Source organism: Oncorhynchus mykiss, chromosome 2, assembly GCF_057628025.1.
Source record: "Oncorhynchus mykiss isolate SJ-2025 chromosome 2, ASM5762802v1, whole genome shotgun sequence".
In the NCBI taxonomy this organism is placed as follows: Eukaryota; Metazoa; Chordata; class Actinopteri; order Salmoniformes; family Salmonidae; genus Oncorhynchus; species Oncorhynchus mykiss.
Window position 1 is genome coordinate 103,926,644 of NC_143023.1, and position 72,089 is coordinate 103,998,732.

General features: G+C 46.1%; 2 protein-coding genes across 3 annotated transcripts; one reads left to right on the top strand and one right to left on the bottom strand.

The window, feature by feature from the left end:
* Nucleotides 1–18,977: 18,977 nt before the first annotated feature.
* On the bottom strand, nucleotides 18,978–27,871 carry LOC110501451 (immunoglobulin superfamily containing leucine-rich repeat protein 2). The gene is made up of 3 exons (XM_036961261.2): nucleotides 27,558–27,871; nucleotides 23,687–23,932; nucleotides 18,978–23,038 (listed from the first exon to the last, which is right to left on the bottom strand). The coding sequence occupies exons 2-3, from the start codon at nucleotides 23,921–23,923 to the stop codon at nucleotides 21,140–21,142; spliced, it is 2,136 nt and encodes a 711-aa protein (XP_036817156.2). The 5' UTR covers nucleotides 23,924–23,932; nucleotides 27,558–27,871; the 3' UTR covers nucleotides 18,978–21,139.
* A 14,830-nt stretch (nucleotides 27,872–42,701) lies between these two features.
* commd4 (COMM domain containing 4) lies at nucleotides 42,702–46,130 on the top strand. Of its 2 annotated transcripts, none has more exons than XM_021579008.3 (8): nucleotides 42,702–42,827; nucleotides 43,094–43,165; nucleotides 44,563–44,628; nucleotides 44,717–44,756; nucleotides 44,908–45,027; nucleotides 45,264–45,344; nucleotides 45,579–45,755; nucleotides 45,855–46,130. In XM_021579008.3, the coding sequence occupies exons 1-8, from the start codon at nucleotides 42,825–42,827 to the stop codon at nucleotides 45,893–45,895; spliced, it is 600 nt and encodes a 199-aa protein (XP_021434683.2). In that variant the 5' UTR covers nucleotides 42,702–42,824; the 3' UTR covers nucleotides 45,896–46,130. The 2 variants fall into 2 exon arrangements, with proteins under 2 accessions (XP_021434683.2, XP_090073607.1); XM_090217481.1 differs by having other exon boundaries at nucleotides 42,783–43,015.
* Nucleotides 46,131–72,089: the final 25,959 nt, after the last annotated feature.

Sequence of the window (72,089 nt, forward strand, 5' to 3'; positions counted from 1 at the left end):
CGACCACTCCTCTCCCCACTATGGAGGAGCGCGTCCATCACCACACAGCTGTCCTCCATCGGATTGGTACCGCGATGGACCAGATGATGGAGAGGATGGAACGATGGGAGAGGTGTGGTCTCCCGACGTCTACCCCAGCTCCCCCACTGCCGACACCACCTACTCCACCTACGTCGTCCTCTGGGTCCGGCGCACTGCGTCTCTCCCCCCCGAGGGAGTACGATGGAGCGGCGGCGGCTGGGTGCCAGGGATTTTTGCTCCAGCTAGAGCCCTACCTGGCTACCGTGCGTCCGGCTCCCTCGGGTGAGGAGAGTGTGAGCCTCCTCGTCTCCTGTTTAACGGGTAGGGCCCTGGACTGGGCTAACGCAGTCTGGAACAGTCCAGACTCGGCTCGGGACAACTACCTGGAGTTCACCCGCCGTTTCCGAGCTGTGTTCGATCATCCACCAGAGGGTAAAGCGGCGGGTGAGCGACTGTTCCACCTCAGACAGGAGACGAGGAGCGCGCAGGACTTCGCGTTGGAGTTCAGGACCCTAGCTGCTGGTGCTGGGTGGAATGACAGGGCCCTGATGGACCATTACCGGTGTAGTCTCCGGGAGGACGTCCGCCGGGAGCTAGCTTTCAGGGACACAACTCTCTCCCTGGATGAACTAATAGACATGTCTATTCGATTGGACAACCTGCTGGCTGCCCGCGGGCGCTCCGATGGAGTTGGGAGGAGCTGCATCTAGGGGGATCAGTGGGGGCTCCTCCTGCTCCTATTGTGGACGGAGAGGACACACTTCGGACCGGTGTTGGAGGAGTCCCTCTGGGAGTCGAGATGGTCGGCGGAACACTCCTCGGCTACCCCAGGTGAGTAAGCACCAAACTCAGTCAGAGCTCCCTGTTGGTCACATGTTTTTGTTAATTTTTTTCCCTGCGTTTTTCCCCTCTCTTCAGCATAAGGCGCTAGTCGATTCAGGCGCAGCTGGAAGTTTTATGGATCGTGGACTCGCCCGTAAATTGGGTATTCCGTTAGTGCAGATAGACCCACCTGTCCCCGTGCACTCCTTAGATAGCCGACCGTTAGGGTCAGGGCTGGTCAGGGAGGCCACGATTCCGCTGGACATGGTAACGCATTGGAATCATAGGGAGAGGATCAGTTTCTACCTTATTGATTCACCTGGGTTTCCGGTGGTGTTGGGGGTTCCCTGGCTGGCTATTCACAATCCCCTTATTTCCTGGAAACAGGGGGTTCTTAAGGGGTGGTCAGACGAGTGTTCAGAGAGGTGTATAGGAGTTTCCATCGGTGCCACGACGGTGGAGAGTCCAGACCAGATTTCCACCGTGCGCATTCCCCCAGAATATGCCGATTTGGCTATCGCTTTTAGTAAGAAGAAGGCGACCAAATTACCACCCCATCGACGGTGGGATTGCGTGATAAACCTCCAGGAGAACGCTGCACTTCCCCGGAGTCATGTGTACCCACTGTCACAGGAGGAGACGCTGGCTATGGAAACATATGTCACGGAAGCTCTGAGACAGGGGTACATTCGGCCCTCCATGTCACCCGTCTCCTCGAGTTTCTTTTTTGTGAGGAAAAAGGAGGGAGGTCTGCGTCCATGCATTGATTATCGAGGTCTCAATTCGATCACAGTGGGTTTTAGTTATCCGCTACCTCTCATCGCTACGGTGGTGGAATCATTCCACGGAGCGCGTTTCTTCACAAAACTGGACCTCAGAAGCACGTATAATCTGCTGCGTATTCGGGGAGGAGACGAGTGGAAAACAGCGTTTAGTACCACATCAGGCCACTATGAGTACCTCGTCATGCCGTATGGGTTGAAGAATGCTCCAGCCGTCTTCCAATCCTTTGTAGATGAGATTCTCAGGGACTTGCACGGGCAGGGTGTGGTAGTCTATATTGATGACATCTTGATTTATTCTGCCACACGCGCCGCGCATGTTTCCCTGGTGCGCAAGGTTCTTGGGCGACTGCTGGAGCATGACCTATACGTCAAGGCTGAGAAATGTGTGTCCAAACCAGCCGTTTCCTTCTTGGGTTATCGCATTTCCAGCTCGGGGATGATGATGGAGTGTGACCGCGTTAACGCCGTGCGTAATTGGCCGACTCCGACCACGGTAAAGGAGGTGCAGCGGTTTTTAGGGTTTGCCAATTACTACCGGAGGTTTATCCGGGGTTTTGGCCAAGTAGCGGCGCCCATTACCTCACTGCTGAAGGGGGGGCCGGTGCGTTTGCGGTGGTCAGCAGAGGCTGATGGAGCCTTCAACCAGTTGAAGGCACTGTTCACTGGGGCTCCCGTGTTGGCGCATCCGGACCCTTCGTTAGCATTCATAGTGAAGGTGAATGCGTCCGAGGCTGGGGTTGGAGCCGTGCTGTCTCAGTGCTCGGGCACGCCACCGAAGCTCCGTCCCTGCGATCCTGCTGCCACCACCATGCTTAATTGTAGGGATGGTGCCTCCACATGTGACGCTTGGCATTCAGGCCAAATACTTCAATCTTGGTTTTCATCAGACTATCATGGTCTGAGAGTCCTTTAGGTGCCTTTTGGCAAACTCCAAGCGGCCTATCATGTGCCTTTTACTGAGCAGTGGCTTCCGTCTGGTCACTCTTCCATAAAAGCCTGATTGGTGTAGTCCTGCAGAGATGGTTTTCCTTCTGGAAGGTTATCCTATCTCCACAGAGGAACTCTAGAGCTCTGTCAGAGTGACCATCAGGTTCTTGGTCACCTCCCTTACCAAGACCCTTCTCCACCGATTGCTGAGTTTGGCTGGATGGCCAGCTCTAGGAAGAGTCTTGGTGGTTCCAAACTTCTTCCATTTAAGAATGATGGAGGACACTGTGTTCTTGGGGACCTTCAATGCTGCAGACATTTGTTGGTACCCTTCTCCAGATCTGTGCCTCAACACAATCCTGTCTCGGAGCTCTACGGACAATTCCTTCCACCTCATGGCTTGGTTTTTGCTCTGACATGCACTATCAACTGTGTGACCTTACGTAGACAGGTGTGTGCCTTTCCAAATCATGTCCAATCAATTGAATTTACCACAGGTGGACTCCAATCAAGTTGTAGAAACAAGAGACTCTTAATTGAGCTCAATTAAGAGTTTCATAGCAAAGTGTCTGAATACTTATTTACATAAGTAATTCTGTTTTTTATTTTTAATAAACGTGCAAAAAATTCAAAAAATCGGTTTCCACGTTCTGATTATAGGGTATTGTGTGTAGATAAAAATAAAAATAAACTTAATTTAGTCAATTTTAGAATAAGGCTGTAACATAACAACATGTGGAACAGGTCAAGAGGTCTGAATACTGTTTTTGTCCAAAATAGTCATTTATTCTGAGTCATTGAAACTGAAACAGTGCATCCCGAATGGAGGCAGCAAACAATGTACCAGGCCATTTACAACCTGATAGCAATATTTGTTGGACTACCAAGAAATACCAAGAAATGTATTGGTGAATTATATTAATCATGCATTCAACTGCATCCATCTATTCTGCCAACAATGCCTTCGTGCACGTCATGGAACGTTGACTCAAATATAACCTATTTTTAAAACCTCTTATGAAGTTGGTATTGTAGCAAGAACTGTGAATTTGATATTTTTGTCTAATATTATGATTGTTGATTTGTTTCATATCTGCTAAGTAGTTTAAATTCTGTCAGTTCCAATGTAAAGACCCAGTACAGTCAGTTTTTTAAATGATATTTCCCCACTATGAGGTCGATAGAAAGATGATAAGGCCCTTTTTGTGTAAGAGGTGTTTGGAAAAAAAATCCTACAATTTCAGCCTGGACATTCCTGCAGTCAGCATGCCAATTGCACGCTCCCTCAAAACTTGAGACATCTGTGACATTGTGTTGTGACAAAACTGCACATTTTAGAATAGACCTTCATTGCCAATTTGAATGCACAAAAATACTGTAAAGAGATCCTGAGGTCCTTCTTGAGGCCCATTTTTTTAAGGTATCTGTATTCCCAGTCATGTGAAATCCATAGATTAGGACCTAATTAATTTATTTAAATTGACTCATTTCTTTATATGAACTGTAACTCAGTAAAGTCAAGGACATTGTTGCATGTTGGAGTTTATATTTTTGTTCAGTATTGAAAAATTATGACGTCTTGAACCAGACTCGTCTTTATTGTAGATCACCTGGTACCTCTTAGACATTTCTATACCATCATCTTGCTGCTAATGTTTTCGAATGTTTGGTTGTTTGTTGCTGTGAAGATATTCAGGATCCTCTTCTTATTTGCTTTGGATTCTTAATTTTAATATCCACCATTATATCCACGTTCAATTGTATATTGCATTGTATTTCAAAAGTGCCTCATGCTGCTTCTGACATAAATCTATTTGTATAATTAACATGAATCTACAACGAAAGATTTCCTTGTTGAATTATGTGTTAAGTCAAATAAAATATACTGTTTCGTTTCATGCCTTGAGGAAATAAATCCCTCTCACACCTTTATTTAACCAGGTAGGCCAGTTGAGAACACCTTTATTTAACCTGGTAGGCCAGTTGAGAACATCTTTATTGAATCAGGTAGACCAGTTGAGAACACCTTTATTTAACCAGGTAGGCCAGTTGAGAACATCTTTATTTAACCAGGTAGGCCAGTTGAACATCTTTATTTAATCAGGTAGGCCAGTTGAGAACATCTTTATTTAACCAGGTAGGCCAGTTGAACATCTTTATTTAACCAGGTAGGCCAGTTGAGAACATCTTTATTTAAGTAGGCCAGTTAAGAACATCTTTATTTAACCAGGTAGGCCAGTTGAGAACACCTTTATTTAACCAGGTAGGCCAGTTGAGAACAAGTTCTCATTTACAACTGTGACCTGGCTAAGATAAAGCAAAGCAGTACGACAAAAACAACAACACAGAGTTACACATAAACAAATGTACAGTCAATAACACAAAAGAAAAGAAACATAGAAAAATCTATGTACAACGTGTGCAAATGTAGAAGAGTGGGGAGGTAAGGAAATAAATAGGCCCTAGAGGCGAAAATAATTACAATTTAGCATTAACACTGGAGTGATAGATGTGCAGATGATCAAATCAAATCAAATGTTATTGGTCATATTCACATGGTTAGCAGATGTTAGTGCGAGTGTAGCGAAATGCTTGTGCTTCTAGTTCCGACAATGCAGTAATAACCAACGAGTAATCTAACCTAACAATTCCACAACTACTACCTTATACACACAAGTGTAAAGGAATGATTAAGAATATGTACATAAAGATGTATCAATGAGTGATGGTACAGAACAGCATAGGCAAGATGCAGTAGATGGTATCGAGTACGGTATATACAAATGAGATGAATAATGTAGGATATGTAAACATTATATAAAGTGGTATTGTTTAAAGTGGCTAGTGATACATTTATTACATCAATTTTTCATTATTAAAGTGGCTAGAGATGAGTCAGCATGTTGGCAGCAGCCACTCAATGTTAATGATGACTGTTAAACAGTCTGATGGCCTTGAGATATAAGCTGTTTTTCAGTCTCTCGGTCCCTGCTTTGATGCACCTGTACTGACCTCGCCTTCTGGATGATAGCAGGGTGAACAGGCAGTAGCTCGGGTGGTTGTCGTCCTTGATGATCTTTATGGCCTTCCTGTGACATCAGGTGGTGTAGGTGTCCTGGAGGGCAGGTAGTTTGCTCCAGGTGATGCGTTGTGCAGACCTCACTACCCTCTGGAGAGCCTTACGGTTGTTGGCAGAGCAGTTGCCGTACCAGGCGGTGATACAGCCCGACAGGATGCTCTCGATTGTACACCTGTTGAAGTTTGTGAGTGCTTTTGGTGAAAAGCCGAATTTCTTCAGCCTCCTGAGGTTGAAGAGGCGATGCTGCGCCTTCTTCACCACACTGCCTGTGTGGGGAATTTAGTGCTCCTGAAGCCCAGGCTGTGGCAGTGAGTGGATAAGGGGAATGTAGTGCTCCTGAAGCCCAGGCTGTGGCAGTGAGTGGATAAGGGGAATGTAGTGCTCCTGAAGCCCAGGCTGTGGCAGTGAGTGGATAAGGGGAATGTAGTGCTCCTGAAGCCCAGGCTGTGGCAGTGAGTGGATAGGGGGAATGTAGTGCTCCTGAAGCCCAGGCTGCGGCAGTGATTGGATAAGGGGAATGTAGTGCTCCTGAAGCCCAGGCTGTGGCAGTGAGTGGATAGGGGGAATGTAGTGCTCCTGAAGCCCAGGCTTCGGCAGTGAGTGGATAAGGGGAATGTAGTGCTCCTGAAGCCCATTTCCCAGGCTGCGGCAGTGAGTGGATAAGGGGAATGTAGTGCTCCTGAAGCCCAGGCTGTGGCAGTGAGTGGCTAAGGGGAATGTAGTGCTCCTGAAGCCCAGGCTGTGGCAGTGATTGGATAAGGGGAATGTAGTGCTCCTGAAGCCCAGGCTGTGGCAGTGAGTGGCTAAGGGGAATGTAGTGCTCCTGAAGCCCAGGCTGTGGCAGTGAGTGGATAAGGGGAATGTAGTGCTCCTGAAGCCCAGGCTGTGGCAGTGAGTGGATAAGGGGAATGTAGTGCTCCTGAAGCCCAGGCTGTGGCAGTGAGTGGATAAGGGGAATGTAGTGCTCCTGAAGCCCAGGCTGCGGCAGTGAGTGTTGAGTTTAGTCAAAAGCAGCTCTATATTATGATGATGCACAAAAGGTATATTATTATATCGATAAATAAATTAAAAAGACGTTATTTGTTAAAATCACTTTGTCTGCTAAATGTAATAGCATAGCATGTATTTACAATTTAGAACCCAGTCTAAATAACCAACTCTTATCCCACAATGCATTTGTTCTCGATATAGCTCTTTCATATCAGTAAGAAAAATGTCTACAAATGTGAAGGAAAGAAAAACATTTTGTTATTTTGCTAGAATACAAAACAAGCTTCAGGTGTGCTTGATCACATACAGGCCAAAGCCCTAAATCATTAACCCTATATAAAACCCGATTTTCTCATTTAATGCACAGCAGTTTAAAGATATACAACCGCCAAGTTGAATGCCTCCGGAGTGGCGGAGCTGGGACTGCATCGCAGTGCTTTAGGCGTCACTACAGACCTTATTTGATCCCAGGATCAAAAAGTTGAAAAACATTGTGCTGAACCAATGACAGGAAATCTGAGGATGCAAACGTGTTGTTAGATAATTTATTAATTTCACGTACATAAAATCATATAAAAAATCTTGAAAGGTCGGGAGATATTTGTACAACATCGTTGGGACAGTAACTCACAAAAACTCACGATGCATAAAAATACAGGACACTCAAATCCACCTGATGCTCTTTAAAGTGTCAGTTGATGATACTGTAGAAACGGATCATTTATGCTTTCACCAAAAAAAAATACAATTCCTTTCAATTTCACTGGGTCTTTACATCACATTTCGACATTAAGAACAATATCTAAATTCCTATAGAATAGGCCTACGCTAAAAAAACACACGAAGGAAATAAGTATAATAAGTCATCTGTGTGACATGCCATGGACATGTTCAGATTCATTAGATGTTAAATAAGTCACATGTCAAAGCCCTCACATTACATTAAACAACATCAGTTGACAGTGAACCGGGAACATGCCTTGACTACATAACATGATGTTCCCTCTTTGATCATCACAGCTGTCACGAACCTCGCCGAAGATGGTGCCTCTTCCTGTTCGGGCGGTGCTCGGCGGTCGTCGTCGCCTGCCTATTAGCTGCCATCGATTCCCTTTCCGTTTGTTTTGGGTTATTGGGTAATTGGGTACACCTGTTTTGTATTAGGGTTTGTTTGTAGGGTATTTAAGGGCACTAGGCCCGCTGGGTATTTGTGCGGGCTTGTTTGTGTTACTCTGTGTTTGATGGTGTGATTTATTCGAGTCTTTATTCTCCGGACTATTTTGTCCTGTTGTTTGGACTGGCAACTTATATACGCCCTGTGTGTTGGCGTGACTGTTTTGTGGCGCTGGGGAATAAATTTGAAGAAAGACTGAACCCTGCTCTCTGCGCCTGATTCCACCCACCACACCTAGTTGAGCGTAACAGAAGCCTGCACCACCAGAAATGGAGTCAGCAGGAGCAGCGACCACTCCTCTCCCCACTATGGAGGAGCGCGTCCATCACCACACAGCTGTCCTCCATCGGATTGGTACCGCGATGGACCAGATGATGGAGAGGATGGAACGATGGGAGAGGTGTGGTCTCCCGACGTCTACCCCAGCTCCCCCACTGCCGACACCACCTACTCCACCTACGTCGTCCTCTGGGTCCGGCGCACTGCGTCTCTCCCCCCCGAGGGAGTACGATGGAGCGGCGGCGGCTGGGTGCCAGGGATTTTTGCTCCAGCTAGAGCCCTACCTGGCTACCGTGCGTCCGGCTCCCTCGGGTGAGGAGAGTGTGAGCCTCCTCGTCTCCTGTTTAACGGGTAGGGCCCTGGACTGGGCTAACGCAGTCTGGAACAGTCCAGACTCGGCTCGGGACAACTACCTGGAGTTCACCCGCCGTTTCCGAGCTGTGTTCGATCATCCACCAGAGGGTAAAGCGGCGGGTGAGCGACTGTTCCACCTCAGACAGGAGACGAGGAGCGCGCAGGACTTCGCGTTGGAGTTCAGGACCCTAGCTGCTGGTGCTGGGTGGAATGACAGGGCCCTGATGGACCATTACCGGTGTAGTCTCCGGGAGGACGTCCGCCGGGAGCTAGCTTTCAGGGACACAACTCTCTCCCTGGATGAACTAATAGACATGTCTATTCGATTGGACAACCTGCTGGCTGCCCGCGGGCGCTCCGATGGAGTTGGGAGGAGCTGCATCTAGGGGGATCAGTGGGGGCTCCTCCTGCTCCTATTGTGGACGGAGAGGACACACTTCGGACCGGTGTTGGAGGAGTCCCTCTGGGAGTCGAGATGGTCGGCGGAACACTCCTCGGCTACCCCAGGTGAGTAAGCACCAAACTCAGTCAGAGCTCCCTGTTGGTCACATGTTTTTGTTAATTTTTTTCCCTGCGTTTTTCCCCTCTCTTCAGCATAAGGCGCTAGTCGATTCAGGCGCAGCTGGAAGTTTTATGGATCGTGGACTCGCCCGTAAATTGGGTATTCCGTTAGTGCAGATAGACCCACCTGTCCCCGTGCACTCCTTAGATAGCCGACCGTTAGGGTCAGGGCTGGTCAGGGAGGCCACGATTCCGCTGGACATGGTAACGCATTGGAATCATAGGGAGAGGATCAGTTTCTACCTTATTGATTCACCTGGGTTTCCGGTGGTGTTGGGGGTTCCCTGGCTGGCTATTCACAATCCCCTTATTTCCTGGAAACAGGGGGTTCTTAAGGGGTGGTCAGACGAGTGTTCAGAGAGGTGTATAGGAGTTTCCATCGGTGCCACGACGGTGGAGAGTCCAGACCAGATTTCCACCGTGCGCATTCCCCCAGAATATGCCGATTTGGCTATCGCTTTTAGTAAGAAGAAGGCGACCAAATTACCACCCCATCGACGGTGGGATTGCGTGATAAACCTCCAGGAGAACGCTGCACTTCCCCGGAGTCATGTGTACCCACTGTCACAGGAGGAGACGCTGGCTATGGAAACATATGTCACGGAAGCTCTGAGACAGGGGTACATTCGGCCCTCCATGTCACCCGTCTCCTCGAGTTTCTTTTTTGTGAGGAAAAAGGAGGGAGGTCTGCGTCCATGCATTGATTATCGAGGTCTCAATTCGATCACAGTGGGTTTTAGTTATCCGCTACCTCTCATCGCTACGGTGGTGGAATCATTCCACGGAGCGCGTTTCTTCACAAAACTGGACCTCAGAAGCACGTATAATCTGCTGCGTATTCGGGGAGGAGACGAGTGGAAAACAGCGTTTAGTACCACATCAGGCCACTATGAGTACCTCGTCATGCCGTATGGGTTGAAGAATGCTCCAGCCGTCTTCCAATCCTTTGTAGATGAGATTCTCAGGGACTTGCACGGGCAGGGTGTGGTAGTCTATATTGATGACATCTTGATTTATTCTGCCACACGCGCCGCGCATGTTTCCCTGGTGCGCAAGGTTCTTGGGCGACTGCTGGAGCATGACCTATACGTCAAGGCTGAGAAATGTGTGTCCAAACCAGCCGTTTCCTTCTTGGGTTATCGCATTTCCAGCTCGGGGATGATGATGGAGTGTGACCGCGTTAACGCCGTGCGTAATTGGCCGACTCCGACCACGGTAAAGGAGGTGCAGCGGTTTTTAGGGTTTGCCAATTACTACCGGAGGTTTATCCGGGGTTTTGGCCAAGTAGCGGCGCCCATTACCTCACTGCTGAAGGGGGGGCCGGTGCGTTTGCGGTGGTCAGCAGAGGCTGATGGAGCCTTCAACCAGTTGAAGGCACTGTTCACTGGGGCTCCCGTGTTGGCGCATCCGGACCCTTCGTTAGCATTCATAGTGAAGGTGAATGCGTCCGAGGCTGGGGTTGGAGCCGTGCTGTCTCAGTGCTCGGGCACGCCACCGAAGCTCCGTCCCTGCGCTTTCTTTTCTAAGAATCTGGGTCCGGCGGAGCGGAACTATGATGTGGGGGACCGGGAGTTACTAGCTATGGTAAAGGCCCTGAAGGTGTGGAGACACTGGCTAGAGGGGGCTAAACACCCTTTTCTCATCTGGACTGACCACCGTAATCTGGAGTATATTCGAGCAGCGAGGAGACTGAATCCGCGTCAGGCTAGGTGGGCCATGTTCTTTACACGTTTTAGATTTACGATCTCTTACAGACCAGGTTCCCTCAACACTAAGGCTGACGCGCTGTCCTGTCTCTATGACGCCGAGGACCGTTCCATCGAACCCACTCCCATCCTTCCAGCCTCTCAGCTGGTGGCCCCAGTGGTATGGGAGGTGGACGCGGACATCGAGCGGGCGTTGAGGGTTGAACCTGCGCCTGCACAGTGTCCGACTGGTAGAAGTTACGTACCGCTTGGTGTCCGTGATAAGTTGATTCGGTGGGCCCACACACTACCGTCAGCGGGTCATCCGGGGATCGATAGGACAGTGCGGGGTCTTAGAGGGAAATACTGGTGGCCCACCTTAGCTAGGGATGTGAGGCTCTATGTATCTTCCTGTTCGGTATGCGCTCAGAGTAAGGCTCCTAGGCACCTTCCTAGAGGGAAGTTACAGCCCCTCCCGATTCCACAACGACCATGGTCCCATCTCTCGGTAGATTTCCTTACTGATCTTCCCCCATCTCAGGGGAACACTACCGTTCTGGTCGTTGTGGATCGGTTCTCTAAGTCCTGCCGTCTCCTCCCATTGCCTGGTCTCCCTACGGCCCTACAGACTGCAGAGGCTCTATTTACCCACGTCTTCCGGCACTATGGGGTTCCAGAGGATATCGTCTCCGATCGGGGTCCCCAGTTCACGTCTCGGGTTTGGAAGGCGTTTATGGAGCGTCTGGGGATCTCGGTCAGCCTTACCTCTGGTTATCACCCCGAAAGTAATGGGCAGGTGGAGAGAGTAAACCAGGAAGTGGGCAGGTTTCTGAGGTCGTATTGCCGTAGGTCGTAGGAGAATGGGCGAGGTACGTCCCGTGGGCAGAGTTAGCCCAGAACTCTCTTCGGCATTCGTCCACGAATATGTCGCCATTCGAATGTGTACTGGGCTACCAGCCGGTCCTGGCTCCGTGGCATCAGAGTCAGACCGAGGCTCCTGCGGTGGAGGAGTGGGTACAGCGCTCTAGAGAGACCTGGCGGGCAGTCCAGGATTATCTCAGGCAGGCCAGTGAACGGCAGAAGAGAGACGCTGACTGCCACCGCAGTGAGGCCCCGGTGTTCGCACCAGGGTACAGGGTCTGGCTCTCGACCCGAAACCTGCCCCTCCGCCTGCCCTGCCGGAAGCTGGGGCCGCAGTGTGTGGGGCCATTTAAAGTCCTGAGGAGGATAAACGAGGTGTGTTATAGATTGCAACTTCCCTCTTATTATCGTATTAACCCCTCGTTTCATGTGTCTCTCCTCAGGCCGGTGGTAGCTGGTCCCCTACAAGACAGTGAGGTACCGGAGGTCCCTCCACCCCCTCTGGACATCGAGGGGTCCCCGGCGTACACAGTACGAGCTATTCTGGACTCGAGACGCCGGGTGAGGGGCCTGCAGTACCTCGTGGACTGGGAGGGGTACGGTCCGGAGGAGAGGTGCTGGGTACCGGGGAGGGACATTTTAGATCCTTCCCTCTTGAGAGATTTCCATCGCCTCCACCCGGATCGCCCTGCACCTCGTCCTCCGGGTCGTCCTCGAGGCCGGGGTCGGCGCGCTGCGGGAGCCGCGCGTCAGGGGGGGGTACTGTCACGAACCTCGCCGAAGATGGTGCCTCTTCCTGTTCGGGCGGTGCTCGGCAGTCGTCGCCGGCCAATTAGCTGCCATCGATTCCCTTTTCGTTTGTTTTGGGTTATTGGGTAATTGGGTACACCAGTTTTGTATTAGGGTTTGTTTGTAGGGTATTTAAGGGCACTAGGCCCGCTGGGTATTTGTGCGGGCTTGTTTGTGTTACTCTGTGTTTGATGGTGTGATTTATTAGTGTATTTATTCTCCGGACTATTTTGTCCTGTTGTTTGGACTGGCAACTTATTTACGCCCTGTGTGTTGGCGTGACTGTTTTGTTGCGCTGGGGAATAAATTTGAAGAACGACTGCTCTCTGCGCCTGATTCCACCCACCACACCTAGTTGAGCGTAACAACAGCACAATGGAAGTAACAGTTGATAAGCACTGTGCTAGCGAGCATCGTGTCCTGTTGAGGTGAAGCTTACATTTAAAGGCTAGAATACACGTTGCATAAAGGGGACAATTCAATGTCTTCTGCTTTTTACAAGTTATGAGGTCTGTTTGAACTGTCGAACAGCTGTGCTTCCAGTAGTCTATTGTTACTGTAAGAGGAATGTTGTACGTTTTATATACAATGCATTCAGAAAGTATTCAGACCCCTTGAATTTTTCCACATTTTGTTACATTACAACATTATTCTAAAATTGAGTAAACTGTTTTTTTTTTTACCATAATCAATCTACACACAATACCCCATAATGACAAAACACAAACAGGTTTTTTGACATTTTTGAAAATCTAAAAAAAAAAATGTAAAACTGAAATATCACATTTACAGTGCCTTGCGAAAGTATTCGGCCCCCTTGAACTTTGCGACCTTTTGCCACATTTCAGGCTTCAAACATAAAGATATAAAACTGTATTTTTTTGTGAAGAATCAACAACAAGTGGGACACAATCATGAAGTGGAACGACATTTATTGGATATTTCAAACTTTTTTAACAAATCAAAAACTGAAAAATTGGGCGTGCAAAATTATTCAGCCCCCTTAAGTTAATACTTTGTAGCGCCACCTTTTGCTGCGATTACAGCTGTAAGTCGCTTGGGGTATGTCTCTATCAGTTTTGCACATCGAGAGACCGAATTTTTTTCCCATTCCTCCTTGCAAAACAGCTCGAGCTCAGTGAGGTTGGATGGAGAGCATTTGTGAACAGCAGTTTTCAGTTCTTTCCACATATTCTCGATTGGATTCAGGTCTGGACTTTGACTTGGCCATTCTAACACCTGGATATGTTTATTTTTGAACCATTCCATTGTAGATTTTGCTTTTGTTTTGGATCATTGTCTTGTTGGAAGACAAATCTCCGTCCCAGTCTCAGGTCTTTTGCAGACTCCATCAGGTTTTCTTCCAGAATGGTCCTGTATTTGGCTCCATCCATATTCCCATCAATTTTAACCATCTTCCCTGTCCCTGCTGAAGAAAAGCAGGCCCAAACCATGATGCTGCCACCACCATGTTTGACAGTGGGGATGGGGTGTTCCGGGTGATGAGCTGTGTTGCTTTTACGCCAAACATAACGTTTTGCATTGTTGCCAAAAAGTTCAATTTTGGTTTCATCTGACCAGAGCACCTTCTTCCACATGTTTGGTGTGTCTCCCAGGTGGCTTGTGGCAAACTTTAAACGACACTTTTTATGGATATCTTTAAGAAATGGCTTTCTTCTTGCCACTCTTCCATAAAGGCCAGATTTGTGCAATATACGACTGAGTCTCCCACCTCAGCTGTAGATCTCTGCAGTTCATCCAGAGTGATCATGGGCCTCTTGGCTGCATCTCTGATCAGTCTTCTCCTTGTATGAGCTGAAAGTTTAGAGGGACGGCCAGGTCTTGGTAGATTTGCAGTGGTCTGATACTCCTTCCATTTCAATATTATCGCTTGCACAGTGCTCCTTGGGATGTTTAAAGCTTGGGAAATCTTTTTGTATCCAAATCCGGCTTTAAACTTCTTCACAACAGTATCTCGGACCTGCCTGGTGTGTTCCTTGTTCTTCATGATGCTATCTGCGCTTTTAACGGACCTCTGAGACTATCACAGTGTAGGTGCATTTATACGGAGACTTGATTACACACAGGTGGTTTGTATTTATCATCATTAGTCATTTAGGTCAACATTGGATCATTCAGAGATCCTCACTGAACTTCTGGAGAGAGTTTGCTGCACTGAAAGTAAAGGGGCTGAATAATTTTGCACGCCCAATTTTTCAGTTTTTGATTTGTTAAAAAAGTTTGAAATATCCAATAAATGTCGTTCCACTTCATGATTGTGTCCCACTTGTTGTTGATTCTTCACAAACAAAATACCGTTTTATATCTTTATGTTTGAAGCCTGAAATGTGGCAAAAGGTCGCAAAGTTCAAGGGGGCCGAATACTTTCGCAAGGCACTGTATATAAGTATTCAGACCCTTTACTCAGTACTTTATTGAAGCACCTTTGGCAGTGATTACAGCCTCGATTCTTCTTGGGTATGACGCTGCAAGCTTGGCACACCTGTATTTGGGGAGTTTCTGTCATTCCTCTCTGCAGATCCTCTCAAAATCTGTCACGTTGGATGGGGAGCGTTGCTGCACAGCCTTTTTCAGATGTCGATCGTGTTCAAGTCTGGGCTCTGACTGGGCCACTCAAGGACCTTCAGAGACTTGTCCTGATGCCACTCCTGAGTAGTCTTGACTGTGTGCTTGGGGTCATCGTCCTGTTGGAAGGTGAATCTTTGCCCCAGTTTGAGGTTGTGAGCGCTCTGGAGCAGGTTCTCCGCAAGGGTCTCTCTGACTTTGCTCCATTAATCTTTGCCTCAATCCTGACTAGTCTCCCAGTCCCTGCTGCCACCACCATGCTTCACTGTAGGGATGGTGCCAGATTTCCTCCAGATGTGATGCTTGGCATTCAGGTCAAAGAGTTTAATCTTGGTTTCATCAAACCACAGAATCTTGTTTCTCATGGTCTGAGAGTCTTTAGGTGCCTTTTGGCAAACTCCTAGAGGGCTGTCAGGTGCCGTTTATTGAGGAATGGCTTCCGTCTGGCCACTCTGCCATAAAGGCCTGATTGGTGGAGTACTGCAGAGGTGGTTGTCCTTCTGGAAGGTTCTCCTATCTCCACAGAGGAACTCTAGAGGTCTGTCAGAGTGACCATCAGGTTCTTGGCCACCTCCCTCACCAAGGCCTTTCTCCACCAATTGCTCAGTTTGGCCGGGCGTCCAGCTCTAGGAAGAGTCATGGTGGTTCGAAACTTCTTCCATTTAAGAATGATGGAGGCCACTGTGTTCTTGGGGACCTTCAATGCTGCAGAAATGTTTTGGTACCCTTCCCCAGATTTTTGCCTCAACACAATCCTGTCTCTGAATTCTACAGACAATTATTTCGACCTCATGGCTTAGCTTTTGCTCTGACATGCACTGTGAACTGTGGGACCTTATATAGACAGGTGTGTGCCTTTCCAAATAATGTCCAATCCACTTCATTTACCACAGGTGGACTCCAATCAAGTTGTAGAAACATCTCAAGGATGATCAATGGAAACAGAATGCACCTGAGCTCAATTAAGAGTCTCATAGCAAAGTGTCTGAATGCTTACAGTGCATTCGGAAAGTATTCAAACCCCTCAACTTTTTCCTCATTCATCTACACATAGTACCCCATAATGACAAAGCGAAAACATATATATGTATAATATATATATATATATATTTTTACTTCACAGGAGAGCTATTTGAATGTTAATCAAAATGTGTTTTTGGGCAGAAATGCCTTCTGGAACATGTGAACTTGCATATGCCTTAATAACAAACTTGCATTTAAATTTGAATAAAATTGTTCAATTATGAGCCTAGTTGGTTTAGCCACGAAAAAGTGAGTAACCTTTCCAGTAGCTATGATTGGCTGAGATAATGAGTGGCTGGACATGCCGAGATGAGTTCGGATTGGTCTACCATGTAGTGCGCTTCTGTCTATAATTTGAACTGGTCAGTATGTGTATGTAATCCTTTCTAACGGAGCTTTGTGAAAGATATCAGGTTCATGATGTCACTGCGCCAACTGTCGATAAAACTGTTGCTCTCCACTTTCTTGAGGACCGAGTTTTGAAATCAGGGGAATTAGAGTATGATAGCTAAAGAGATGGAGAAAACACCTGTCTCCGGATAACATCTTCAAACTAAGGGCAACCATGGCATCCGTGACAGAGAGGGCGAGGAGTCCATCCATGTATACGGGCAAAATAGTCTAGCTAGCTAGATATTACACGTTTCTAATTTTGTCAGAAAGTCATTTTCATTTCAAGTTAAAGTGTACTGTTAGCTAGCTAGCTAACATTAGCGGCGCTCCTAGTGGCCGGGGACTTTAATGCAGGCAAACTTAAATCAGTTTTAACACATTTTTACCAGCATGTCACATGTGCAACCAGAAAAAAGAAATCCTAGACCACCTTTACTCCACACACAGAGATGCATACAAAGCTCTCCCTGCCCTCCATTTTGCAAATCTGACCATAATTATATCCTCCTGATTCCTGCTTACAAGCAAAAACTAAAGCAGGAAGTACCAGTGACTTGCTCAATGCAGAAGTGGTCAGATGACGCTGATGCTACACTAGAGGACTGTTCGGCTAGCACAGACAGGAATATGTTCCGGGATTCATCCAATGGCATTGAGGAGTACACCACATCAGTCACCGGTTTCATCAATAAGTGCATCGATGACGTTGTCACCACATTGATCGTACATACATATCACAACCAGAAGCCATGTATTACAGGCAACATCCGCATCGAGATAAAGGCTAAAGGTGCCGCTTTCAAGGAGCGGGAGAGTAATCCGGATGCTTATAAGAAATCCCGCTATGCCCTCAGACAAACCATCAAACAAGCAGTGTCAATGCAGGATTAAGATTGAATCCTATTACACCGGTCCTGATGCTCGTCAGATGGGGCAGGTCTTGAAAACTATTACGGACTACAAAGGGAAACCCAGACACGAGCTTCCCAGTGACGTGAGCCTACCAGATGAGCTAAATTACTTTCATGCTCGCTCCGAGGCAAGAAAAATTGAAGCATGCATGAGAGCACCAGCTGTTCTGGATGACTGTGTGACAACGCTCTCGGTAGACGATGTGAACAAAACCTTTAAACAGGTCAATATTCACAAAGCAGCTGGGCCAGACTGATTACCAGGACGTTTACACAAAGCATGTACTGACCAACTGTCAAGTGTCTTCACTGATATTTTCAACCTCTCCCTGACTGAGTCTGTAATACCTACATGTTTCAAGCAGACCACCATAGTCCCTGTGCCCAAGGAAGTGAAGGTAACCTGCCTACATGATTCCCGCCCCGTGGCACTCACGTCGGTAGCCATGAAGTGCTTTGAAAGGCTGGTCATGGCTCACATCAACAGCATCCTTCCGGACACCCTAGACCCACTCCAATTCGCATACCGCCCCAACAGATCCACAGATGACACAATCTCAATCACACTCCACACTGCCCTTTCACACCTGGACAAAAGGAACACCTATGTGAGAATGCTGTTCATTGACTTCAGCTCAGCGTTCAACACCATAGTGCCCACAAAGCTCATCACTAAGCTAAGGACTGTGGGACTAAACACCTCCCTCTGCAACTGGATCCTGGACTTCCTGACGGGCCGCCCCCAGGTGGTAAGAGTAGGCAACAACACGTCTGCCACGCTGATCCTTAACATTGGGGACCCTCAGGGGTGTGTACTTAGTCCACTCCTATATTCCCTGTTCACCCACGACTGCGTGGCCAAACATGACTCCAACACCATCATTAAGTTTTCTGACGACACAAGAGTGGTAGGCCTGATCACCGACAACGATGAGACAGCCTATTGGGAGGAGGTCAGAGAACTGGCAGTGTGGTGCCAGGAGAACAACCTCTCCCTCAATGTGAGCAAGACTAAGGAGCTGATCGTGGACTACAGGAAAAGGAGGGCCGAACAGGCCACCATTAACATCGACGGGGCTGTAGTGGAGCGGGTCGAGAGTTTCCAGTTACTTGGTGTCCACATCACCAACGAACTATCATGGTCCTAACATACCAAGACAGTTATGAAGAGGGCACAACAAAACCTTTTCCCCCTCAGGAGACTGAAAAGATTTGGCATGCAAAAGATTCTACAGCTGCACCATTGAGAGCATCCTGACCGGTTGCATCACCGCCTGGTATGGTAACTGCTCGGCATCTGACCGTAAGGCGCTACAGAGGGTAATGCGAATGTCCCAGTACATCACTGGGGCCAAGTTAACTGCAATCTAGGACCTATATAATAGGCGGTGTCAGAGGGAAGCCCATAAAATTGTCAGAGAATGTTTTCTCTGTTATCGCACGGCAAACGGTACGGTAGCACCAAGTCTAGGACCAAAAGGCTCCTCAACAGCTTCTACCCCCAAGTAGAAGATTCATAAAATTAAATTCATAAAATTGCCACCGGACTATTTACATTGACCCCCTCTCCCTTTTGTACACTGCTGCTATTCGCTGTTTGTTTGTTTGTTTGTTGCCATTGCATAGTCACTTCGCCCCCAACTACATGTACAGATTACCGCAAATAGCCTGTACCCCCGCACACTGACTCGGTACCGGTGCCCCCTGTATATAGCCTCGTTATTGTTATTCTGTTACTTTTTATTATTACTTTTTATTTTAGTCTACTTGGTAAATGTTTTCTTCTTCTTGAACTGCACTGTTGGTTAAGGGCTTGTAAGTAAGCATTCTACAGTAAAGTCTACACATGTTGTATTCGGTGCATGTGACAAATTAAGTCTGATTTGATTTGGGTCGCTAGCTAATGTTATGTGTATGATCTGTGTAATAATATTACCTGTATCTCAGGGCCATTATAGCCTAATGTTAGCTAGGTAACATTGAACCTGGTTGGTTAGCTACCCGCAGATTCATGCAGGGTAGTAACGTTATGAGTTGGGATTATGGTTCATTGTTTAGCTAGCTAGCTAGCTACATGTCCAAACAAAAGACTCCTCTATGCAAGTAACCATTTCATAGACTGTTCATGATGTCACTGCGCCAACTGTCGATAGACGTAGCTGGTAATTTGCTCTGGCTATCTACTCCGATTTCAGAGCCTCTTGTCTGAGTGTGGATAACTGACAGATTTATGAACGCTCAACACCTATTGACTATGGCCTTTGGCAAAAGTTAGTAATTAAATTGTTGCCAGCAGCACAGTTTCAGTCACCAACACTCTGGATAAAACAGCCTACCCAGCTCTCCTAGGGTGAGTAAAATGGTCAGAGTGAGCTGTTCTCTCATTTGTGTCTGAAAGTAGCCAGCAAGATAGCCAACATTAGTCTGTTAGCTTGAGTGCTTGACTGCTGTTGTTACGTCAGAACACTCAGATCAACCCTACTCCTCGGCCAGAGCGTCCAGCTCTGAACGCTCCGACAGTGAAACACTCTGAATTTACGACAACGCTGACAACGCTGAGATTACAAATGCCCAGAAAACACTCTGGCACTCCAGATTAAATTTATTATCACATCCGTAGTATTTACCAGCCTTTAGTCTTGAAATCTTTGGTTGTTTAGAACATTGCCTCACATGTGAATCCTTAAAGAGTTGGGTGGGGCTAAAGCTTAAGAGGGTGTGAACGATGTTGAATGGGTGTAGACAAAGAAGAGCTCTCCAGTAGGTGTACCAAAATGTTCAAGGGCTATTTTCTCAAAAGTGATTTCCCATTGTTCCTCAACTGTAGTGTACGATATACTATTTTCTAGCTCTGAGTCTCTACTTTTATCCAGTATGAAAAACACAATTTCAAATTTTGCCACATAAGACTGAATCGAGCCGGTCAGTCACATTTTAACATAAGTATTCAGACCCTTTGCTATGAGACTCGAAATTCAGCTCAGGTGCATCCTGTTTCCATTGTTCATCCTTGAGATGTTTCTACAACTTGATTGGAGTCCATCTGTGGTAAATGCAATTGATTGAACATGATTTCGAAAGGCGCACCTGTCTATATAAGGTCCCACAGTTGACAGCGCATGTCAGAGAAAAAAACAATCCATGAGTTAGAAGGAATTGTCCATAGAGCTCAGAGACAGGATTGTGTCAAGGCACATATCTAGGGAAGGGTAACAAAACATTTCTGCAGTATTGAAGGTCCCCAAGAATGCAGTGTTACTAATCTATCGGGGGAGAAGGGCCTTGAGCAGGGAGGTGACCAGGAACCCAATGGTCACTCTGACAGAGCTCCAGAGGTCCTCTGTGGAGATGGGAGAACCATCCAGTTTGTCAAAAGGCACCTAAAGAATGGTCAGACCATCAGAAATCAGAAAAATATACTCTGGTCTGATGAAACCCAGATTTAACTCTTTAGCCTGAATGCCAATGTTCCGTCCGGAGGAAACCTGGCACCATACCTACAATGAAGCATGGTGGTGGCAGCATCGTGCTGTGGGGATTTTTTTCAGCGACAGGGACTGGGAGACTAGTCAGGATCGAAGGAAAGATGAACAGAGCAAAGTAAAGAGAAGTCCTGATGAAAAACTGAGGCTCCAGAGTGCTCAGGAACTCAGACTGGGGTGAAGGTTCACCTTCCAAAAGGACAATGACCCTCAGCACATTGGTGGCTTTGGGACAAGTCTCTTCTTTGGGGTATAACAGGTTACCACTTACTTTCTGAGGTAAAATGAGCTATCCACCTTCATCAGGGCTATCATTTCTACGTGAAATAATGATCTGTGAGTTACCTGCTTTAAAATGTAGTTGAAAGTAACTATTTTACAATCTCTCTCTCCTCTGATAGCATCACACGGCTCTGCTCAGCGACTCAGCTCTTTGTAGTTACCGTTTCCATCCTCAGAGATATTCACCGCCTCGGCGCCCAATGGTAATCTATTGCTGTACTCCGAACCCACCTCAAATTTTAATGTAGAACCCGGCATAGACTCGGTAACCACACTCCCATCCACCTCCTCCCCGTCCTGTCCGTCCTCCCCCTCTCCTCCTATCTCACTTGGGTTAGAATTATTCTCTGACTCTACAAACGACGCCTGGGGGTCGAAATCACCTCCAACCATATGTTTGTCCATTTGATCTGGGTTCTTCTGCGCTGCCTTCATGATCAGTTTGTAAGTCTTTCCCTGGTACTTGTTTAAGAGATGACAGCAGGTTGCTCCCAGCAGAGGGACTGTAGCCAGCACCAACAGGAAGGTACTAACCATCACTATGATCAAAAGAGAAGGAATTTTCATCCTGGTTGTGAAGACAACCTGGACCTGACAGTCCTGCCCTCCGTAGGTCAGACACAGGGTGTAGTTAGTGCCTGGTTGTAGGCCCTGGAACTTATAGGTGTTGATCCCTTCCTCTATCCGGGACCACTGCACCACAGAGTGTCCGTTACCAGTGTTAAAACACAGATAGAGCATGTCCAGAGGGGTTTTGGTTGAGCCTTGATAGAGGCTGAAAGGCTCTTTGTCGACGGTCTCTAGGTTCTCATTGTGGCTGAGGTGAAGGTTGTTCTTACTGTTTGGGAGCTGGAGAGGGTTGAGCTGCACTTTGGCCTCCGTCTCGGATACCTCCAACGCGATGACACCTAAATCAAATGTATATTGTTTCAGCTGGTCCAGACTGAGGTTGAATGCGTGATTGGAGATGTACTGAGTGCCATCGCTGATGCCACACTTCCTGGTAAACGGAAGCTCCTCTGAGCCCTCGCCAGCCTGTACTGAGCCATCAGCGTGTTTAACAGACGACCCAGTTGGATCGTTCTTGGTCTTCTCAGAGTCGGACTTGGGCCAGTTGATGATGTTGTTGGTCATTTTAGGCCCCGGCTTGTTTCCACCAGACGGACGGAGGATCTTATCTGCTGTGGTGTCCAGCATGGAGTTAATGGCTTGTTTCTTGGTGCCTGCCACCACTACCTTCACTGTGCTGTCTGCTTTACCGAGGTCGTTGACAGCTGAGCAGCTGTAGTTCCCATCCTCCTTCTTGCTCATACGGGGGATGATCATAGTGCCGTTCTGGAAGACCAAGAACCGGCCGTTGGTGCTTTTATCATTGATGGGCGAGTCACTATTCATGCTGACCACAGAGGGCAAACTGAATGTGAACTTCTGGTTCCCTGCATTCACCACCTCCCAGCTGACCTCTGGTTTGGGGTTGCCCTTGGTCTCACAGTTGAGAATCACCATAAAGCCCTCGTATAGCTCAGTGTTGTCCAGGTTTGGCTGGTAGGTGATGGACACTGACGGGGCCTTGCAGTCCAGCTTGGGCATTTTGGTCACCAGGGCCCCTTGCAGATGCTCTGGGGCCTCGCAGACGATAGAGTCCTGCTCCGGGACCGAGATCTTAGACTCCGTGATCCAGTCACTCAGCCACTCCAGACTGCAGGAGCAGGTGAAGGGGTTGTTGTAGATCTGAAGGTGAGACATGGAGCTCAGAGAGCTGAAGGTCCCCTGAACTATAGTAGTGAACCTGTTGTTGTTGATCCTCAGGGACCTCAGGTCTTTGAGAGTCGAGAAGGAATATTTAGGGAGGTTGATCATCTCGTTGTTGTTCATCTTGAGCAGCTGAAGGGAGGTGAGGTTGGCCAGGTCTTCCCAGGGGAAGCTGATGATCTTATTGTAGCTGACGTCCAGGTTTCTCAGCTGGATCAGCAGTGCCAAGGTGTCCCTCTCTATGGTCACGATCTCATTGTGGGCCAGCCATAGGGAGGTCACCTGAAGAAGAACACTTTATTAATATCTATTTTCCTGTACCCAGCCCAGCCCATCCCATGTAATATAATCATATAATATATGCCAGTGACTTGCAGTCATGCTTTCAGACAGTTTTCATATGGCTGGCTCCAGTGTGAATCAAACCCACAATCATGGTTTTGCAAGAACCATGATCTGCAAACTGAACCCCACAGGACCATATTCACACACACACCTGGGTGGCGTTAGGACCATATTCACAAACACCTGGGTGACGTTAGGACCATATTCACAAACACACCTGGGTGACATTAGGACCATATTCACGCACACACCTGGGTGATGTTAGGACCATATTCACACACACACCTGGGTGACGTTAGGACCATATTCACACACACACCTGGGTGACGTTAGGACCATATTCACACACACACCTGGGTGACGTTAGGACCATATTCACACACACACCTGGGTGACGTTAGGACCATATTCACACACACACCTGGGTGACGTTAGGACCATATTCACACACACCTGGGTGACGTTAGGACCATATTCACAAACACCTGGGTGACGTTAGGACCATATTCACACACACACCTGGGTGACGTTAGGACCATATTCACACACACACCTGGGTGACGTTAGGACCATATTCACACACACCTGGGTGACGTTAATAAAGCTCTTGGCCTTTAGGAGTTTGATCTTGTTGGCAGAGAGAGAGAGAGTGGTGACGTTGAAGGGGAGGCCTACAGGAACTAATAGCAGGTCTTTGTAGGCACAGTCAGCGAAATGGTGGGCGTATTTATCCAGACAGCTACAGGTATCTGGACAACACTGGGCCAGACCCAACACAGAGTTCCATACAGCCAGGACACAGACCAGACGCCACGACGCCATGTTCACCACCTGAGAACACACAGATAAGATGTTAATTAACAATTCATGAGATTATTTTCTGCTAATCTATACAGATCTTTAAAATACAAAACCCATACATCATGATGTTCTACACAGAAATAATCCTTATGATAATGCATTGAGACATCCTGTGCATCACATCACGACACTACATCACTACACTATATCAATACATCACTACATCACTACACTAAATCAGGACATCACTACATTACATCACTACATCAATAAACTACATCCCTACTTCACTACATCATGACACATCAATACATCACTACACTACATCACTACACTAAATCATGACATCACCACATTACATCAAAAATCTACATCACTACTTCACTACATCATGACACATCAATACATCACTACACTACATCACTACACTACATCACTACACTAAATCACGACACTAAATCACTACATCACTACATCACAACACCACATCAGTACAGTACATCACATTACATCACTACATCACATTACATCACAACAGTACATCATTACAGTATAGCACTACACTATATCGCTTCATCACTACACTACATCACTGCATCATCACATTACATCACTACACTACACTACATCACATCACTACACCACAACAGTACATCATTACAGTACAGCACTACATCGCTTCATCACTACACTACATCACTGCATCATCACATCACATTACATCACTACACTACACTACATCACTACACTACATCCCTACATTACTACAGTATATCCTTACATAACTACACTACATAACAAAACATCACCACATTACTACACAACATCACTTCCTTACATCACTACACTACATCCCTACAATATATCATGATAACACTACACTATATCACAACATTACATCACTACATCACTGCACTACAACACTACACTATATCACTACATTACTACACTAGACCCCTGCACTATATCATTACAGTACATCACTACACTACATCCCTACACTATATCACAATAACACTACACTATATCACAACATTACTACACAACATCACTTCCTTACATCACTACACTACATTACTACACTAGACCCCTGCACTATATCATTACATCACAACACTACATCACTACACTATATCACAACATTACATCACTACATCACTGCACTACGCCACTACACTATATCACTACATTACATCACTACATCACTGCACTACGACACTACACTATATCACAACATTACATCACTACATCACTGCACTACGACACTACACTATATCACTACATTATATCACTACATTATATCACTACATTACATCACTACACTATATCACTACATTACATCACTACACTATATCATTACATTACATCACTACACTATATCATTACATTACATAACTACACTACATCGCCGCACTACACTATTTCACTACACTACATCACTAAATTACATCACCACACTATATCACAACATTACATCACTACATCACTGCACTACGCCACTACACTATATCACTACATTACATCACTACATCACTGCACTACGACACTACACTATATCACAACATTACATCACTACATCACTGCACTACGACACTACACTATATCACTACATTACATCACTACACTATATCACTACATTACATCACTACACTATATCACAACATTACATCACTACATCACTGCACTACGCCACTACACTATATCACTACATTACATCACTACATCACTGCACTACGACACTACACTATATCACAACATTACATCACTACATCACTGCACTACGACACTACACTATATCACTACATTACATCACTACACTATATCACTACATTACATCACTACACTACATCACTAAATTACATCACCACACTATATCACTACATTGCATCACTACACTATATCACTACATTACATCACTACATCATTACATTACATCACCACACAATATCACAACATTACATCACTACGTCACTACACTACAGCACTACATTACATTACTGCATCACATCACTACATCACTACATTACATCACTACACTATATCACTACATTACATCACTACATTACATCACATCACTACACTATATCACTACATTACATCACTACACTACATCACATCACTACATCGCCAAACATCACTACACTGCAATAGACCAGGGCTGTGTCTCAGAGAGGTTATAGGGATTACTGCAGTAGACCAGGGCTGTGTCTCCTAGAGGTTATAGGGATTACTGCAGTAGACCAGGGCTGTGTCTCAGAGAGGTTATAGGGATTACTGCAGTAGACCAGGGTTGTGTCTCAGAGAGGTTATAGGGATTACTGCAGTAGACCAGGGCTAGGTTGTGTCTCAGAGAGGTTATAGGGATTACTGCAGTAGACCAGGGCTGTGTCTCAGAGAGGTTATAGGGATTACTGCAGTAGACCAGGGCTGTGTCTCAGAGAGGTTATAGGGATTACTGCAGTAGACCAGGGCTGTGTCTCAGAGAGTTTATAGGGATTACTGCAGTAGACCAGGGCTAGGCTGTGTCTCAGAGAGGTTATAGGGATTACTGCAGTAGACCAGGGCTTGGCTGTCTCTAGGATAGGTTATAGGGATTACTGCAGTAGACCAGGGTTTGGCTGTCTCTAGGAGAGGTTATAGGGATTACTGCAGTAGACCAGGGCTGTGTCTCAGAGATGGCATAGGGATTACTACAGTAGACCAGGGCTAGGCTGTGTCTCAGAGAGGGCATAGGGATTACTGCAGTAGACCAGGGCTAGGCTGTGTCTCAGAGAGGGCATAGGGATTACTGCAGTAGACCAGGGCTAGGCTGTGCAGATCTCATACAAATACACTTCAACTAAGGACTTTAAGAAAAGGTTTAAATGTTCAATCTGTTTTAACCTGTAATGAAAAGGTTCAACGTGTTCAATCTGTTTTATTGTAATGTTATCTTATTGGTTTCGGGCAACCAACTTCCCGTGTTCAGGCAAATTCATACAGCTACAATTTCACAAAGCTTCCAAATTAACTGGGCAAGACAAATATATAAGTGCCTTTGAACGGGGTATGGTAGTAGGTGCCAGGTGCAGAGGTGTGTCAAGAACTGCAACACTGCTGGGTTTTTCACACTCAACTGTTTCCCGTGTGTATTAATTGCAGGAATGTCCGCCACCCAAAGGACACCCAGCCAACTTGCCACAACATTGTGAAGCATTGGAGTCAACATGGGCCAGCATCCCTGTGGAATGCTTTCTAAACCGTGTAGAGTCTATGCCCGAAGAATTGAGGTTGTTCCGAGTGCAAAAGGGGGTGCAATTCAATATTAGGAAGGTGTTCCAAATGTTTTGTACATTTTGTGTATATTTTCGTTGTCATTTTGCCGTCCGAAGTATAACCTCACAAACTGCACTTATTTCTGAACAAAGAACACTAGTGTTCAAATAAAGAATACAATAGTTGTGAGGTTGTTTTTTTTCATGCTGAGAAATGCAACATTAATTAAACATGGAATGGATCTATGGTTAAAGTCTGATAATGCATCAATCTAATCCTATTTGTCCACATTACTACCGAATAAACATCATATTGGGGTCATAATGCATGTGTGTATATATATATATATATATATTTACATCATTATCTCCAGTTTACTTTCTGATTTCAATCAACTTACCTCTCTGAAATTAAAATTCCCAATCCTTGCAGTTTTCCTAACAGGGCACTATCTGGATTATATCTTCTTTACAACATAAATTAGTGGTCAAAACAAGTAACGTCCTCTGTAGTAGATCCTTTTACGTGTCTTTTCTCCACGCTGATAACGTAGACGGTGGAGGATGATACGGTGCGATCCGAGCCAGTTCCCTCTCGCGACTGACAGAGGACGAACGGTCCACTGCGCGCTCCTGCCGTTAGTCACAGCGATGGTAGAGTTTGTGATCGCGCAGGCAGCCTCTCCCATTCCTTCACCATCATCAGTTCTGGAGTAAAGATAGGCCTTCAAGGGTTCCGGATTCGCCTGCCATCCACGAAAAATATTGATAATTTAGACACTAATGTTTAATTCATTGTTATTTCGACCTAAACTCATTTTTGACACCATTCTCCCCAGAGTTTGGTTTTTCCAGTTACAGGCTTGAGAGATTTGACCAACCTAAACATAAAAGATGAGGAGTTATTTGTAAACATTATGAGTTGTGCTCTGTTGAGTTGGGGACTTAAATAGGTCTGGATGGTTGTAACGAAACATGTTATTGTTGTCATATATGGATGAAAGCTAAAAAAATTTTTTTAAATCACATTGACAGAACAGGAAAATGTGAGGTCCCTCAATTGCTGGCGAAATTATAGGGCTACGTGACGATACATTTGATCATTATGATTATAATAATGAGGCATTGGGCTAATTGGAAAATATGTATATTGCACTACAGTGTGAATTTATTTGCACCAAAGAAAATAACTGATAAACAACCATACAGATAAAAACAGATCAATAATAAAAGCGTGCATGTGATTGGGTTAGGGTTAACCCTAACCCTAACCCAGGGGCTGATATAAAAAGCACAACAAAACTACATACAATAAGTAAATACAAGTTTGTTAAAACAGATAACAAAACCCATGAATCATAAATGTACAAAGGAAGCAATCAGCAATCAGAAATAAAAAAAAAACAACAGTATTTGTTTTGATGGAATAAAGGAAGACAGAAAGATATAGGCCTATTGACACACAAAATGAAATCATCCACCATATCAGAGGTGTTGGCTATAGGCCAACGTCTGGATCAAATCTACAGTGGATCTATTTTCAAATAACTACTGCCATCTTCTGGTTTGACCTGCTGTTCTCCAGTAACAGCCTCATTTCAAGACCATGAAACTTGAAACTAGATTCTGGAATAAAACCTTTGCCTTACAATTTACGATACAAGGACATACATGTTCTGTCTTCAGTTTTTAAAACTATTTTAGCTCTTTGCCTGTTGTGTTGTTGTGTGTATCCACAGGCTACTCAGTCCCTTTCCTCTTTGCCGTGCCCAGCTGCACTTACTATCCATGTATCCCATCTAATGCCCAGCTGCACTTACTATCCATGTACCCCATCTAATGCCCAGCTGCACTTACTATCCATGTACCCCATCTAATGCCCAGCTGCACTTACTATCCATGTACCCCATCTAATGCCCAGCTGCACTTACTATCCATGTACCCCATCTAATGCCCATCTGCACTTACTATCCATGTACCCCATCTAAAGCCCAGCTGCACTTACTATCCATGTACCCCATCTAATGCCCAGCTGCACTTACTATCCATGTACCCCATCTAATGCCCAGCTGCACTTACAATCCATGTACCCCATCTAAAGCCCAGCTGCACTTACTATCCATGTAATCCATCTAAAGCCCAGCTGCACTTACTATCCATGTACCACATCTAATGCCCATCTGCACTTACTATCCATGTACCCCATCTAATGCCCAGCTGCACTTACTATCCATGTACCCCATCTAATGCCCAGCTGCACTTACTATCCATGTACCCCATCTAATGCCCAGCTGCACTTACTATCCATGTACCCCATCTAATGCCCAGCTGCACTTACAATCCATGTACCCCATCTAATGTCCAGCTGCACTTACTATCCATGTACCCCATCTAATGCCCAGCTGCACTTACTATCCATGTACCCCATCTAATGTCCAGCTGCACTTACTATCCATGTACCCCATCTAATGTCCAGCTGCACTTACTATCCATGTACCCCATCTAATGCCCAGCTGCACTTACTATCCATGTACCCCATCTAATGCCCAGCTGCACTTACTATCCATGTACCCCATCTAATGCCCAGCTGCACTTACAATCCATGTACCCCATCTAATGCCCAGCTGCACTTACTATCCATGTACCCCATCTAATGTCTCTTTGGAGTACTGCATCACACTCTTCACCCCACAGACAGCAGGCTAGTTGGGTCACAGACAGCAGGCTAGTGGGGTCACAGACATCAGGCTAGTGGGGTCACAGACAGAAGGCTAGTGGGGTCACAGACAGCAGGCTAGTGGGGTCAAAGACAGAAGGCTAGTGGGGTCACAGACATCAGGATAGTGGGGTCACAGACATCAGGCTAGTGGGGTCACAGACAGCAGGCTAGTGGGGTCACAGACAGCAGGCTAGTGGGGTCAAAGACAGCAGGCTAGTTGGGTCACAGACAGCAGGCTAGTGGGGTCACAGACATCAGGCTAGTGGGGTCACAGACAGAAGGCTAGTGGGGTCACAGACAGCAGGCTAGTGGGGTCACAGACAGAAGGCTAGTGGGGTCACATACATCAGGCTAGTGGGGTCACAGACAGCAGCATGACAGATGTTCCCTTCAGATCACCTGTCATGTTCCCTTCAGATCACCTGTCATGTTCCCTTCAGGTCACCTGTCATGTTCCCTTCAGTTCACCTGTCATGTTCCCTTCAGGTCACCTGTCATGTTCCCTTCAGGTCACCTGTCATGTTCCCTTCAGATCACCTGTCATGTTCCCTTCAGATCACCTGTCATGTTCCCTTCAGGTCACCTGTTATGTTCCCTTCAGGTCACCTGTCATGTTCCCTTCAGATCACCTGTTATGTTTCCTTCAGGTCACCTGTCATGTTCCCTTCAGATCACCTGTCATGTTCCCTTCAGGTCACCTGTCATGTTCCCTTCAGATCACCTGTTATGTTTCCTTCAGGTCACCTGTCATGTTCCCTTCAGATCACCTGTCATGTTCCCTTCAGATCATTATCTTCCTTCTCCTCTCACAGATGTCTGATGTGAGATTGGGCAAACCCATCACAGATGTCTGATGTGAGATTGGGCAAACCCATCACAGATGTCTGATGTGAGATTGGGAAAACCCATCACAGATGTCTGATGTGAGATTGGGCAAACCCATCACAGGTGTCTGATGTGAGATTGGGCAAACCCATCACAGAGGTCTGATGTGAGAATGGGCAAACCCATCACAGATGTCTGATGTGAGATTGGGCAAACCCATCACAGATGTCTGATGTGAGATTGGGCAAACCCATCACAGGTGTCTAATGTGAGATTGGGCAAACCCATCACAGATGTCTGGTGTGAGATTGGAGAAACCCATCACAGATGACGGTTATTGACCAGTTATAATTTCCCAGGTGGCTCCGGTTATTGCCCAGTTATAATTTCCCAGATCGCTCCGGTTAATGCCCAGTTATAATTTCCCAGATTGCTCCGGTTATTGCCCAGTTACAATTTCCCAGATGGCTCCGGTTATTGCCCAGTTATAATTTCCCAGGTGGCTCCGGTTATTGCCCAGTTATAATTTCCCAGATGGCTCCGGTTATTGCCCAGTTATATTTTCCCAGATGGCTACGGTTATTGCCCAGTTATAATTTCCCAGATGGCTCCGGATATTGCCCAGTCATAATTTCCCAGATGGCTCCGGTTATTGCCCAGTTACAATTTCCCAGGTGGCTCCGGTTATTGCCCAGTTATAATTTCCCAGATGGCTCCGGTTATTGCCCAGTCATAATTTCCCAGATGGCTCCGGTTATTGCCCAGTTATAATTTCCCTGGTGGCTCTGGTTATTGCCCAGTTATAATTTCCCAGATGGCTCCGGTTATTGCCGAGTCATAATTTCCCAGGTGGCTCCGGTTATTGCCCAGTTATAATTTCCCAGACGGCTCCGGTTATTGCCCAGTTATAATTTCCCAGGTGTCTCCGGTTATTGCCCAGTTATAATTTCCCAGATGGCTCCGGTTATTGCCCAGTCATAATTTCCCAGATGGCTCCGGTTATTGCCCAGTTATAATTTCCCAGGTGGCTCCGGTTATTGTCCAGTCATAATTTCCCAGATGGCTCCGGTTATTGCCCAGTCATAATTTCCCAGATGGCTCCGGATATTGCCCAGTCATAATTTCCCAGATGGCTCCGGTTATTGCCCAGTTACAATTTCCCAGGTGGCTCCGGTTATTGCCCAGTTATAATTTCCCAGATGGCTCCGGTTATTGCCCAGTCATAATTTCCCAGATGGCTCCGGTTATTGCCCAGTTATAATTTCCCTGGTGGCTCTGGTTATTGCCCAGTTATAATTTCCCAGATGTCTCCGGTTATTGCCGAGTCATAATTTCCCAGGTGGCTCCGGTTATTGCCCAGTTATAATTTCCCAGATGGCTCCGGTTATTGCCCAGTTATAATTTCCCAGGTGTCTCCGGTTATTGCCCAGTTATAATTTCCCAGATGGCTCCGGTTATTGCCCAGTCATAATTTCCCAGATGGCTCCGGTTATTGCCCAGTTCTAATTTCCCAGATGGCTCCGGTTATTGCCCAGTCATTATTTCCCAGATGGCTCCGGTTATTGCCCAGTTATAATTTCCCAGATGGCTCCGGTAATTGCCCAGTTATAATTTCCCAGATGGCTCCGGTTATTGCCCAGTCATAATTTCCCAGATGGCTCCGGTTATTGCCCAGTCATAATTTCCCAGATGGCTCCGGTTATTGCCCAGTCATAATTTCCCAGATGGCTCCAGTTATTGCCCAGTCATAATTGCCCAGATGGCTCCGGTTATTGCCCAGTTATAATGGTCAAGTGCTGCAAAGAAGAAGCTAGAAAATCTGCAGCTGACACACACAGGTACCCCACCAGACATGCCACCAGGGGTCTTTTCACAGTCCCTAACTCCAGATAAAATTCAAGAAGATGTACAGTATTATATAGAGCCCTTGTTGCATAGAACTTCCTTCCATCTCAAATTGCTCAAATAAACACGAAACCTGTTTTAAAAAAACAGATAAAGCAACACCTCACGGCACAACGCCTCTCCCCTATTGGACCTAGATAGTTTGTGTGTATGTAGTGATATGTAGGCTACGTGTGCCTTTAAAACAATGTATGTAGTTTTGTCTTTGAGCTGTTCTTGTCTATTAATGTTCTGTATTATGTCATGTTTCATGATTTGTGTGGACCCCAGGAAGAGTAGCTGCTGCTTGTGCAACAGGGGGGATCCTGTTGGGGATCCTAATAAATACCAAACTCAATACAAAGGCTTATTACCTGAGCCAACAGATGACCACCAATGTACAGGCTATCATTGGCCTTGTTCGACAGTATCAAAACGACTGAATACAAATCACATTGCATCATAAATAACGACTCATTATTATTTGTCAGTCAGTCACAATTTAACCATGATACATTGCGGTTTAGATCCTATCAAACACGGCCATTGTACACCCGTATTCAGGCTGTGTCACTGTGCGCGTCCAAGGGGATCACTTTCGTTGGTCACTGCCTTCCAAGGTGTGTTGCATTATGGGGAGAAGAATTGTCAGACTTGTGACTACAAGTGATCAAAGGTCATGAAGTTTGACTGCAGTCTACCGCAAGTTCCTGCAGTTGTTTTTTCACCAATTTCATCCTGCAGCCATCGCCTGCATTGTGGGAGGATTTATTGTCAACCAATCATTAGGGTGTTTTTGTTTGACCCACGCAAAAGTTACCAAAGACATGACAAACCCCAACTAACTTTGCCGCAACTCATGTATACAGTTGATATGATAGAATTGCTGTCTTCCCGGATCAGAAATGATTGGAATGTGTGTGAGGTCCTCCCTGTGTGGATGTGACATATGTCTTACACCAGTCCAAAGGCCTAATGGTGGAAATAATTCATATGATTATCATAGAGGTGTCCAAGACCTGACACAGCCCAAAGTAACAAACACCCCACTCTGACACCTCCCTAGAGGGGTCCCTGACACAGCCCAAATTAACAAACACCCCACACTGACACCTTCCTAGAGGGCTCCCTGACACAGCCCAAAGTAACAAACACCCCACTCTGACACCTTCCTAGAGGGGTCCCTGACACAGCCCAAAGTAACAAACACCCCACTTTGACACCTTCCTAGAGGGGTCCAAGACCTGACACAGCCCAAAGTAACAAACACCCCACTCTGACACCTTCCTAGAGGGGTCCCTGACACAGCCCAAAGTAACAAACAACCCACTCTGACACCTTCCTAGAGGGGTCCCTGACACAGCCCAAAGTAGCAAACACCCCACTCTGACACATTCCTAGAGGGGTCCCTGACACAGCCCAAAGTAACAAACACCCCACTCTGACACCTTCCTAGAGGGGTCCCTGACACAGCCCAAAGTAACAAACACCCCACCCAGTATTCAAACCTGCACCTTAGAGACTCAGTCCTCCTTAGCTTAACATCCATTCCATCACTATTCCACCTCAGTCAGTCAACAACATCACCAAGGTTATACATAAGAGCTATATAGTCTGAGGTGTGGTATTAACATCCTACCAGCTGTATAGACTGAGGAGTGGTATTAACATCCTACCAGCTGTATACTCTGAGGAGTGGTATTTACATCCTACCAGCTGTATAGTCTGAGGAGTGGTATTAACATCCTACCAGCTGTGTAGTCTGAGGAGTGGCATTAACATCCTACCAGCTGTATAGTCTGAGGAGTGGTATTAACATCCTACCGGCTGTATAGTCTGAGGAGTGGTATTAACATCCTACCGGCTGTATAGTCTGAGGAGTGGTATTAACATCCTACCGGCTGTATAGTCTGAGGAGTGGTATTAACATCCTACCGGCTGTATAGTCTGAGGAGTGGTATTTACATCCTACCAGCTGTATACTCAGGCGTGGTATTTACATCCTACCAGCTGTATACTCTGAGGAGTGGTATTTACATCCTACCAGCTGTATACTCTGAGGAGTGGTATTTACATCCTACCAGCTGTTTAGTCTGAGGAGTGGTATTTATATATCATTTATGCATAAGTATTCAGACCCTTTACTCAGTACTTTGTTGAAGCACCTTTGACAGTGATTACAGCCTTGAGTCTTCTTGGGTATGACGCTACAAGCTTGGAACACCTGTTTTCTGGAGTATCTCCCATTCTTCTCTGCAGATCCTCTCAAGCTCAGTCAGTTTGGATGGGGAGTGTCGCTGCACAGCTTATTTCAGGTCTCTCCAGAGATGTTAGATCGGGTTCATGTCCCACTCAAGGACATTCAGAGATTCCTCCCGAAGCCACTCCTGCGTTGTCTTGGCTGTGTGCTTAGGGTTGTTTTCCTGTTGGAAGGTCCTGAGGGCTCTGGAGCATGCTTTCATCAAGGATATATCTGAACTTTGCTCCGTTCATCTTTCCCTCGATCATGACTGGTCTCCCCGTCCCTGCTGCTGAAAGACCTCCCAACATGATGATGCTGCCAACACTTTGCTTCACCGTAGGGATGGTATTGGCCAGGTGATGATTGTTACCTGGTTTCCTCCAGACCTTACACTTGGCATCCAGGCCAAAGAGTTCAATTTTGGTTTCATCAAACCAGAGAATCTTTTTTCTCATGGTCTGAGAGTCTTTTAGGTGCCTTTTGGCAAACTCCAAGAGGGCTATCATGTGCCTTTTCACTGAGGAGTGGCTTACGTCTGGCCACTCTAAAAATTGGGCGTGCAAAATTATTCAGCCCCCTTAAGTTAATACTTTGTAGCGCCACCTTTTGCTGCGATTACAGCTGTAAGTCGCTTGGGGTATGTCTCTATCAGTTTTGCACATCGAGAGACTGAAATGTTTTCCCATTCCTCCTTGCAAAACAGCTCGAGCTCAGTGAGGTTGGATGGAGAGCATTTGTGAACAGCAGTTTTCAGTTCTTTCCACAGATTCTCGATTGGATTCAGGTCTGGACTTTGACTTATGTTTAATATGTTTATTTTTGAACCATTCCATTGTAGATTTTGCTTCATGTTTTGGATCATTGTCTTGTTGGAAGACAAATCTCCGTCCCAGTCTCAGGTCTTTTGCAGACTCCATCAGGTTTTCTTCCAGAATGGTCCTGTATTTGGCTCCATCCATCTTCCCTGTCCCTGCTGAAGAAAAGCAGGCCCAAACCATGATGCTGCCACCACCATGTTTGACAGTAGGGATGGTGTGTTCAGGGTGATGAGCTGTGTTGCTTTTACGCCAAACATAACGTTTTGCATTGTTGCCAAAAAGTTCAATTTTGGTTTCATCTGACCAGAGCACCTTCTTCCACATGTTTGGTGTGTCTCCCAGGTAGCTTGTGGCAAACTTTAAACGACACTTTTTATGGATATCTTTAAGAAATGGCTTTCTTCTTGCCACTCTTCCATAAAGGCCAGATGTGTGCAATATACGACTGATTGTTGTCCTATGGACAGAGTCTCCCACCTCAGCTGTAGATCTCTGCAGTTCATCCAGAGTTATCATGGGCCTCTTGGCTGCATCTCTGATCAGTCTTCTCCTTGTATGAGCTGAAAGTTTAGAGGGACGGCCAGGTCTTGGTAGATTTGCAGTGGTCTGATACTCCTTCCATTTCAATATTATCGCTTGCACAGTGCTCCTTGGGATGTTTAAAGCTTGGGAAATATTTTTGTATCCAAATCCGGCTTTAAACTTATTCACAACAGTATCTCGGACCTGCCTGGTGTGTTCCTTGTTCTTCATGATGCTCTCTGCGCTTTTAACGGACCTCTGAGACTATCACAGTGCAGGTGCATTTATACAGAGACTTGATTACACACCGGTGGATTGTATTTATCATCATTAGTCATTTAGGTCAACATTGGAGCATTCAGAGATCCTCACTGAACTTCTGGAGAGAGTTTGCTGTACTGAAAGTAAAGGGGCTGAATAATTTTGCACGCCAAATTTTTCAGTTTTTGATTTGTTAAAAAAGTTTGAAATATCCAATAAATGTCGTTCCACTTCATGATTGTGTCCCACTTGTTGTTGATTCTTCACAAAAGAAATACAGTTTTATATCTTTATTTTTGAAGCCTGAAATGTGGCAAAAGGTCGCAAAGTTCAAGGGGGCCGAATACTTTCGCAAGGCACTGTATCTCCCTTCCCTTCTGGAAGCTTCTCCCATCTCCACAGAGGAACTCTGGAACTCTGTCAGAGTGACCATCCAAACTTCTTCCATTTAAGAATGATGGAGGCCACTGTGTTCTTGGGGACCTTCAATGCTGCAGACATTTGTTGGTACCCTTCCCCAGATCTGTGCCTCGACACAATCCTGTCTCAGAGCTCTACTGACAATTCCTTCGACCTCATGGCTTGGTTTTTGCTCTGACATGCACTGTCAGCTGTCGGACCTGATATAGTGTGTGCCTTTCAAAATCATGCCCAATCAATTGAATTTACCACAGGTGGACTCCAATCACGTTGTAGAATGGATGGATGTGGGGGTTTTATGACACCTCACTCATCATAAACCATAGGCAGCAGACGATTCCCTTTGTGGCCTAGTTTGGGTGATCGGAATGTCTGTGTGCCTTATGAAGAGTGTACCGCCCAAGAACTTCAACATCAAATAATGGACACCGGGACAATATATTTCATCCCCCAAATGTTGGTAATGATGAGAAATGGAATATGGGAAATTGTTGTCTATTTTGTGATGTCATTAAAATGATCAGAAAGCCGTTATAACAAACTTATTTTTAAGAGCTTTCACACTGTATATCAGATTCACATCTAAATGTTGTAAAACGTATATGATTAAAGATGAAAATATTTGTGAAAAGATATCAACGTGACTTTAGTCAAATGAGAGTTGTTTTTCTTTCAAAACTTGAGCCAGTCAGTAGCCACACCCAAGTCAGCTCAACATGATGGAACTGCCTTTCAGGCCAGAGTGCTTAAAGTGACTCGGTGAGAATTTAAATACAGACCAGTCAGTGTGGAGCCGTGGCTACATGGATGAAAATGGTGAGACCAGAGAACGTGAGGACGTGGTCCACTCATTGAAATTGTTAAAACTACTAGACCAGAAAATGGTAAGACCCTCTGAAACTTTCGACGAGTGAAGAAGTTGAAGACTAGACCAAATCATGCACCGTCTGCAGCTCTGCATGTAAAGTAGTCTAGGACAATTGGCCCAAGACGAGAAGGAAGAACAGACCCCTCTCACCAACGTGTGGTACTCTGCTGTATCCATTCTAAGAACACTCCAGAACAAAAGAAGCCTACAACTAAGAAGGACATTGTGACCTCTGGTGGACAACCAGAGACTTACATCGAACTACTCGCCATAGACAGATCGAGTGGTTTTAACAGAGAGACAAAGACATCTACGTGTAAATATATGTTGCATTTCTAATCCGAATGAGTGGTTGTTAGGGTGCTAAATATTCATATTTACAGTGGGTGTAGTTTCCAAATGTATGTATAATAAGTCCACTCTCTTTGTCTCTTCCGCTCTTTATCTTTCCCCACCCCTTTTCAATTTTGTAACAAGCCGCCATGTTGGGTTAGTCCACTAGGGACTGTTTTCATTATGTTAGTAATCAATATCCTATACCCTGTGTGTGTGTTGATGTATTTCTGTGTGATTATTTAGTTAGTTAGTAAATAAATAATTAAGCCAATTTGTGTATCGCTGATTCATCACTTAGGTTAGGGTTCATGCAGATTTACGAAGTCAACGACATTCAGAATGAGGCTGTTATGAGGAAATGATTAATTAATGACTGGTATGATATCAATATATTAGTTAACTCCGGAAATGGTAACTATTTAAACAAACTTTTCACATGGTGCCCCAAATTCCTAATGATTTAATTGTTACATGATGAATTTAATTGAGTAACAATTAAACGTAGTAGGCAATGATTAGCTGAATAGCAGTTATCACATTAATGATATATGTATGTGTATGTACAGTGGGGCAAAAAGTATTTAGTCAGCCACCAACTGTGCAAGTTCTCCCACTTAAAAAGATGAGAGAGGCCTGTAATTTTCATCATAGGTACACTTCAACTATGACAGACAAAATGAGAAAAAAAATCCAGAATATCACATTGTAGGATTTTTTATGAATTTATTTGCAAATTATGGTGGAAAATAAGTATTAATTTTTTGCCCCACTGTATATATATTTATCATTGTCATGTCGAAATGTCCATTCTATCATCCTTGATGATACTCAGAAACATGTATTACCACATCAAAATATCATTATTTTAGGAATTATCTTAAGAACAAGCATATAATGTTCACATATGGGAAAAATCACCTAAATCAAATCAAATTTTATTGGTTCACATACACGTGTTTAGCAGATGTTATTGCGGGTGTAGCGAAATGCTTGTGTTTCTAGCTCCAACAGTGCAGTAATATCTAACAATTTCATAACAATACACACAAATCTAAAGTAAAGGAGTGGAATTAAGAATAAATCAATATTTGGACGAGCAATGTCAGAGTGGCATAGACTAAGATAGAGTGGAGTAGAATAGAATATCAATTGTATTTTAATACACCTTTTCCTCAAAAATATGTACCGTGATGGTAATGACTTAGCGTGTGGTGGAAATTACATTTCATATAAAACCACTGATGAAAAACACCATCCAAAATGTTAATATCACACCATTCAAAATCTTTAAAAAAAAAAGACACATGCCTCAATAACTTACAGCGTCTTTTAGAACAATTTGGGGATTCAATGCAGTAGGAAGAAACACTGTTTGACAAACAAATGATTGTTCACTGGCTGCAGTCTATTGATTCAGACTCATGAGACAGGTGTGTGCTCGCTCAAGGTTTGCCCATAATGCTCTCTGTTGCTTAACAACAGAGCAAATTTCATCCCAGACTGAGCCATCAAGAATCATATGCTGTTTTGTCACTGCATGAGGCTCAGGGACAAGACCAAGCACATTATCTGGTTGGTACCATACAATGTCCTCTCTCATTGGCCAACATAATCGGTTGGCTCCCACACGACTCATCAACATCTTGTATAATACCAGGGTAAGGGTCTTCATCATATTTCCCAACACACCACTTTCCAATCAGTCCCTCATGCATGTCTGCAATGGGCTGTATTGTGCTAGGAGATGGTTGTGGTGCTGTGAAAGTGGAAGGTTGTGCTTTGTCTGCCTCTGTTTGTTGAATTATCACGGTCTGTGGGCCAAAACAATCACATAGATGTGAGTCCTTTGAGGGGCAAGCAGGGCATCATTCTGTAGATGTAAGACTTCAGGTGAGAGTGGCGGTGTGTTCCTTGACAGGTATGACTCCATAACCACTCTGTTCTGGATAGTTGATCTTCAATCACTTGAGTGGCAGGTAGGTAATCATTCAGGTAAAACTTCAGGTGAGAGTGGCGGTGTGTTCCTTGACAGGTATGACTCCATAACCACTCTGTTCTGGATAGTTGATCTTCAATCACTTGAGTGGTAGGTCAATATACAATAATAATATATATAGTGTAAGTAAAATGAACGCAAATAAGTTAGAAATTGTGCTGCTAATGCACATGACGGCACAAACACATCTCGTAAAAATTAAATATGCTATTGTTGGTTATCTTATGGAATTTATAGAAATAAAACATTTCCCTTCTTCAGAAGTTCCAGCTAGGCAGGCTAATGTTAGTTAGCTAATGTTAGTTAGCTAATTAATTTACTAGCTATCATACAATTGGCGTAAATTAATAATTATGTATAATTATGTATTTATTATAAGCAGACATGATAATTAATAATTATGTATTTATTATAAGTAGACATGCAGTCATAATTGACTGTAGAGCATAAAGAACCCACAAGCTACCGGTGGCTGAAAGCACAATCATTGTGGGATGAATGAGTGCCGAATTTCCGGCAAAGGGTGGTCCATTCCTTCCTCCCTCGCCCCTTTTATTACATTTTTTTGTAATTTTTTCGTCTCCAATGTTTATTGAAAACATAAATAGATTTGCACAATGAACACTTATTTCTCAAATACACCGTTACAGTTGTTGGTTAGCTATCTAGCAAATTTTTTGGCAAAGCATTGACATGAAATCAGTCAAAACACCTCAAAACAAGCCATGGTGTCAAGTCCAGGACAGGATGAAACTAGCTTAAACGAGTCACTTACGATTCCCCACATGTCAGTTCCTTGTTCACGATCTGGCAATCCAGCATCAAAACTATTCACGGACCTCGGGCCCCATTTTAATTTTTTTTAAATAAATTAAGAAATATAACATTTCAAATGACAATAGAATAGAATAGAATAAGGCATCACTACATGTGTAGTTTTTCTGAATAAATATAAATAGCATTAAGAGTAAAAATAAATAAATCAGAAGGCTTAACTTTCAAAAGTTAAAGTTCCTAAAAGAAACTAACTAAAAAAATGATAAATCCTCCCTCGCTCGGCAGACTCAACAGCCTTGGTTTCTCAAATGACTGCCTCGCCTGGTTCACCAACTACTTCTCAAACAGAGTTCAGTGTGTCAAATCAGAGGGTCTGTTGTCCGGACCTCTAGCAGTCTCTATGAGCGTGCCACAGGGTTCAGTTCTCGGGACGACTCTTTTCTCTGTATACATCAATGATGTCGCTCTTGCTGCTGGTGATTCTCCGATCCACCTCTACGCAGACGACCCCATTCTGTATACTTCTGGCCCTTCTTTGGACACTGTGTTAACTAACCTCCAGACGAGCTTCAATGCCATACACTCCTTCCGTGGCCTCCAACTGCTCTTAAATGCAAGGAAAACTAAATGCATGCTCTTCAACTAATCACTGCCAGCACCTGCTCGCCTGTCCAGCATCACTACTCTGGACGGTTCTGACTTAGAATGTGTGGACAACTACAAATAACTAGGTGTTTGGTTAGACTGTAAACTTTCCTTCCAGACTCACATTAAGCATCTCCAATCCAAAATTAAATCTAGAATTGGCTTCCTATTTCGCAACAAAGCATCCTTCACCCATGCTGTCAAACATACCCTCGTAAAACTGACCATCCTACCTATCCTTGTCTTCGGCGATGTCATTTACAAAATAGCCTCCAACACTCTACTCAGCAAATTGGATGTAGTCTATCACAGTGCCATCCGTTTTGTCACCAAAGCCCCATATACTACCCACCACTGCGACCTGTATGCTCTCGTTGGCTGGCCCTTGCTTCATATTCGTCACCAAACCCACTGGCTCCAGGTCATCTATACGTTTTTGCTAGGTAAAGCCCCACCTTATCTCAGCTCACTGGTCACCATATTAACACCCACCCATACGTAGCATGCGCTCCAGCAGGTATATCTCACTGGTCACCCCCAAAGCCAATTCCTTTTTGGCCGCCTTTCCTTTCAGTTCTCTGCTGCCAATGACTGGAACGAATGGCAAAAATCACTGAAGCTGGAGACTCATATCTCCCTCACTAACTTTAAGCACCAGCTGTCAGAGCAGCTCACAGATCACTGCACTTGTACATAGCCCATCTGTAAACAGCCCATCCAACTACCTCATGCCCATACTGTTATTAATTTGATTTATTTTGTACATTTGCACCCCAGTATCTATACTTGCACTCATCGTCTGCACATCTATAACTCCAGTGTTTAATTGCTATATTGTAATTATTTCACCACTATGGTCTATTTATTGCTTTACCTCCCTTATCCTACCCCATTTGCACACGCTGTATATAGCCTTTCTATTGTATTATTGACTGTATGTTTGTTGCTTTGCTTTATCTTGGCCAGGTCGCAGTTGTAAATGAGAACTTGTTCTCAACTAGACTACCTGGTTAAATAAAGGTTAAATAAATAAAGTGTATGCTCATCAGATCTCATGAAACGTCATCAGAAGTGTCGACTTCATTTGAGGGCTGTGTCTTTTAAGTGTTTGGACCACAAAGCCTTGGTGTGAGACAGGACAACAACAGTGAAATACAGACATGAAATGCTTTAGAAAATAAAAGAAACAACATTTTGAAAGCTGAAAAAAAATGGAAAGTTAGTTTAGTCTCTACTTGATGTGGGGAAAAAAAAATTATAAATGGTTTGCCCTGCCCCGTCTCCCTAAACTCTGGGAACAATGTTTTTGTCCCGGGACTTGAGCGTTATCACATGACACTTGGTCAACTGCTGAAATGGTAAATGCTGCTAGCTGTTTATTTCGATAAAGTGTGAATATTGTGTTTCCTATCATTACTACTTAGCTGAGCATTTGATAGATAGCATGTTGATCCGTCTGGACAAGAAGAGTCAAGACAAGAAATGCTAGCTGGCTAAAAACAATCACTCGGATGCTTATTAGCTAAATTAGCTATCCAGCTGCCAGGTAAATAAATGTGTCAGTGTTCATTACATGCACAAACAGCAACCATAATATTGTGCATATGTTTCTTACTGTTCCTAGAGATTCCGGTTTTGTGGGGATTTGGACTGCCCAGACTGGGTTCTTGCCGAAATCAGCACTTTGGCGAAAATCGTAAGTTTAGCGCCGTGACTGGTTGCATCACGGCCTTCGAGACAAGCCGCTAAGAGTGGATGACTCCTCTGGTCTCTAATATGTAGGCTCACTTCCATCACAAGTCAGAATTTGGAATAAACTTCAATTTGAACGTACTTTACATGTTGTCTGCTGATTTTTGACCGTATGTAGGAGGTAATCTGAGACAATATATCCACAGATTAGTGTTATTAACCCGACTTTTCGGTAACTGGTTTGTATTTTCAATGCTGATAAACGCGACTTGCACAAATATGTCCGAGTTTAACTGAAGCACAGACCAAATGTTGTCCCAGGTAATCAGCTGGCACTTTCAGCTGATTGGGAGGGACATGCTTTGGTCCACAATGTTTGGTTACATCTGGCTATTTACATATTGTGCATCACGTGAAATGTGTCAGGAGATGGGAAATGCAAGGAACAGAACCTACTGGCGGCAAAAAGTTGGGTAACAATACTTTACTGTGGACATTTGATCTCCACTACCTTCCAGAAAAATGACCAACTGCATGGACGACTGGTAAATTAACCTAAAATATAATTGTATTCAACATTCTGGCTTGCATATTTTCTTACAGCTACTTCTTTCAGACATATTATCATGTAGTAACGATGGTACCAGTCTGACGTTTAGGCAAGGCCTTGTACTGGAATTGCTCTGTCCATGACTGTAACGCCCTCCAGCGGATGGTGAAGACGGCCCAGTACATCACTGGGAACGTGCTCCCACCAATGATGTGTATATAAATCATTGGCTCCCACCGATCCAGGACATGTATGTGAAATGATGCCTGAGGAAGGCCCGCAGCAACATCAAGGACCCCACACAACCCAGCCACGAGCTGTTCACTACCTTACTGTGGGGCAGATTGTGTCGGAGCATGAGGTCTGATACTAACATGCTCAGAGACCGTTTCTATCTACAAGCCATCAGACTGCTGAACACTTGAATTGAACTGACCACCTGCTCTGATTCTCTGAACCTTACACATGTACTCACACACCCACACAGACATAAACACATCCACACACCCATATACATTCATGTTACACACCCATCACAACTGCTGCTACCAGACTCTTATTATGACTGCTAAATAATACACAATTTAAACACTTGCCCCCAATCCTCCCTTCCCCAAAATATGTATAAATATTGGACTGTGCCTTCCTGTATCTTCTACTGAGCCATTTACTTTGTTCCTATCTTTTTATTAGTTCTCATTGTTGCTCCATTGTCCATATTGAACCTGCAGGAAGCATTTGGTTGGACGGTGTATACCATGTGTATCCTGTACCTACGACTAATAATACTTGAAACTGCATTCATCCAGTAGAAATCATCCCCTGATGTTTGTCTTCTCTATTCCCAACAGTCAAGTGTGAAGATGAAACTCCTCTGTGTCCAGGTGTTGATGGATCTGCTGGGAGAGGGTATTGATGTAAGTATCTCATACATGAACTCCCTATTGTCACCTGCAATTTTATTGTCTTAAAATGTGCCATTCCCTTTTTTTTTGTCTTTTTCAGTATGACAAAGTTTCAAAGCTAACTGCAGATGCAAAGTTTGGTAAGCTGAATTCTCGGTTTTTAAAATGTGCTGCTACTTTGATGCAAACTGTAATAAAGGACAGCTTCAACACAGAAAGCTATACACACATGATGCTGGTCTATACTCTCCATCTATTATATCAATGCATCTGTGTTATTCTGATTTCTAGAGAATGGAGACATCAAGGCCAGTGTAGCCGTGTTGACCTTCATCCTCTCCAGTGCAGCCAAACATGATGTGGACAGTGAATCTCTCTCCAGTGAGCTGCAGCAGTTAGGACTCCCTAAAGGTACAGTAGTTTTCCATAAGTTACTCATACTATAGCCATTCATAGTGAGAATACCTCAAAGTACTGGGTTTGTTACAACCACTCACTGCAAAGGCTCATTTATTTTTCAATTAATGGATTGTAATAATATTTGTATGCGTGCAGACTCCATTTCACTGTGGATGTTCCAAGCCCTCTAACGATGTGTAGTATGATAGTCATGCCTTTTTGGTTTTCCTCATCGGTATATCATGTAGAACACACCACAGGACTGTGTAAATCCTATGAAGACAAGCACATTCTCCTGCAGGAGAAGCTAAGGGAGAGCAGTCTGAGATGTGAGTTATCAACCTTCATTTGATTGAAGAAAACTTATAATACCTAAATGTTTTCTGGGGGGAGTAACACAAGATGGCTAAAGAGATTTCAGATTCTCATTGGGCACTGCATTTTCTCTCGTGCTGTGTTTGTGGGTCATCTGGAGAGTATGGTGTGTTGACTAAACTCTGAGCCCCAGTATAATATAAACATGTTTCTGTACATATATGGCATGTATTATTGCTGTGTTTCAGTGGGTCGGTTGGATGTAGTGTCGTGGCGTGTTGACTACACCTTGAGTTCCAGTGAGCTTCAGGAGGTTAATGAGCCCACAGTGAAGCTCTGTCTCCAGACCCAAGGGGCAGAGACTGGACACACGGAGACCACCATCGTCTCTGTGTCTGCAGACAAGTTCAGAGTCCTGCTGACAGGTGAGCCTGTGATGTACCATAAATACTGTTGTTACAAAAAATCTACTCAAATCCTGAGGGCTTCACTGATTTCAATGTCTCTCTATGCTTCCCCCCCAGAACTAAAACAAGCACAGGCCATGATGAATGCACTACAATGAAGCAAGACTCTAAAGGTTTCGATTAAGGATGCAGTGACTGGATCAGAAGAAAGTCAAGCAAGAGTGCAAGACATTGACAGAATATCATACAGGATGAGTGGACCATGATCTTTTGAATGTATTTTGTACATTGTGTTTATTCTATAATTGTTATTAAATATGTTGCTGTATTTCTCATTTGTCCATGTCGAATCTATATGTATTTTCTTGAAAAAATTACAACTTTACAATTAAATGTTTTGTCTACTTGTAATTTGTTAATTAGAAAATGTGTAAGAGTAGAACTTACCCTCTAGTAACATTTGGTGACGGGTACCCGTAGATATTAAATGTGGAACTACATGTCCCATCAGCCATTGCTCTTTTTAAATATTGCAACTGGCCGACTAAGGTGCATCACTGAGTGGGCGTGTTAATGTGAGTCGCAGTTCCAGAAGCAGCACACGTAAGTTCGTTGTTGTAATTGCAAACATTGTTCATTGATATTTATTGAAGATGCACTCGGAAACAAAAAAGCTCAAAATCACGAAGTAAATTTACCACCAGATTGAAAGTGAGTGCTGTTTGGCACGTTTTTTAAATGAATATAACGCAGTAGCTAGCTAACGTTCGCTAGTTACACAACTCATTTAACATCACAACACTCCATGCGTCCATACAAGGTTTGGCTATTGACTTGCATGCAATTTATTCGTAAATACATTCGTGCAGCTACTTTCCTGACATTGTCACTCGCTGCTTGTGTAAAAAGTGTACAGTACAGGCTGTATGACAATGTGACTGCCCACAATGGCTGTTTAGAAAAATATGATTTAATTGAATGTGTAGCCACAAGGTCTCTTTTTAAATTGTACCCGCCAAACAATTGAACATGTAATGTTTGGAATTAACTTGCGTAGTTGGGCCTATACTATGCAGTGTCCTAAAACTCTTCTGTCTGTCTCTCTTGGTCCCCCTGTCTCCAGAACCACCAGGATGCCTTAGGGTCAAGAGCTGCACCTGGCCAGTCTGTCAACAGGATGCGTTGTGGGTGGTCTTCACTGGCCCTGTACAGAGACTTCATATCCATGCACATTGAATTTCTACTGGTACCTGTGAAAATAGACAAGTTATCTTTACTCATTGTGTATTTATTATTAAGTGTTTTGCTTTTCTTTCACTATTTTCTTTCTCTCTGCATTGTTTTCTCTTAGCATTTACTGTTTGTCTACACATGTTGTTTAGTAAGCATGTTATGAATAAAGATTAATCAGATGTCACCAAAAGTCCTGAGTTCCCCTTTTCCTGCCCGGCCAACACCATCACCTCCAGAAGCAAGGAGGTCCGGCTCACACGTACCCCCTAGAGGGCGACCCCGCCCTGGGTAGCAGCAGGTCGTGGGTACTAGTTAGCCCAGAGTCCACACATTTCAGAGTAGGTGCTGATTTAGGATTGGGGGTTTGGTATAGTAGGACTTAATGTTTACTAAAGTAGGATTTACGCTCTGGTGTGTATGGTTCGGTAGGACTTCAGATATATAGTGTATAGTGCGGTAGGACTTCAGATATATAGTGTATAGTAACATCACAACCCAGTGTGACGTCAGTATAGAATATAGTACTTTAGGACTTCAGGTATAGTAAAGTGTGAATTCAGTATAGGATATAGAACAGTAGGACTTCAGTATAGTTCATAGTATGATAAATGTATATGTAAAAAATTGAGAAGACATTACAACCTTGCATAACAAGGATAAGAAGAATAACCTCATACAATGCAAGGAAAATTATATTCACCTGAAGTGCTGGTCCTGCTTCATCAGGTGTTGCCAGCCATATCTTTCCACCAACAGTGTTCCATCCTCCAGTCCAACCAGCTGTGGGCTGTTGACCCCTGTCACAGTGCTGTTCTTCACAACACCAGCAATCTCAGACAGTGTTCATTCAGGTCTTTCTGAAGCGTTGCTCGATGAGGCCGAAGCCCCCAGTCGGGGGGGGGGGGCAAACTTGGTGTGGCCTGTGATCAGGAAGTAAAGGTCCAGACTGTGGTGGCGCTTGTGCATGGTCCACCAGGCACAATACCAGAGCACACTCTTGTTCTTGTTTTGGCCACTGCAGTCATCACAATTCAGTTCCACACATGTTTCCCCAACTAGCCAAAATGCTTGTGCTTCTAGTTCTGACAGTGCAGCAATATCTAACAATTCCACAACAACAACCTAATACACACAAATCTAAGTAAAGGAATGGAATAAGAATATATACATACAAATATATGGATGTGCAATGACCGAGCGGCAAAGGCAAGATCAAATAAAATGTTATTGATCACATACACATGGTTAGCAGATGTTAATGTGAGTGTAGCTAAATGCTTGTGCCTCTAGTTCCGACAGTGCAGTAAGTAATCTAACAAATTCACAATGACTACCTCATACACACAAATGTAAAGGGATGAATAAGAATATCTACATATAAATATGTGAGTGATATATTTTTTAATTTCACCTTTATTTAACCAGGTAGGCTAGTTGAGAACAAGTTCTCATTTACAACTGCGACCTGTCCAAGATAAAGCAAAGCAGTTTGACACATACAACACAGAGTTACACATGGAATTAACAAACATACAGTCAATAATACAATAGAAAAAAAGAAAACAAAAAGTATATATACAGTGAGTGCAAATGAGGTGAGATAAGGAAATAAATAGGCCATGGTGGCGAAGTAATTACAATATAGCAATTAGACACCGGAATGGTAGATGTGCAGAACATGAATGTGCAAGTAGAGATACTGGGGTGCAATGGAGCAAGATAAATTAATAGAGTATGGGGATAAGGGTAGGTAGATAGATGGGCTGTTTACAGATGGACTATCTACAGGTGCTGTGATCTGTGAGCTGCTCTGACAGCTGGTGCTTAAAGCTAGTGAGGGAGGTAAGAGTCTCCAACTTCAGAGATTTTTGCAGTTCGTTCCAGTCATTGGCAGCAGAGAATTGGAAGGAAAGGCGACCAAAGGAGGAATTGGCTTTGGGGGTGACCAGTGAGATATACCTGATGAAAAAAATTAAATCAACGTTCAAACGCCTCTCCTGTGAAGTTGTGATTTGCGACACACACCTAGTTTCCTGAAACTAGTCACCTAATTACTTCTTGCACAGAATAGAATAGGTCGGCTTTTGTACTATGGGGGATAGTAGATTGACATAGGCCAGTGCTTTTGCAGTTCATTAGGCCTACTCATCTTGTTGGCTGACGAAAAGTAAATGTGGAGAGTTCTTCCAATATCTTCAACATGCACCTCGGAGTTGGATAAGGATGTGCGCAGTTGCGACCCCGATGTGTCCGTATTCACTTGTAGCCTGTGAGAAAGACCCGATCACATGATGGAGAGCCATGTGAGTGAGAGGCACTTCGGATTACGCAGCACTCAGGGAGAAGGGCACAACGCAGCACTCTGGGCCACGGGCAAAATGGCCACTGGCAGCAAAAGGAATGGATTTTTTAAGGTGTGTTATGGCCACAAAGGGGATGCAGCTGTGAAATTCGAGGCATTATCAAGTGCTTTTCAAATTGTGAATGAGAGACTGATGAAGTGTGTACAGCCTTCGCAATAAACAAAGCAGAGCTCATGCCTTTCAAGCAACTTAAAAAAAATGATCATTAGAGTTGCATCATGCAGCCTTACAATGTATATGTTGCATTAACAACTCTAAATGAAGTACAGTGCCTTGCGAAAGTATTCGGCCCCCTTGAACTTTGCGACCTTTTGCCACATTTCAGGCTTCAAACATAAAGATATAAAACTGTATTTTTTTGTGAAGAATCAACAACAAGTGGGACACAATCATGAAGTGGAACGACATTTATTGGATATTTCAAACTTTTAACAAATCAAAAACTGAAAAATTGGGCGTGCAAAATTATTCAGCCCCCTTAAGTTAATACTTTGTAGCGCCACCTTTTGCTGCGATTACAGCTGTAAGTCGCTTGGGGTATGTCTCTATCAGTTTTGCACATTGAGAGACTGACATTTTTTCCCATTCCTCCTTGCAAAACAGCTCGAGCTCAGTGAGGTTGGATGGAGAGCATTTGTGAACAGCAGTTTTCAGTTCATTCCACAGATTCTCGATTGGATTCAGGTCTGGACTTTGACTTGGCCATTCTAACACCTGGATATGTTTATTTTTGAACCATTCCATTGTAGATTTTGCTTTATGTTTTGGATCATTGTCTTGTTGGAAGACAAATCTCCGTCCCAGTCTCAGGTCTTTTGCAGACTCCATCAGGTTTTCTTCCAGAATGGTCCTGTATTTGGCTCCATCCATCTTCCCATCAATTTTAACCATCTTCCCTGTCCCTGCTGAAGAAAAGCAGGCCCAAACCACGATGCTGCCACCACCATGTTTGACAGTGGGGATGGTGTGTTCAGCTGTGTTGCTTTTACGCCAAACATAACGTTTTGCATTGTTGCCAAAATGTTCAATTTTGGTTTCATCTGACCAGAGCACCTTCTTCCACATGTTTGGTGTGTCTCCCAGGTGGCTTGTGGCAAACTTTAAACAACACTTTTTATGGATATCTTTAAGAAATGGCTTTCTTCTTGCCAATCTTCCATAAAGGCCAGATTTGTGCAATATACGACTGATTGTTGTCCTATCGACAGAGTCTCCCACCTCAGCTGTAGATCTCTGCAGTTCATCCAGAGTGATCATGGGCCTCTTGGCTGCATCTCTGATCAGTCTTCTCCTTGTATGAGCTGAAAGTTTAGAGGGACGGCCAGGTCTTGGTAGATTTGCAGTGGTCTGATACTCCTTCCATTTCAATATTATCGCTTGCACAGTGCTCCTTGGGATGTTTAAAGCTTGGGAAATATTTTTGTATCCAAATCCGGCTTTAAACTTCGTCACAACAGTATCTCGGACCTGCCTGGTGTGTTCCTTGTTCTTCATGATGCTCTCTGCGCTTTTAACGGACCTCTGAGACTATCACAGTGCAGGTGCATTTATACAGAGACTTGATTACACACAGGTGGATTGTATTTATCATCATTAGTCATTTAGGTCAACATTGGATCATTCAGAGATCCTCACTGAACTTCTGGAGAGAGTTTGCTGCACTGAAAGTAAAGGGGCTGAATAATTTTGCACGCCCAATTTTTCAGTTTTTGATTTGTTAAAAAAGTTTGAAATATCCAATAAATGTCGTTCCACTTCATGATTGTGTCCCACTTGTTGTTGATTCTTCACAAAAAATACAGTTTTATATCTTTATGTTTGAAGCCTGAAATGTGGCAAAAGGTCGCAAAGTTCAAGGGGGCCGAATACTTTCGCAAGGCACTGTATATAGGACTCATTTCTTTGTTAACCTGTCGGGGACTGGGGTTCCGCAACAGCCAGTGAAAGTGCAGGGTGCCAAATTCAATAATATAATTACAATTCCTCAAGCATACAAGTATTTAACACCATTTTAAACATAACATTCTCGTTAAACCAGCCACAGTGTCTGATTTCAAAAAGGATTTACAGCGAAAGCACCACAAACGATTATGTTAGTTCACCACCAAGCCACAGAAAAACACAGCTATTTTTCCAGCCAAAGAGAGGAGTCACAAAAAGCATAAATAGAGATAAAATTAATCACTAACCTTTGATGATCTTCATCAGATGACACTTATAGGACTTCATGTTACACAATACATGTATGTTTTGTTTGATAAAGCTCATATTTATATAAAAAAATCTGAGTTTACATTGGCGCGTTACGTTCAGTAGTTCTAAAACATGCGGTGATTGTGCAGAGAGCCACATCAATTTACAGAAATACTCATAATAAACATTGATAAAGATACGACAATTATACATGGAACTTTAGATAAACTTCTCCTTAATGCAACCGCTGTGTCAGATATTTTAAAAACTTTACGGAAAAAGCAAACCATGCAATAATCTGAGTGCAGCCTTTTGACAACAAAGCAGCCAAAAAGATACCCGTCATATTGGGTAGTCAACATTATTCAGAAATAGCATTTTAAATATTCACTTACCTTTTAAATATTATTTATATTTTAAATATTCACTCAAAGGAATCCCAGTTCCACCATAAATGTTTGATACTTTTTATTCTAACTAGGCAATTTCAGTTAAGAACAAATTCTTATTTTCAATGACGGCCTAGGAACAGTGGGTTAAACTGCCTGTTCAGGGGCAGATCGACATATTTGTACCTTGTCAGCTCGGGGATTCAAACTTGCAACCTTTCAGTTACTAGTCTAATGCTCTAACCACTATGCTACCCTGCCGCCCATAACAAATCCGAAGCGCGTTCAGGTCGCGCCGAATGTTGGACGAAAAGTTCAAAACGTTCCGTTACAGCCCGTAGAAACATGCCAAACTAAGTATGGAATCAATCTTTAGGATGTTTTTAACAGAAAACTTAATTCATGTTCCAACCGGACAATTCCTTTGTCTGCACAAATTAAGTGGAACGTAGCTACCTAGCCCCTCCTTTATAGTAGAACCCTCAAAACAGGTTCTAAATACTGTTGACTTCTAGTGGAAGCCATGGGAAGTGAAACATAACTAATATCACCCTGTATCTTCAATGGGGGCTGAATTGAAAACTACAAACGTCAGATTTCCCACTTCCTGGTTGGATTTTTTCTCAGGTTTTTGCCTGCCATATGATTTCTGTTATACTCACAGACATCATTCAAACCGTTTTAGAAACTTCAGAGTGTTTTCTATCCAATACTAATAATAATCTTCATATACAGTGGGCCAAAAAAGTATTTAGTCAGTCAGCCACCAATTGTGCAAGTTCTCCCACTTAAAAAGATGAGAGAGGCCTGTAATTTTCATCATAGGTACACTTCAACTATGACAGACAAAATGAGAAAAAAAATCCAGAAAATCACATAGTAGGATTTTTAATGAATTTCTTTGCAAATTATGGTGGAAAATAAGTATTTGGTCACCTACAAACAAGCAAGATTTCTGGCTCTCACAGACCTGTAACTTCTTCTTTAAGAGGCTCCTCTGTCCTCCACTCGTTACCTGTATTAATGGCACCTGTTTGAACTTGTTATCAGTATAAAAGACACCTGTCCACAACCTCAAACAGTCACACTCCAAACTCCACTATGGCCAAGACCAAAAAGCTATCAAAGGACACCAGAAACAAAATTGTAGACCTGCACCAGGCTGGGAAGACTGAATCTGCAATAGGTAAGCAGCTTGGTTTGAAGAAATCAACTGTGGGAGCAATTATTAGGAAATGGAAGACATACAAGACCACTGATAATCTCCCTCGATCTGGGGTTCCACGCAAGATCTCACCCCGTTTAGTCAAAATGATCACAAGAACGGTGAGCAAAAATTCCAGAACCACACGGGGGGACCTAGTGAATGACCTGCAGAGAGCTGGGACCAAAGTATCAAAGCCTACCATCAGCAAGGGCATTGAAGATGACAGTAACACACCCCCTGTTTGGACAGCAACACACCACCTTTGGATAGGAACACCCCCCGGTTGGACAGTAACACACCACCTTTGAAAAGGAACACCCCCCGGTTGGACAGTAACACATCACCCACTGTTTGATAGGAAAACCCCCTGCTTGACCAGTATTACCCCACCGTTGAAACGTAACACACCACCGTTGGACAGGAACACCCCCTGGTTGGATAGGAACACCCCCTGGTTGGACAGTAACACACCACGGTTGGATAGGAAAAACCCCTGGATGGACAGTAACACACCACTGTTGGATAGGAACACGCCCTGTTAGGACAGTAACACCCCACGGTTGGATAGGAAAACCCCCTGGTTGGACAGTAACACACCACCTTTGGATAGGAATACACCACCGTTGGACAGTAACACAACACCGTTGGATAGGAACACCCCCTGGTTGGATAGGAACATCCCCTGGTTGGACAGTAACACACCCCATGGTTGGATAGGAACGCACCCTGGTTGGACAGTAACACACCACCGTTGGATAGGAACACCCCCTGGTTGGATAGGAACACCCCCTGGTTGGACAGTAATACATCACTGTTGGATAGGAACACCCCCTGGTTGGATAGGAACATACAACTGTTGGATAGGAACACCCCCTGGTTGGACAGTAATACATCACTGTTGGATAGGAACACCCCCTGGTTGTACAGGAACACCCCCTGGTTGGACAGTAACACACCACGGTTGGATAGGAAAAACCCCTGGATGGACAGTAACACACCACTGTTGGATAGGAACACCCCCTGGTTGGATAGGAACACCCCCTGGTTGGATAGGAACACACCACCGTTGGATAGGAACACTGCCTGGTTGGACAGTAACACACCACCGTTGGATAGGAAAACCCCCTGGTTGGATAGGAACACCCCCTGGTTGGACAGTAACACACCACCATTGGATAGGAACACCCCCTTGCTGGACAGTAACACACCACTTTTGGATAGGAACACCCCCTGGTTGGACAGTAACACACCACTTTTGGATAGGAACACCCCCTTGCTGGACAGTAACACACCACTTTTGGATAGGAACACCCCCTGGTTGGACAGTAACATACAACTGTTGGATAGGAACACCCCCTGGTTGGACAGTAACACATCACTGTTGGATAGGAACACCCCCTGGTTGGACAGTAACATACCACTGTTGGATAGGAACACCCACTTGTTGGACAGTAACACATCACTGTTGACTAGGAAAACCTCCTGGTTGTACAGGAACACCCCCTGGTTGGACAGTAACACACCACGGTTGGATAGGAAAAACCCCTGGATGGACAGTAACACACCACTGTTGGATAGGAACACCCCCTGGTTGGATAGGAACACCCCCTTGTTGGATAGGAACACACCACTGTTGGAAAGGAACAACGCCTGGTTGGACAGTAACACACCACCGTTGGATAGGAAAACCCCCTGGTTGGATAGGAACACCCCCTGGTTGGACAGTAACACACCACCATTGGATAGGAACACCCCCTTGCTGGACAGTAACACACCACTTTTGGATAGGAACACCCCCTGGTTGGACAGTAACATACCACTGTTGGATAGGAACACCCCCTGGTTGGACAGTAACACATCACTGTTGGATAGGAACACCCCCTGGTTGGACAGTAACATACCACTGTTGGATAGGAACACCCCCTGGTTGGACAGTAAAACATCACTGTTGGATAGGAACACCCCCTGGTTGGATAGGAACACCCCCTTGTTGGATAGGAACACCCCCTGGTTGGATAGGAACACCCCCTGGTTGGACAATAACACACCCCAAGGTTGGATAGGAACACCCCCTGGTTGGACAGTTTCACACCACCATTGGATAGGAACACCCCCTGGTTGGACAGTAACACAACACCATTGGATAGGAACACCCCCTTGCTGGACAGTAACACATCACAGTTGGACAGGAACTCCCCCTGGTTGGATAGGAACACCCCTGGTTGGACAGTAATACACCACCCATAGATAGGAACACACTCTGATTGGACAGTAACACACCACCGTTGGATAGGAACACCCCCTGGTTGGACAGTAACACATCACTGTTGGATAGGAACAACCCCTGGTTGGACAGTAACATACCACTGTTGGATAGGAACACCCCCTGGTTGGACAGTAACACAACACCATTGGATAGGAACACCCCCTGGATGGACAGTAACACATCACATTTGGACAGGAAAACCCCCTGGTTGGATAGGAACACCCCCTGGTTGGACAGTAATACACCACCCATAGATAGGAACACACTCTGATTGGACAGTAACACACAACCGTTGGATAGGAACACCCCCTGGTTGGACAGTAACACACCACCCTTGGATAGGAACACCCCCTGGTTGAATAGGAACACCCCCTGGTTGGACATTAACACACCCCGTGATTGGATAGGAACACCCCCTGTTTGGACAGTAACACACCCCGTGATTGGATAGGAACACCCCCGGTTGGATAGGAACACCCCCGGTTGGATCGGAACACACCACTGTTGGATAGGAAATCTCCCTGGTTGGACAGTAACTCACCACCTTTGGATAGGAACACCCCCTGGTTGGACAGTTACACACCACCGTTGGAAAGGAACACCCCCTGGTTGGATAGGAACCCCCCCTTGTTGGATAGAAATACACCACCGTTGGACAGTAACACACCACCGTTGGACAGTAACACACCACCGTTGGATAGGAACACCACCTGGTTGGATAGGAACTCCACCTGGTTGGACAGTAACAAACCACGGTTGGATAGGAACACCCCCTGGTTAGACAGTAACACACCACGGTTGGATAGTAAAAACCCCTGGATGGACAGTAACACACCACTATTGGATAGGAACACCCCCTGGTTGGATAGGAACACCCCCTGGTTCGACAGTAACACCCCCTGGTTCGACAGTAACACACCCCATGGTTGGATAGGAATACCCCCTGGTTGGACAGTAACACACCACCATTGGATAGGAACACCCCCTTGCTGGACAGTAACACATCACCGTTGGATAGGAACACCCCCTGGTTGGATAGGAACACCCCCTGGTTGGACAGTAACACACCACTGTTGGATAGGAACACCCCCTGGTTGGACAGTAACACATCACCGTTTGATAGGAACACCCACTGGTTGGACAGTAACACACCTGGTTGGACAGTAACACATCACCGTTGGATAGGAACATTACTGGTTGGATAGGAACACCCCCTGGTTGGACAGTAATACACCACCCTTAGATAGGACCACCCCCTGGTTGGACAGTAACACACCACCGTTGGATAGGAAGACCCCCTGGCTGGACAGTAACACACCACCCTTGGATAGGAACACCCCCTGGTTGGAAAGGAACACCCCCTGGTTGGACAGTAACACATAACTTTTGAATAGGAACACCCCTTGGTTGAATTGGAACACCCCCTGGTTGGACAGTAACACACGCCGTGGTTGGCCAGTAACACAACACCGTTGGATAGGAACACCCCCTGGTTGGACAGTAACACACCACCGTTGGATAGGAACACCCCCTGGATGGATAGGAACACCCCCTGGTTGGATCGTAACACACCACCGTTGGATATGAACACCCCCTTGCTGGACAGTAACACATCACAGTTGGATAGGAACACCCCCTGGTTGGATAGGAACACCCCCTGGTTGGACAGTAATAGACCACCCTTAGATAGGAACACACTCTGGTTGGACAGTAACACACCACTGTTGGATAGGAACACCCCCTGGTTGGACAGTAACATACCACTGTTGGATAGGAACACCCCCTGGTTGGACAGTTACACATAACTGTTGGATAGGAACACCCCCTGGTTGGACAGTAACATACCACTGTTGGATAGGAACACCCCCTGGTTGGACAGTAACACATCACTGTTGGATAGGAACACCCCCTGGTTGGACAGTAACACACAGCGGTTGGGTAGGAAAAACCCCTGGATGGACAGTAACACACCACTGTTGGATAGGAACACCCCCTGGTTGGATAGGAACACCCCCTTGTTGGATAGGAACAACCCCTTGTTGGATAGGAACACCCCCTGGTTGGACAATAACACACCCCATGGTTGGATAGGAACACCCCCTGGTTGGACAGTAACACACCACCGTTGGATAGGAACACCCCCTGGTTGGACAGTAACACAACACCATTGGATAGGAACACCCACCTTGCTGAACAGTAACACACCACAGTTGGACAGGAACACCCCCTGGTTGGACAGTAACACACCACCGTTGGATAGGAACACCCCCTGGTTGGACAGTAACACAACACCATTGGATAGGAACACCCCCTGGTTGGACAGTAATGGTTGGACACCATTGGATAGGAACACCCACCTTGCTGAACAGTAACACACCACAGTTGGACAGGAACACCCCCTGGTTGGACAGTAACATACCACCCTTAGATAGGAACACACTCTCATTGGACAGTAACACACCACCGTTGGATAGGAACACCCCCTGGTTGGACAGTAACACACCCCGTGATTGGATAGGAACAACCCCTGGTTGGATCGGAACACACCACTGTTGGATAGGAAATCTCCCTTGCTGGACAGTAACACATCACTGTTGGATAGGAACACCCCCTGGTTGGATAGGAACACCCCCTGGTTGGACAGTAACACACCACTGTTGGATAGGAACACCCCCTGGTTGGACAGTAACACATCACCGTTTGATAGGAACACACCCTGGTTGGACAGTAACACACCACTGTTGGATAGGAACACCCCCTGGTTGGACAGTAACACATCACCGTTGGATAGGAACATTACTGGTTGGATAGGAACACCCCCTGCTTGGACAGTAATAAACCACCCTTAGATAGGAACACCCCCTGGTTGGACAGTAACAAACCACCGTTGGATAGGAAGAACCCCTGGCTGGACAGTAACACACCACCCTTGGATAGGAACACCCCCTGGTTGGAAAGGAACACTCCCTGGTTGGACAGTAACACATAACTTTTGAATAGGAACACCCCTTGGTTGAATTGGAACACCCCCTGGTTGGACAGTAACACACGCCGTGGTTGGATAGGAACACCCCCGGTTGGATCGGAACACAACACCGTTGGATAGGAACACCCCCTGGTTGGACAGTAACACACGCCGTGGTTGGATAGGATCAACCCCTGGTTGGACAGTAATACAACACCATTGGATAGGAAATCCCCCTGGTTAGACAATAACACACCACCTTTGGATAGGAACACCCCCTGGTTGGACAGTAACATACCAACGTTGGATTGGAAAACCCCCTGGATGGACAGTAACACACCACCGTTGGATAGGAACACCCCCTTGTTGGATAGGAATACACCACCGTTGGACAGTAACACACCACCGTTGGATTGGAAGACCCCCTGGTTGGACAGTAACACACCTCATGTTTGGATAGGAACACCCCCTGGTTCGACAGTAACACCCAATGGTTCGACAGTAACACACCCCATGGTTGGACAGTAACACACAACCGTTGGATAGGAACACCCCCTGGTTGGACAGTAACACACCACCGTTGGATAGGAACACCCCCTGGATGGATAGGAACACCCCCTGGTTGGATAGGAACACCCCCTTGTTGGATAGGAAAAACCCCCTTGTTGGATAGGAACACCTCCTTGTTGGATAAGAACACCCCCTGGTTGGACAATAACACACCCCATGGTTGGATAGGAACACCCCCTGGTTGGACAGTAACACACCACCGTTGGATAGGAACACCCCCTGTTTGGACAGTAACACAACACCATTGGATAGGAACACCCACCTTGCTGGACAGTAACACAGCACAGTTGGACAGGAACACCCCCTGGTTGGATAGGAACACCCCCTGGTTGGACAGTAATACACCACCCTTAGATAGGAACACCCCCTGGTTGGACAGTAACACACCCCGTGATTGGATAGGAACAACCCCTGGTTGGACAGTAATACAACACTGTTGGATAGGAACACCACCTGGTAGGACAGTAACACATCACTGTTGAATAGGAACACCCCTGGTTGGACATTAATACACAACTGTTGGATAGGAACACCACCTGGTTGGATAGGAACACCCCCTGGTTGGACAGTAACAAACAACGGTTGGATAGGAACACCCCCTGGATGGACAGTAACACACCACTGTTGGAAAGGAACACCCCCTGTTTGGATAGGATCACCCCCTGGTTCGACAGTAACACCCCCTGGTTCGACAGTAACACACCACCATTGGATAGGAACACCCCCTGGTTGGACAGTAACACACCCCGTGATTGGATAGGAACAACCCCTGGTTGGACAGTAATACACCACTGTTGGATAGGAACCCCCGGTTGGATAGGAACACCCCCTTGCTGGATAGTAACACATCACTGTTGAATAGGAACACCCCTGGTTGGACATTAATACACAACTGTTGGATAGGAAATCCCCCTGGTTGGACAGTAACACACCACCTTTGGATAGGAACACCCCCTGCTTGGATAGGAACACCCCCTTGTTGGATAGAAATACACCACCGTTGGACAGTAACACACCACCGTTGGATAGGAACACCACCTGGTTGGATAGGAACACCCCCTGGTTGGACAGTAACAAACCACGGTTGGATAGGAACACCCCCTGGATGGACAGTAACACACCACTGTTGGATAGGAACACCCCCTGGTTGGATAGGAACACCCCCTGGTTCGACAGTAACACACCCCATAGTTGGATAGGAATACCCCCTGGTTGGACAGTAACACACCACCATTGGATAGGAACAACCCCTGGCTGGACAGTAACACATCATTGTTGGATAGGAACACCCCCTGGTTGGACAGTAACATACCACTGTTGGATAGAAACACCCCCTGGTTGGACAGTAACATACCACTGTTGGATAGGAAATCCCCCTGGTTGGACAGTAACACACCACTGTTGGATAGGAACACCCCCTAGTTGGATAGGAACACCCCCTTGTTGGATAGGAACACCCCCTTGTTGGATAGGACCACCCCCTGGTTGGACAATAACACACCCCATGGTTGGATAGGAACACCCCCTGGTTGGACAGTAACACCCCCTTGTTGGATAGGAATACACCACCGTTGGACAGTAACACACCACCGTTGGATTGGAAGACCCCCTGGTTGGACAGTAACACACCTCATGGTTGGATAGGAACACCCCCTGGTTCGACAGTAACACCCAATGGTTCGACAGTAACACACCCCATGGTTGGACAGTAACACACCACCGTTGGATAGGAACACCCCCTGGTTGGACAGTAACACACCACCGTTGGATAGGAACACCCCCTTGTTGGATAGGAACACCCCCTGGTTGGACAGTAACACACCACAGTTGGATAGGAACACCGCCTTGCTGGACAGTAACACATCACAGTTGGATAGGAACACCCCCTGGTTGGATAGGAACACCCCCTGGTTGGACAGTAATACACCACCCTTAGATAGGAACACACTCTGGTTGGACAGTAAAACACCACTGTTGGATAGGAACACTCCCTAGTTGGAGAGTAACATACCACTGTTGGATAGGAAAACCCCCTGGTTGGACAGTAACACATCACTGTTGGATAGGAACACCCCCTGGTTGGACAGTAACACACAGCGGTTGGATAGGAAAAACCCCTGGATGGACAGTAACACACCACTGTTGGATAGGAACACCCCCTGGTTGGACAGTAACATACCACTGTTGGATAGGAACACCCCCTTGTTGGATAGGAAAAACCCCCTTGTTGGATAGGAACACCTCCTTGTTGGATAAGAACACACCCTGGTTGGACAATAACACACCCCATGGTTGGATAGGAACACCCCCTGGTTGGACAGTAACACACCACCGTTGGATAGGAACACCCCCTGGTTGGACAGTAACACAACACCATTGGATAGGAACACCCACCTTGCTGGACAGTAACACAGCACAGTTGGACAGGAACACCCCTGGTTGGACAGTAATACACCACTGTTGGATAGGAACACCCCCTGGTTGGACAGTAACACAACACCATTGGATAGGAACACCCCCTTGCTGGACAGTAACACATCACAGTTGGACAGGAACACCCCCTGGTTGGATAGGAACACCGCCTGGTTGGACAGTAATACACAACCCTTAGATAGGAACACATTCTGATTGGACAGTAACACACCACCGTTGTATAGGAACACCCCCTGGTTGGACAGTAACACACCCCGTGATTGGATAGGAACAACCCCTGGTTGGACAGTAATACAACACTGTTGGATAGGAACACCCCCTGGTTGGACAGTAACACACCACCGTTGGATAGGAACACCCCCTGGATGGATAGGAACACCCCCTGGTTGGACAGTAACATACCAATGTTGGATAGGAACACCCCCTGGTTGGACAGTAACACACCACTGTTGGATAGGAACACCCCCTGGTTGGACAGTAACATACCACTGTTGGATAGGAACACCCCCTGGTTTGACAATAACACATCACTGTTGGATAGGAACACCCCCTGGTTGGACAGTAACATACCACTGTTGGATAGGAACACCCCCTGGTTGGACAGTAACACATCACTGTTGGATAGGAACACCCCCTGGATGGATAGGAACACCCCCTGGTTGGACAGTAACATACTACTGTTGGATAGGAACACCCCTTGGTTGGACAGTAACACACCACTGTTGGATAGGAACACCCCCTGGTTGGACAGTAACATACCACTGTTGGATAGGAACACCCCCTGGTTTGACAATAACACATCACTGTTGGATAGGAACACCCCCTGGTTGGACAGTAACATACCACTGTTGGATAGGAACACCCCCTGGTTGGACAGTAACACATCACTGTTGGATAGGAACACCCCCTGGTTGGACAGTAACACACAGCGGTTGGATAGGAAAAACCCCTGGATGGACAGTAACACACCACTGTTGGATAGGAACACCCCCTGGTTGGATAGGAACACCCCCTTGTTGGATAGGAACACCCCCTTGTTGGATAGGAACACCCCCTGGTTGGACAATAACACACCCCATGGTTGGATAGGAACACCCCCTGGTTGGACAGTAACACAACACCATTGGATAGGAACACCCACCTTGCTGGACAGTAACACACCACAGTTGGACAGGAACACCCCCTGGTTGGACAGTAATACACCACCCTTAGATAGGAACACACTCTGATTGGACAGTAACACACCACCGTTGGATAGGAACACCCCCTGGTTGGACAGTAACACACCCCGTGATTGGATAGGAACAACCCCTGGTTGGACAGTAATACACCACTGTTGGATAGGAACACCACCTGGTAGGACAGTAACACACACCCTGGTTGGATAGGAACACCCCCGGTTGGATCGGAACACACCACCGTTGGATAGGAACACCCCCTTGCTGGATCGTAACACATCACCGTTGAATAGGAACACCCCTGGTTGTACATTAATACACAACTGTTGGATAGGAACACCCCCTGGTTGGATAGGAACACCCCCTTGTTGGATAGAAATACACCACCGTTGGACAGTAACACACCACCGTTGGATAGGAACACCACCTGGTTGGATAGGAACACCCCCTGGTTGGACAGTAACAAACCACGGTTGGATAGGAACACCCCCTGGTTGGATAGGAACACCCCCTGGTTCGACAGTAACACCCCCTGGTTCGACAGCAACACACCCCATGGTTGGATAGGAATACCCCCTGGTTGGACAGTAACACACCACCATTGGATAGGAACAACCCCTGGCTGGACAGTAACACATCACTGTTGGATAGGAACAACCCCTGGCTGGACAGTAACACATCACTGTTGGATAGGAACAACCCCTGGTTGGACAGTAACATACCACTGTTGGATAGGAACACCCCCTGGTTGGACAGTAACACATCACTGTTGGATAGGAACACCCCCTGGTTGGACAGTAACATACCACTGTTGGATAGGAACACCCCCTGGTTGGACAGTAACACATCACTGTTGGATAGGAACACCCCCTGGTTGAACAGTAACACACCCCGTGATTGGATAGGAACAACCCCTGGTTGGACAGTAATACACGATGGTTGGATAGGAACACCCCCTGGTTGGACAGTAACACACCACCGTTGGATAGGAACACCCCCTGGTTGGACAGTAACACAACACCATTGGATTGGAACACACACCTTGCTGGACAGTAACACACCACAATTGGACAGGAACACCCCCTGTTTGGACACTAATACACCACTGTTGGATAGGAACACCCCCTTGCTGGACAGTAACACATCACAGTTGGACAGGAACACCCCCTGGTTGGATAGGAACACCCCCTGGTTGGACATTAATACACCACCCTTAGATAGGAACACACTCTGATTGGACAGTAACACACCACCGTTGGATAGGAACACCCCCTGGTTGGACAGTAACACACCCCGTGATTGGATAGGAACAACCCCTGGTTGGACAGTAATACACCACTGTTGGATAGGAACACCACCTGGATGGACAGTAACACACACCCTGGTTGGATAGGAACACCCCCGGTTGGATAGAAATACACCACTGTTGGACAGTAACACACCACCGTTGGATAGGAACACAACCTGGTTGGATAGGAACACCCCCTGGTTGGATAGGAACACCCCCTGGTTGGACAGTAATACACCACCCTTAGATAGGAACACACTCTGATTGGACAGTAACACACCACCGTTGGATAGGAACACCCCCTGGTTGGACAGTAACACACCCCGTGATTGGATAGGAACAACCCCTGGTTGGACAGTAAAACACCACTGTTGGATAGGAACACCACCTGGTAGGACAGGACCCACCCTGGTTGGATAGGAACACCCCCGGTTGGATTGGAACACACCACCGTTGGATAGAAACACCCCCTTGCTGGATAGTAACACATCACCGTTGAATAGGAACACCCCTGGTTGGACATTAATACACAACTGTTGGATAGGAAATCCCCCTGGTCGGCAAGTAACACACCACCTTTGGATAGGAACACCCCCTGGTTGGATAGGAACACCCCCTTGTTGGATAGAAATACACCACCGTTGGATAGGAACACCACCTGGTTGGATAGGAACACTACCTGGTTGGACAGTAGCACACCACGGTTGGATAGGAACACCCCCTGGATGGACAGTAACACACCACTGTTGGATAGGAACACCCCCTGGTTGGATAGGAACACCCCCTGGTTCGACAGTAACACCCCCTGGTTCGACAGTAACACACCCCATGGTTGGATAGGAATACCCCCTGGTTGGACAGTAACACACCACCATTGGATAGAAACAACCCCTGGCTGGACAGTAACACATCACTGTTGGATAGGAACACCCCCTGGTTGGACAGTAACATACCACTGTTGGATAGGAACACCCCCTGGTTGGACAGTAACATACCACTGTTGGATAGGAACACCCCCTGGTTGGACAGTAACACACCACTGTTGGATAGGAACACCCCCTGGTTGGATAGGAACACCCCCTTGTTGGATAGGAACACCCCCTTGTTGGATAGGAACACCCCCTTGTTGGATAGGAACACACCCCATGGTTGGATAGGAACACCCCCTGGTTGGACAGTAACACACCACCGTTGGATAGGAACACCCCCTGGTTGGACAGTAACACAACACCATTGGTTAGGAACACCCCCTTGCTGGACAGTAACACACCACAGTTGGACAGGAACACCCCCTGGTTGGACAGTAATACACCACTGTTGGATAGGAAATCCCCCTGGTTGGACAGTAACACACCACCTTTGGATAGGAACACCCCCTTGTTGGATAGGAACACACCCCGTGATTGGATAGGAACAACCCCTGGTTGGACAGTAATACACCACTGTTGGATAGGAACACCACCTGGTAGGACAGTAACACACACCCTGGTTGGATAGGAACACCCCCGGTTGGATCGGAACACACCACCGTTGGATAGAAACACCCCCTTGCTGGATAGTAACACATCACCGTTGAATAGGAACACCCCTGGTTGGACATTAATACACAACTGTCGGATAGGAAATCCCCCTGGTTGGACAGTAACACACCACCTTTGGATAGGAACACCCCCTGGTTGGATAGGAACACCCCCTTGTTGGATAGAAATACACCACCGTTGGATAGGAACACCACCTGGTTGGATAGGAACACTACCTGGTTGGACAGTAACACACCACGGTTGGATAGGAACACCCCCTGGATGGACAGTAACACACCACTGTTGGATAGGAACACCCCCTGGTTGGATAGGAACACCCCCTGGTTCGACAGTAACACCCCCTGGTTCGACAGTAACACACCCCATGGTTGGATAGGAATACCCCCTGGTTGGACAGTAACACACCACCATTGGATAGAAACAACCCCTGGCTGGACAGTAACACATCACTGTTGGATAGGAACACCCCCTGGTTGGATAGGAACACCCCCTGGTTCGACAGTAACACCCCCTGGTTCGACAGTAACACACCCCATGGTTGGATAGGAATACCCCCTGGTTGGACAGTAACACACCACCATTGGATAGAAACACCCCCTTGCTGGATAGTAACACATCACCGTTGAATAGGAACACCCCTGGTTGGACATTAATACACAACTGTTGGATAGGAACACCCCCTGGTTGGATAGGAACACCCCCTTGTTAGATAGAAATACACCACCGTTGGACAGTAACACACCACCGTTGGATAGGAACACCACCTGGTTGGATAGGAACACCCCCTGGTTGGATAGGAACACCCCCTGGTTGGACAGTAATACACCACCCTTAGATAGGAACACACTCTGATTGGACAGTAACACACCACCGTTGGATAGGAACACCCCCTGGTTGGACAGTAACACACCCCGTCATTGGATAGGAACAACCCCTGGTTGGACAGTAATACACCACTGTTGGATAGGAACACCACCTGGTAGGACAGGACCCACCCTGGTTGGATAGGAACACCCCCGGTTGGATCGGAACACACCACCGTTGGATAGAAACACCCCCTTGCTGGATAGTAACACATCACCGTTGAATAGGAACACCCCTGGTTGGACATTAATACACAACTGTTGGATAGGAAATCCCCCTGGTTGGACAGTAACACACCACCTTTGGATAGGAACACCCCCTGGTTGGATAGGAACACCCCCTTGTTGGATAGAAATACACCACCGTTGGATAGGAACACCACCTGGTTGGATAGGAACACTACCTGGTTGGACAGTAACACACCACGGTTGGATAGGAACACCCCCTGGATGGACAGTAACACACCACTGTTGGATAGGAACACCCCCTGGTTGGATAGGAACACCCCCTGGTTCGACAGTAACACCCCATGGTTCGACAGTAACACACCCCATGGTTGGATAGGAATACCCCCTGGTTGGACAGTAACACACCACCATTGGATAGATACAACCCCTGGCTGGACAGTAACACATCACTGTTGGATAGGAACACCCCCTGGTTGGACAGTAACATACCACTGTTGGATAGGAACACCCCCTGGTTGGACAGTAACATACCACTGTTGGATAGGAACACCCCCTGGTTGGATAGGAACATACAACTGTTGGATAGGAACACCCCCTGGTTGGACAGTAACACACCACCATTGGATAGGAACACCCCCTTGCTGGACAGTAACACAACACTTTTGGATAGGAACACCCCCTGGTTGGACAGTAACATACCACTGTTGGATAGGAACACCCCCTGGTTGGACAGTAACACATCACTGTTGGATAGGAACACCCCCTGGTTGGACAGTAACATACCACTGTTGGATAGGAACACCCCCTGGTTGGACAGTAAAACATCACTGTTGGATAGGAAAACCCCCTGGTTGGATAGGAACACCCCCTGGTTGGATAGGAACACCCCCTGGTTGGATAGGAACACCCCCTCGTTGGACAATAACACACCCCAAGGTTGGATAGGAACACCCCCTGGTTATACAGTTTCACACCACCGTTGGATAGGAACACCCCCTGGTTGGACAGTAACACAACACCATTGGATAGGAACACCCCCTTGCTGGACAGTAACACATCACATTTGGACAGGAAAACCCCCTGGTTGGATAGGAACACCCCCTGGTTGGACAGTAATACACCACCCATAGATAGGAACACACTCTGATTGGACAGTAACACACAACCGTTGGATAGGAACACCCCCTGGTTGGACAGTAACACAACACCCTTGGATAGGAACACCCCCTGGTTGAATAGGAACACCCCCTGGTTGGACATTAACACACCCCGTGATTGGATAGGAACACCCCCTGTTTGGATAGTAACACACCCCGTGATTGGATAGGAACACCCCCGGTTGGATAGGAACACCCCCGGTTGGATCGGAACACACCACTGTTGGATAGGAAATCTCCCTGGTTGGACAGTAACTCACCACCTTTGGATAGGAACACCCCCTGGTTGGACAGTTACACACCACCGTTGGAAGGGAACACCCCCTGGTTGGATAGGAACACCCCCTTGTTGGATAGAAATACACCACCGTTGGACAGTAACACACCACCTTTGGACAGTAACACACCACCGTTGGATAGGAACACCACCTGGTTGGATAGGAACTCCCCCTGGTTGGACAGTAACAAACCACGGTTGGATAGGAACACCCCCTGGTTAGACAGTAACACACCACGGTTGGATAGTAAAAACCCCTGGATGGACAGTAACACACCACTATTGGATAGGAACACCCCCTGGTTGGATAGGAACACCCCCTGGTTCGACAGTAACACCCCCTGGTTCGACAGTAACACACCCCATGGTTGGATAGGAATACCCCCTGGTTGGACAGTAACACACCACCATTGGATAGGAACACCCCCTTGCTGGACAGTAACACATCACCGTTGGATAGGAACACCCCCTGGTTGGATAGGAACACCCCCTGTTTGGACAGTAACACACCACTGTTGGATAGGAACACCCCCTGGTTGGACAGTAACACATCACCGTTTGATAGGAACACCCACTGGTTGGACAGTAATACACCACCCTTAGATAGGACCACCCCCTGGTTGGACAGTAACACACCACCGTTGGATAGGAAGACCCCCTGGCTGGACAGTAACACACCACCCTTGGATAGGAACACCCCCTGGTTGGAAAGGAACACCCCCTGGTTGGACAGTAACACATAACTTTTGAATAGGAACACCCCTTGGTTGAATTGGAACACCCCCTGGTTGGACAGTAACACACGCCGTGGTTGGCCAGTAACACAACACCGTTGGATAGGAACACCCCCTGGTTGGACAGTAACACACCACCGTTGGATAGGAACACCCCCTGGATGGATAGGAACACCCCCTGGTTGGATCGTAACACACCACCGTTGGATATGAACACCCCCTTGCTGGACAGTAACATATCACAGTTGGATAGGAACACCCCCTGGTTGGATAGGAACACCCCCTGGTTGGACAGTAATAGACCACCCTTAGATAGGAACACACTCTGGTTGGACAGTAACACACCACTGTTGGATAGGAACACCCCCTGGTTGGACAGTAACATACCACTGTTGGATAGGAACACCCCCTGGTTGGACAGTTACATACCACTGTTGGATAGGAACACCCCCTGGTTGGACAGTAACACACCACTGTTGGATAGGAACACCCCCTGGTTGGATAGGAACACCCCCTTGTTGGATAGGAACACCCCCTGGTTGGACAGTAATACACCACCCTTAGATAGGAACACACTCTGATTGGACAGTAACACACCACCGTTGGATAGGAACACCCCCTGGTTGGACAGTAACACACCCCGTGATTGGATAGGAACAACCCCTGGTTGGACAGTAAAACACCACTGTTGGATAGGAACACCACCTGGTAGGACAGGACCCACCCTGTTTGGATAGGAACACCCCCGGTTGGATTGGAACACACCACCGTTGGATAGAAACACCCCCTTGCTGGATAGTAACACATCACCGTTGAATAGGAACACCCCTGGTTGGACATTAATACACAACTGTTGGATAGGAAATCCCCCTGGTCGGCAAGTAACACACCACCTTTGGATAGGAACACCCCCTGGTTGGATAGGAACACCCCCTTGTTGGATAGAAATACACCACCGTTGGATAGGAACACCACCTGGTTGGATAGGAACACTACCTGGTTGGACAGTAGCACACCACGGTTGGATAGGAACACCCCCTGGATGGACAGTAACACACCACTGTTGGATAGGAACACCCCCTGGTTGGATAGGAACACCCCCTGGTTCGACAGTAACACCCCCTGGTTCGACAGTAACACACCCCATGGTTGGATAGGAATACCCCCTGGTTGGACAGTAACACACCACCATTGGATAGAAACAACCCCTGGCTGGACAGTAACACATCACTGTTGGATAGGAACACCCCCTGGTTGGACAGTAACATACCACTGTTGGATAGGAACACCCCCTGGTTGGACAGTAACATACCACTGTTGGATAGGAACACCCCCTGGTTGGACAGTAACACACCACTGTTGGATAGGAACACCCCCTGGTTGGATAGGAACACCCCCTTGTTGGATAGGAACACCCCCTTGTTGGATAGGAACACCCCCTTGTTGGATAGGAACACACCCCATGGTTGGATAGGAACACCCCCTGGTTGGACAGTAACACACCACCGTTGGATAGGAACACCCCCTGGTTGGACAGTAACACAACACCATTGGTTAGGAACACCCCCTTGCTGGACAGTAACACACCACAGTTGGACAGGAACACCCCCTGGTTGGACAGTAATACACCACTGTTGGATAGGAAATCCCCCTGGTTGGACAGTAACACACCACCTTTGGATAGGAACACCCCCTTGTTGGATAGGAACACACCCCGTGATTGGATAGGAACAACCCCTGGTTGGACAGTAATACACCACTGTTGGATAGGAACACCACCTGGTAGGACAGTAACACACACCCTGGTTGGATAGGAACACCCCCGGTTGGATCGGAACACACCACCGTTGGATAGAAACACCCCCTTGCTGGATAGTAACACATCACCGTTGAATAGGAACACCCCTGGTTGGACATTAATACACAACTGTCGGATAGGAAATCCCCCTGGTTGGACAGTAACACACCACCTTTGGATAGGAACACCCCCTGGTTGGATAGGAACACCCCCTTGTTGGATAGAAATACACCACCGTTGGATAGGAACACCACCTGGTTGGATAGGAACACTACCTGGTTGGACAGTAACACACCACGGTTGGATAGGAACACCCCCTGGATGGACAGTAACACACCACTGTTGGATAGGAACACCCCCTGGTTGGATAGGAACACCCCCTGGTTCGACAGTAACACCCCCTGGTTCGACAGTAACACACCCCATGGTTGGATAGGAATACCCCCTGGTTGGACAGTAACACACCACCATTGGATAGAAACAACCCCTGGCTGGACAGTAACACATCACTGTTGGATAGGAACACCCCCTGGTTGGATAGGAACACCCCCTGGTTCGACAGTAACACCCCCTGGTTCGACAGTAACACACCCCATGGTTGGATAGGAATACCCCCTGGTTGGACAGTAACACACCACCATTGGATAGAAACACCCCCTTGCTGGATAGTAACACATCACCGTTGAATAGGAACACCCCTGGTTGGACATTAATACACAACTGTTGGATAGGAACACCCCCTGGTTGGATAGGAACACCCCCTTGTTAGATAGAAATACACCACCGTTGGACAGTAACACACCACCGTTGGATAGGAACACCACCTGGTTGGATAGGAACACCCCCTGGTTGGATAGGAACACCCCCTGGTTGGACAGTAATACACCACCCTTAGATAGGAACACACTCTGATTGGACAGTAACACACCACCGTTGGATAGGAACACCCCCTGGTTGGACAGTAACACACCCCGTCATTGGATAGGAACAACCCCTGGTTGGACAGTAATACACCACTGTTGGATAGGAACACCACCTGGTAGGACAGGACCCACCCTGGTTGGATAGGAACACCCCCGGTTGGATCGGAACACACCACCGTTGGATAGAAACACCCCCTTGCTGGATAGTAACACATCACCGTTGAATAGGAACACCCCTGGTTGGACATTAATACACAACTGTTGGATAGGAAATCCCCCTGGTTGGACAGTAACACACCACCTTTGGATAGGAACACCCCCTGGTTGGATAGGAACACCCCCTTGTTGGATAGAAATACACCACCGTTGGATAGGAACACCACCTGGTTGGATAGGAACACTACCTGGTTGGACAGTAACACACCACGGTTGGATAGGAACACCCCCTGGATGGACAGTAACACACCACTGTTGGATAGGAACACCCCCTGGTTGGATAGGAACACCCCCTGGTTGGATAGGAACACCCCCTGGTTCGACAGTAACACCCCATGGTTCGACAGTAACACACCCCATGGTTGGATAGGAATACCCCCTGGTTGGACAGTAACACACCACCATTGGATAGATACAACCCCTGGCTGGACAGTAACACATCACTGTTGGATAGGAACACCCCCTGGTTGGACAGTAACATACCACTGTTGGATAGGAACACCCCCTGGTTGGACAGTAACATACCACTGTTGGATAGGAACACCCCCTGGTTGGATAGGAACATACAA

Bases quoted from the DNA above. Each gene is read 5' to 3' on its own strand.
- LOC110501451 (XM_036961261.2), bottom strand. From the start codon at position 23,923: ATGGCGTCGTGGCGTCTGGTCTGTGTCCTGGCTGTATGGAACTCTGTG. The intron at 23,039-23,686 runs GTGTGTGTGAAT...GTTCTTCTTCAG, and splicing joins GCTTTATTAACGTCACCCAG to GTGACCTCCCTATGGCTGGC.
- commd4 (XM_021579008.3), top strand. The intron at 43,166-44,562 runs GTAAGTTTAGCG...TATTCCCAACAG, and splicing joins TCAGCACTTTGGCGAAAATC to TCAAGTGTGAAGATGAAACT. The intron at 45,028-45,263 runs GTACAGTAGTTT...TATATCATGTAG, and splicing joins GCAGTTAGGACTCCCTAAAG to AACACACCACAGGACTGTGT.